The sequence below is a fragment of the Arachis ipaensis genome, chromosome B4 (genome assembly GCF_059453495.1).
Source record: "Arachis ipaensis isolate K30076 ecotype BB chromosome B4, ASM5945349v1, whole genome shotgun sequence".
NCBI classification, from domain to species: domain Eukaryota; kingdom Viridiplantae; phylum Streptophyta; class Magnoliopsida; order Fabales; family Fabaceae; genus Arachis; species Arachis ipaensis.
In genome coordinates, this window is record NC_142439.1 from 134830001 (window position 1) to 134902089 (window position 72089).

The 72089-nt window shown below is 34.5% G+C and overlaps 3 protein-coding genes and 1 non-coding gene across 6 annotated transcripts; 2 read left to right on the top strand and 2 right to left on the bottom strand.

Annotated features, from left to right (window-relative positions):
* Nucleotides 1–2475: 2475 nt before the first annotated feature.
* Nucleotides 2476–3408, top strand: LOC148569330 (uncharacterized). The gene has a single exon (XM_088484996.1). It carries the CDS (start codon nt 2476–2478, stop codon nt 3406–3408), a length of 933 nt encoding a protein of 310 aa, XP_088341122.1.
* A 24396-nt stretch (nt 3409–27804) lies between these two features.
* LOC107635093 (chromatin remodeling ATPase BRAHMA) lies at nt 27805–38777 on the top strand. 3 transcript variants are annotated; one of them, XM_016338466.3, is made up of 15 exons: nt 27805–28223; nt 28325–28491; nt 29893–31188; nt 31649–32956; nt 33067–33179; nt 33430–33517; nt 33605–33691; nt 33914–34006; nt 34099–34182; nt 34270–34473; nt 34725–34967; nt 35043–36593; nt 36670–37209; nt 37444–37695; nt 37794–38777. In XM_016338466.3, exons 2-15 carry the CDS (start codon nt 28348–28350, stop codon nt 38442–38444), a joined length of 6654 nt encoding a protein of 2217 aa, XP_016193952.1. In that variant the 5' UTR covers nt 27805–28223; nt 28325–28347; the 3' UTR covers nt 38445–38777. The 3 variants fall into 3 exon arrangements, with proteins under 3 accessions (XP_016193952.1, XP_020977491.1, XP_016193953.1); XM_021121832.2 differs by having other exon boundaries at nt 37873–38777; XM_016338467.3 differs by having other exon boundaries at nt 27918–28223; nt 28325–28596.
* Nucleotides 38778–39540: 763 nt separating this feature from the next.
* Nucleotides 39541–42983, bottom strand: LOC107635092 (ubiquitin-conjugating enzyme E2-23 kDa). The gene is made up of 6 exons (XM_016338465.3): nt 42743–42983; nt 42563–42642; nt 41829–41943; nt 41655–41707; nt 41406–41534; nt 39541–39894 (listed from the first exon to the last, which is right to left on the bottom strand). Exons 1-6 carry the CDS (start codon nt 42784–42786, stop codon nt 39761–39763), a joined length of 555 nt encoding a protein of 184 aa, XP_016193951.1. The 5' UTR covers nt 42787–42983; the 3' UTR covers nt 39541–39760.
* Nucleotides 42984–48915: 5932 nt separating this feature from the next.
* On the bottom strand, nt 48916–49019 carry LOC148569331 (small nucleolar RNA R71). Its single transcript, XR_015882170.1, has one exon. It is a non-coding gene; the product is annotated as a small nucleolar RNA R71 (small nucleolar RNA).
* Between the last annotated feature and the right edge of the window lie 23070 nt (nt 49020–72089).

A 72089-nucleotide genomic window follows, 5' to 3' on the forward strand; every position in this document is an offset into this window, starting at 1 on the left:
GGTGGTACCATGTTGATGGTGAGTATGATGTTGATTATGTATAATGATGGTTAATTGGAAATGGTATTATTGGAAATTGGGATGAGGAAGGATGTATGACATGATATTGTGTTTGTCCTTTAGCCATTTGATTGAGAAGTGTTAAAATGGTTGGATGTGGTTTTGGAAACCTTGGTAAAGTGTCAATGTGTGAGTTGAGGATGGCTTGTTGTTGATTTTGGTACATTTTGAATGATTTCAAAGAGAAGGGTTGAAATTGGCATGTTTGATTGATTTTGAAAAGAGTTGAAAGTGGCTTGTTTTGAAAATGGCACCTTGTGGTTTTGTATGAAAACATGGTTTTTGGGCATACTTTGACGGGACATAACTTGGACTACGGATCTCTGATTTGTGCCAAATCTGTTTAGAAATGAAATTGGATCCGGGATGTCCATGCCGTTCAAAGAACGGGTGAAAAACGATTTAAAATGAGGAAGTTATGTCCATCGGAAGATTGGGGTTTGAATATGTAAATTCTGCAGCTTTTAACTTAGAAAATTTTTAGCAGAATGACCCCTCGCGCGTAGGCGCACTTGGTGCGTACGCGCCGTTCTTCGAGAAAGCGCCATCCACGCGTGCGCGTACGCGTGGACCTGTTTTCATCCCAAAGTTGATTTTTGAGTTTTAAAAGCCATATTTCATACTTCTAAGCCTCCGATCTCACCACTTATGTCTTAAATCATTATGATATGCCTAGCATGAGAAAAAGGGCTAGTGAATGTGGTAACTTGCGAGTGAAGCAAGGGAAAAATGAATGATCATTGAGGATCAAAGATGATTATGTGAGATGCGGAGAATGGCGGTGGAAGTGCTTGTTGTGCCATGGGCCGAAGGGCCGTAATTGTTAATGAATTGGCTGGTTATGGATTTAACCGTGAGCCGGATGGCTAGATTATTGCCGTGTTACGGCGGAGCCATGTTTATGGCCAAGTATAAATGCATATATGATGTTGATTGAATTGTGAAGGTTTGCACTTCCACCATCGGAGATGAGGGTTTCCCTGGGTAGTAGCAGTGGCTAGCCACCACGTGCTCCAGGTTGAGACTCGAAGCTCTTTTGACCCTATGTCGTAAGTGTGGCCGGGCACTGTGAAAGGCCCGGATGAGCTCGCCCCCATAAATATTCACCAGTGATGGTGATGGATAAATATTCACCAGTGAGGGTGATGGATATGGATCATGATTATGATCAAGTTTATGATGAGTATAACTCGAGTTGGGGATGCACGACAGAGGGACAGTCCAATGGCTAGCTACCAGGACTTGTCGGGTTGGCTCTATAACCGACAGATGATATCATCAGCCACTAGGGACAGGCATGCATCATAAGCATACTACATGAATTGTTTGAGATTGCCTATTTGACTGCATATTACTTGCTATTTGTCTAAATGCCTTAATTGTTCTTATTTGTATATCTCATGTCTGATATAACTGTGTTTGCTATATTATACTCCTGCTGGTGGTTGGGAGGTCTGAAGGAATTGGAAAGGGAAGTATTAGTTAGACTGAAGGATCTTTAGTTAGTTGCCGCTTACGGTTTAGCTTGTTTATAAGCTTTGATATTTTCTGGAGGAAGTTCTAGGATTGCCTTCGGCTTTCCTCTATTATTATGTATTATATATGTGGAAGCTGTTACCGTGCTGGGGACCTCTGGTTCTCACCCATGCGGATTTTGTGGTTTTCAGATGCAGGACGCGAGGCTTCTCGTTGAGGCATGCTGGAGACTTCTGGATTAGCGAAGATCCTTTGTTCTTGGGACTCTGTTTTGGTTTATATATCTTGTTTAGATACTTTTATCTCCATTAAATAATACAAACTGTGATGACTCCTTCTAGAGGGGATTTTGGAGAATAGGTTGTATGTATTTTGTGTCCCTTTGGGTTTCCTTTGGGGTTTCCTTATTTTATTATATGTATATATTATTATGCTCGGACCGGTTATCTTCGCAGCCGGATCTTGAGTCTTGATATTCCCGTTTTTGACACTCTTTATATATATGATCTTGCGTTAGCTTATCCTTTGCTCGTTACGTTATCGATCGGAGTGTTGCGCGTTCGAGTTACGGTTTTTGTTTACCCCTTTTTCTACAAAGGCTCCTAGTTATAATCAATTATTCATACTACTATACGTACTAAATTTTTGTTTTAGAGGTCGTAATACCTTGCCATCTCTGAATTATGACTTAAGCATAAGACTTTGTATGGTAGGGTGTTACATTATGGTATCAGAGCAGTTCGTTCCTGTAGAGCCTGAGGAATGGACTGACTATGCTTCTGTGCATTCTCTGTATGTGTGTTATGTGCTGTTAGTATATCTACTTGATATAGTTGGCATAAACGTTCATGAGCATGCATTTGGGACTTTGAAGCACTAGACTTCCGATATTGAGACTGATCAACTTAATATCGATTGTTGGGTGTGTATAGGAACCAGATGGCGCCTCGTGGACGCGGTAGAGGTAGTGCGAGAGGTCGTACGAATGCTCGTGCACCGGAGAATAACCCTAATGACCCGGTGAACTTTATGGCTGCGTTGGAGAACATGGCTGCTGCTATGCAAGCCACTGCTGAGGCTCTTGGTCAACAGATGAACAACCATGGTAATGATGGAGGTGGAGTTCAGGGTCCAATGACCTTGGCAAACTTTTTGAAGCTTAATCCGCCTAAGTTCAAGGGAACTACTAGCCCGACTGAGGCTGATACATGGTTTCAGGCTATAGAGCGAGCATTACAAGCACAAGTGGTACCTGAAGGACAGCGTGTCGAGTTTGCCACTTATATGCTCACCGGTGAAGCATCGTATTGGTGGCAAGGCATCCGACGTCTTCTGCAGCAGGGTGATGACTATATCACCTGGGATGTCTTCCAAGAGGAGTTCTATAAGAAGTACTTTCCGACTTCTGCTAGGACGGCCAAGGAGCTTGAATTGTTGCAGCTGAAGCAGGGTACTATGTCCGTATCTGAGTATACTGACAAGTTTGAGGAGCTGTTCAGATTCTCTCGTATGTGTCAAGGGACTCCGGTGGAATATGAGGAATGGAAGTGTGTTAAGTACGAGGGAGGACTCCGGAGTGATATTTTCGGTTCGGTGGGGCCAATGGAGATTAGGACTTTCTCCGAATTGGTGAACAAGTGTAGGGTTGCTGAAGAGTGTGTGAAGAGGGCAGCCGCTGAGAAAGGAAGTCACAAAGGATCATTTCCACAGAACCGAGGGAAGAGCTTTGCACCTAGAGGTCTGTCTTTCAAGAGGGGAGGTTCTTTTAGGAGGCCCAACAACAACTACTCCCAAGGGAAAAGGTTTGGGAAGCAGCCTCAGAATGATCAAGCTTGTACTAGGTGTGGGAGTCACCATCCGGGAGTACCATGAAAGGCCGGATGGGGTTTGTGCTACAATTGTGGAAAGGCGGGGCATAAAGCCGCAAGTTGTCCAGAGAAGCAAAAGCAAGGTGCTGGGAAAGCACAACAGACTGGTCGGGTGTTCACCACCTCAGCTGTGGGTGCAGAAGGATCTGAGACACTCATTCGAGGTAACTGTGAAATGGCTGGTCAAACTTTAAATGCTTTATTTGATTCGGGAGCATCGCATTCATTTATTGCATTTGAGAAAGCCCATGAGTTAGGATTGAAGATCGTAACCTTAGGTTATGACCTAAAGGTACATAATGCTACCCATGAAGCCATGGTAACTAGGCTAGGATGCCCGAAAGTTTCGTTCAGGTTCAAGCAGCGTGATTTTGTCCATACTTTAATCTGCTTACCGATGATCGGTCTTGATCTTATCTTGGGATTGGACTGGTTATCTGAGAACCATGTCCTGCTTGATTGTTCTACAAAGTCGGTGTACTTTATGCCGGAAGATACAGAAGGGCCGGTCGTGGTGAATAATTATTACTTGAATTCGATGATGGTGAACTGTTCTGGAATCGAATGTCAGGGTATCCTGTTGTTAACCGCTGGTGTTTCGGGTGATGATCAAAGGTTGGATCAGATTCCGGTAGTGTGTGAGTTTCCGGAAGTGTTTCCCGATGATATTGAGGAATTTCCACCTAACCGAGAGGTCGAGTTTGCTATTGAATTGATGCCTGGGGCGGGACCAATCTCAAGTGCTCCTTATAGGATGTCACCGTTAGAGATGGCCGAGCTAAAGTCTCAGTTAGAGGAATTGTTGGGTAAGAACTTTATCCGACCAAGTGTTTCCCCGTGGGGTGCTCCAGTATTACTGGTAAAGAAGAAAGATGGAAGTATGCGGCTCTGTGTGGATTACAGGCAGCTGAACAAGGTCACCATAAAGAATAAATACCCATTGCCGAGGATTGATGATCTCATGGATCAATTACAAGGAGCTGGGGTTTTCTCCAAGATCGATTTGCGATCCGGTTATCACCAGATAAGGGTGAGGGGTGAGGATATCCCTAAGACTGCTTTCAGGACTCGTTATGGTCATTACGAGTATACTGTAATGTCTTTTGGGTTGACGAACGCTCCTGCAGTGTTTATGGATTACATGAATAGAGTGTTCCGTCCGTTTCTGGATAAATTCGTTGTTGTCTTCATTGACGACATACTAATTTACTCCAAGACCGAAGAAGAGCATGCGGAACACTTGCGGACCGTGTTACAAATTTTAAAGGAGAAGAAACTCTATGCGAAATTGTCTAAGTGTGAGTTTTGGAAGGATGAGGTAAAGTTTTTGGGTCACGTGGTGAGTAAGAGGGGAATAGCCGTAGATCCAACTAAGGTGGAGGCTGTGATGGAATGGAAGCAACCAACCACAGTAACTGAGATAAGGAGTTTTCTGGGTTTAGCTGGCTATTACCGAAGGTTCATCAAAGGCTTTTCGCAATTAGCCTTGCCGTTGACAAAGTTAACTCGCAAAGACACTCCGTTTGTTTGGACTCCTAAGTGCGAGGAGAGCTTTCAGACATTGAAGAAAAAGTTGACCACTGCACCTGTGTTAGTGTTACCTGAGCCGAACGAGCCTTTTGAGGTGTACTGTGATGCATCGTTGAAGGGTCTAGGGTGCGTGCTGATGCAGCATCATAATGTGGTGGCGTATGCCTCACGACAGTTGAGACCTCATGAAGTTAGTTACCCTACGCACGATCTGGAACTCGCTGCGGTCGTATTTGCCTTGAAGGTGTGGAGGCATTATCTCTATGGGGTTAAGTTCCAAGTCTTTTCCGATCACAAGAGTTTGAAATACCTCTTTGATCAGAAAGAGCTTAATATGAGGCAAAGGAGGTGGATGGAATTATTGAAGGACTACGACTTTGAGTTGAATTACCATCCGGGAAAAGCGAATATAGTGGCGGATGCGTTAAGTCGGAAGTCGTTATATGCGTCTTGGATGATGCTTCAAGAGGAGAAGTTGCTCAAGGGATTCGAGAGTCTAAAAATTGGTGCTCGAGAAGTATCTGGAAACTTGTGTTTGAGCCGATTAGAAATCTCAAGTGACTTTAAGTCCGAACTCCTAAAGGCTCATGAAAATGATGAAGCATTATGGAAGGTGTTACCGGCTATCGAGCAAGGAAAACAGTGGAGAGTGTCGGAAGAAAAAGATGGGTTATGGAGATTCAAGGGTAGGATCATTGTGCCGGATGTTGGTACTTTGAGACAAGATATCTTAAGGGAGGCACACAAAAGTGGATTCTCCATTCACCCGGGAAGTACTAAGATGTACCATGATTTAAAGGTGATGTTTTGGTGGCCGGGTATGAAGAATGATGTGGCGGAATATGTTTCAAAGTGCTTAACTTGTCAAAAGGTAAAGATTGAACATCAAAGACCTTCCGGGATGTTGCAACCCTTAGAGGTTCCGCAATGGAAGTGGGAAAGTATTGCAATGGACTTTGTGTCGGGATTGCCAAGGACTAGGACTGGTTTTGATACTATCTGGGTGATCGTGGACCGACTGACGAAGTCAGCTCACTTTTTGCCCATTCGGATGACTTACACCCTTGAGGAGCTAGCTCGGTTATACATAAAGGAGATTGTGAGACTCCATGGTGTACCTGCTACTATAATCTCTGATAGAGATCCTCGTTTCACTTCGAGGTTCTGGGGTGCATTGCAGAAAGCTTTTGGAACTCGATTAAGCTTGAGTACAGCGTACCATCCTCAAACAGATGGTCAATCCGAGAGGACGATCCAAACACTAGAGGATATGTTGAGAGCTTGTGTTTTGGACCAACCGGTGAGTTGGGATCGGTATATGCCGTTAGTAGAGTTTGCATACAATAATAGTTACCATGCGAGCATCGGAATGGCTCCGTATGAGGCTTTGTATGGGAGAAAATGTCAATCTCCACTATGTTGGTATGAAGCTGGAGAGAAAGGCTTGTTGGGGCCGGAAATGATAGCTGAGACCACTGAACAAGTCAAGAAGATCCGAGATAGGATGCTTACGGCGCAGAGTCGTCAAAAGAGTTACGCCGATCAAAGGCGGAAGCCCTTAGAATTTGAGGCAGGAGATCATGTTTTCCTGAAAGTTACTCCGACCACAGGAGTAGGTAGAGCGATTAAAGCAAAGAAGTTGAATCCTCGATACATTGGTCCATTTCAGATCTTGGAGAGGATTGGGCCAGTGGCGTATCGGGTGGCTTTACCACCCCATCTTTCAAACCTGCACGACGTATTTCACGTGTCGCAGCTTCGAAAGTACACTCCTGATGCTAGCCATGTGTTAGAACCCGAATCGGTTCAGTTAAGAGAAGATTTGACGCTTCCAATGGCTCCAGTCAGAATTGATGATACTAGTATCAAACGGTTGCGTGGAAAAGAGGTTTCATTAGTCAAAGTGGCTTGGAGTCGAGGCGGTGTTGAGGAACACACTTGGGAACTTAAGTCGGAGATGCGAACGGATTATCCGCACTTATTCTCAGGTAATTGAATTTGAATTTGAATTTTGTGGGCAAAATTCCCAATTAGGTGGGTAGAATGTAAGACCCGGTTAATTAATGGTTAATTAACCCATAAATGAGAATTTATTCTAGAAAGCCAAAAATGTTATTTTTATGGCTAAATGTGATAGAGGAAATTGAGACGAGAATTTCGGTACCAATTTTATAGAAATCGGACCAAGATTGGACCGAACGGGCCAAACCGGACCAACCGGACCCAAAGTGGGCCCTTGGCCCAACATAACTAAACCAAAACCCTAGTTTTCAGCACTCTCTCTCCTCACAACACACTCAAACACGCTGAAATTGAAGAGAGGGGAGGAAGAACACTCTCTCAAGTTCTTTCTCTCACTTGATCTTCAAACCACCATAACTTTTGATCTAGAGCTCCGATTGCCGCTCCGTTTGCGGCCACGCGTTCACCGCGGAGAGCTCTACAAAACCCATACAACTAATCTTGAGGTAAGCCACGTGTTTCTGTTCGAAATTCCAGCCCTTATTTTCGAGTTTCATGGGTAAAATGTTGAGATTTTGGGTTCTTTGATGTTATAGGACCCAACTCTCTTGAAGGAGAAGGTTAATCTTGTCTCCTTGGACCTTGGGTGTGGTAAGATTCTCAACCCTAGTGTGATTTTGTTGTTCTATGATGTTTGGGTTTTGAGATGTTGTGTATGGGTATGATGATTGTGGCTTAGGTTGTGTATATGTGAATATTGGAGCTTGATTGGTGATTTTGGAAAGCTTGGAAGAGGGTTTTGTGTGATAAAATCTGTTCTTGGAGGTGTTGATACCTTGAGAGCTTGTGGACAAGTGGTTTGGAAGTGCTCCGGTTGAGCTTGGGGAGTCGGCTAAGGTATGGTTTTGGTTTCCCGTATCTAATATGTAATGTGGTAGGAAATACTTAGGCTAGAGGCCCTAAGATAGGCATTGAATTGTTGGTGTTGTTGAATGGTTGAAATATATGATGTGTTCATATATGTGATTATGAATATTGATGCCTTGATTGTGTGAAATATGAGAAATGCATGTTGTGATATATGCTTGATGGATGATTGAGGTTGAATTGATGGGTGGTACCATGTTGATGGTGAGTATGATGTTGATTATGTATAATGATGGTTAATTGGAAATGGTATTATTGGAAATTGGGATGAGGAAGGATGTATGACATGATATTGTGTTTGTCCTTTAGCCATTTGATTGAGAAGTGTTAAAATGGTTGGATGTGGTTTTGGAAACCTTGGTAAAGTGTCAATGTGTGAGTTGAGGATGGCTTGTTGTTGATTTTGGTACATTTTGAATGATTTCAAAGAGAAGGGTTGAAATTGGCATGTTTGATTGATTTTGAAAAGAGTTGAAAGTGGCTTGTTTTGAAAATGGCACCTTGTGGTTTTGTATGAAAACATGGTTTTTGGGCATACTTTGACGGGACATAACTTGGACTACGGATCTCTGATTTGTGCCAAATCTGTTTAGAAATGAAATTGGATCCGGGATGTCCATGCCGTTCAAAGAACGGGTGAAAAACGATTTAAAATGAGGAAGTTATGTCCGTCGGAAGATTGGGGTTTGAATATGTAAATTCTGCAGCTTTTAACTTAGAAAATTTTTAGCAGAATGACCCCTCGCGCGTAGGCGCACTTGGTGCGTACGCGCCGTTCTTCGAGAAAGCGCCATCCACGCGTGCGCGTACGCGTGGACCTGTTTTCATCCCAAAGTTGATTTTTGAGTTTTAAAAGCCATATTTCATACTTCTAAGCCTCCGATCTCACCACTTATGTCTTAAATCATTATGATATGCCTAGCATGAGAAAAAGGGCTAGTGAATGTGGTAACTTGCGAGTGAAGCAAGGGAAAAATGAATGATCATTGAGGATCAAAGATGATTATGTGAGATGCGGAGAATGGCGGTGGAAGTGCTTGTTGTGCCATGGGCCGAAGGGCCGTAATTGTTAATGAATTGGCTGGTTATGGATTTAACCGTGAGCCGGATGGCTAGATTATTGCCGTGTTACGGCGGAGCCATGTTTATGGCCAAGTATAAATGCATATATGATGTTGATTGAATTGTGAAGGTTTGCACTTCCACCATCGGAGATGAGGGTTTCCCTGGGTAGTAGCAGTGGCTAGCCACCACGTGCTCCAGGTTGAGACTCGAAGCTCTTTTGACCCTATGTCGTAAGTGTGGCCGGGCACTGTGAAAGGCCCGGATGAGCTCGCCCCCATAAATATTCACCAGTGATGGTGATGGATAAATATTCACCAGTGAGGGTGATGGATATGGATCATGATTATGATCAAGTTTATGATGAGTATAACTCGAGTTGGGGATGCACGACAGAGGGACAGTCCAATGGCTAGCTACCAGGACTTGTCGGGTTGGCTCTATAACCGACAGATGATATCATCAGCCACTAGGGACAGGCATGCATCATAAGCATACTACATGAATTGTTTGAGATTGCCTATTTGACTGCATATTACTTGCTATTTGTCTAAATGCCTTAATTGTTCTTATTTGTATATCTCATGTCTGATATAACTGTGTTTGCTATATTATACTCCTGCTGGTGGTTGGGAGGTCTGAAGGAATTGGAAAGGGAAGTATTAGTTAGACTGAAGGATCTTTAGTTAGTTGCCGCTTACGGTTTAGCTTGTTTATAAGCTTTGATATTTTCTGGAGGAAGTTCTAGGATTGCCTTCGGCTTTCCTCTATTATTATGTATTATATATGTGGAAGCTGTTACCGTGCTGGGGACCTCTGGTTCTCACCCATGCGGATTTTGTGGTTTTCAGATGCAGGACGCGAGGCTTCTCGTTGAGGCATGCTGGAGACTTCTGGATTAGCGAAGATCCTTTGTTCTTGGGACTCTGTTTTGGTTTATATATCTTGTTTAGATACTTTTATCTCCATTAAATAATACAAACTGTGATGACTCCTTCTAGAGGGGATTTTGGAGAATAGGTTGTATGTATTTTGTGTCCCTTTGGGTTTCCTTTGGGGTTTCCTTATTTTATTATATGTATATATTATTATGCTCGGACCGGTTATCTTCGCAGCCGGATCTTGAGTCTTGATATTCCCGTTTTTGACACTCTTTATATATATGATCTTGCGTTAGCTTATCCTTTGCTCGTTACGTTATCGATCGGAGTGTTGCGCGTTCGAGTTACGGTTTTTGTTTACCCCTTTTTCTACAAAGGCTCCTAGTTATAATCAATTATTCATACTACTATACGTACTAAATTTTTGTTTTAGAGGTCGTAATACCTTGCCATCTCTGAATTATGACTTAAGCATAAGACTTTGTATGGTAGGGTGTTACATAAATGATTTTTTGCTTCTTGATATTCTTTATTATAGACTTCTTGTTTATGATCTATAATATTTTTTCCAAAAAATTCTTTATATAGAATCATCATTATATATAATATCTTATTATAAGCTGTTGTTTTTGTTGCTAATTCTTCTATTATTTGGTTTTCTATTGATGTCATATAATCTCTTATAGCTCCTTTAGTATGAAACCCTATGTAATTCCAAATATCTCTTCCAGATAATTCATTAAGTTTTGGATTAGTAAAGGCTTCTAATAAGAAGGAATTCAACCAGTTTTCGAAAAAATTTTTTTCATTCTTTTTACAGTCTAAATCGAGCATTCTTTCTCCTTCCATTTCCTGGATTTTAGGAACGTATTTTGATGGTGTTTTTGTATATTTTGAATCTTTATTTATAAATCCTTTTTTAAAAGCATAATTATCAAAACCTGTTTCCATTTAAATTGAGATTGATTATCCCTAGATGTTCCAGCTTCATTTTTTACTTGTATTGGAATTGCTGGTTCTTCGTCACTTGAATAATCTAGGATGTGTTCTTCATTTTCTATATTTTCAGAATTTACTAATTCTTCTTCTATCTGAAATCCCTGTTCCATAATATTATTTTCTTGAGCCATTTTTAATTGTTTAAAAAGTATTGTAACTTCTTCTAATTTTTCTTCAATATTCATAATTTTAGTGGTGGTTTTACTTTTAAATCTGTTATGTTGATTATATTTTGAAATTTTTCTTCTTTGGGATTTTCTTTTTCCTTATTTCTTTGAAGTTTTATAGATACTAATATTTCTTCAAGCATATCTACTATAGAATTTAATTGTGGGTTAAAAGTATGATAAAGATGTGGGGAATCATTTCCATGGTAACATTTCTTAGAAATTCCGTGTGAAAAATAAGTTTTTTCAGGTTTTTGAAGTCCTTCAATAAAACTTATAGTAAAATAAAGATTTTGAGAAAAATTATTTTGTATTGATTTTAAGAATTCGGTGTCATTACAGTTAACATTAGTTAAAATCATTAATTTTTGATCTATTAATTTTGATAACTTAATTATTTCTTTTCTTAAATCTTCTAATTTACTTTTTTCCATTAGGTGACATTTTTCTTTGTGAAGAACTACGGTTTTAAGTGAAAAGTGTGGCTTTAAAAAGTGTGATTTAAGTAAACAAATCTTTAAATCTGTACAGATTTAGATCTGTACTATATAATTTTCTTTATATGATTTGTACTAAATTAAGTATAATAAGTGGCACTAATGCTCAAATTAAATACACGCGTGTGTAACTGTGTATGTCGGACATGTGATTTTGAATTGCTGGGACTAAATTCATTGCATCCATAACATGTTTTATTTTTGTTGTTTTTGTTCACTACACACTAGACACATATGTGGTCCACTCCATCAGGCCTTACATGATCATAATATTCTTTAAATAAGGCCCACTATACTGTATGAAACATCTTTCTTTTATTTTGTACCTTCTTAATTCTTATAAGAAGCTTCGGATATTGTCCTTTTATGGGATCAACACATAAATGTTGTGATGCGCCAAACGTATCAGTATATCACTTTCATTTCATGTGTTGTTCGTATAAATTATAATGCATCAAAAGCAATTGGAAGATTTTGCCTTTTTTCCTAACCGAAAATGTTTTAACCAAAAAAATATTAATAGAAAACAGTTAAAATTTATTTTATTTAATATTCATTAATTATTATAAATATTAAATAAGATAAGATTTGATTTTTTTTCCTTAATATTATCATTTTGCAATTTCAGAGTCAATGATTAATTGATTATTAATATTATCTAATTAAAATACAATTCATTATTTATTTCTAAAAATTTCTGCTCTTTTTTAATTAACGTTTAAATTTAATCATTTTCGTATTTTTTAGGATCATATTTAAAATTATACCTAACATTGCATAACAATTAATATTAAACAATTATAGAGTAAATAATTATTTTTTATCATAAAAAATTTTGACGCTCATAAAATTAATCACAAAATATTTAAAAGAATTTCATAATTATCAAAATTTATCTTTGTCCCACTAAATTAACAAAATGTTAACTCTACTAATATGATTCCTTAAATTCTCTCTTTTTTTTCTTTTCTCTCCATCTTCCTTTCATAAATTTATTTATTTTTATCACATTATCCTTACTATTGCTATTAAAAAAAATCTTAAATTATAATCTCAACACTAATGTTCAATTTTCTTCTTTTTCTACAAAAAAGATATAGGAGAACTAGGATAGAAAAGAGACAAACAAACATGTCTTCTCTAAAATTTCAATTGTTTCTCTCTCACATTGTGAATTAGAGAAAAACAGTGCAAATTTAGGAATTAGTTCACACATTGTGTCAAATATCTAGAGATTTTGAAGGGAGTCACTCATACAAAGACGCTTAAAACGTATTTTTTTAAGATGTTTTTTAGTAATTAAAATTCAATACATATAATCGATTAAATCGTGTTATTTTTGTCAAAATTAAATCAGACAAATTGATTTAGCTGAAAAATCGGTAAATTAAACTTTAAACCAGTCTAAATTAATATTCTTTTTTATAGAAAATAACTAAAATACTCCTATTATATATATATATGTATATATATTAATTTTGAAAACCCTAAATCCTAACCCTACGATGACACACAAAGAAGAGAAGAGTTAGAATTTAGGATTCTCAAAATCTTTATATATAATAATAATTAGAATATTTTAGTAATTTTTTATAATAGGAATATTGTAGTAATTTTCTATAAAAAAAATATTAATTTATACCGATTCAAGGGGTAGTTTACTGATTTTTTGGCCAAATCAATTTGTCTGATCTAATTTGACAAAAATAACACAGTTTAATCAATTATATGTATTGAATTTCAATTACTAAAAAACACCTTTAAAAAAAGACATTTTAAACTTCTTTATCTTGAGTGACTCTCGATTTTGAAACTTTTAGAAAACGTGTTATTGCATGGCCGAGCACACTTGTGAAAAGGATCCTGTGTGAGACGTTGAAGGCGTTGACGATCCACCACTCGATCTCGTCTTCAAGATCCTGATATGGCATCTCCCGAATCTCTGAAGCGCTGAGATTTTGAAACCCCAACCTTGAGAAGCTCTGTTGTAGGAACTTCTTCGTACACGTGCGCTCACTAGTTGTCGAACCTCACCTCTACCATGTGCGTCGCTATCTCTTAGAGATCGATCATAGTACCTGCTGGCAACACATCAATCAGCACTTCATCGCCAGAAACCTGTTCCATTGTTGAAATCCGGTGCTCCTTAATGTTGTTGTCGGTTCGCAATTGTCATCTCCTCTTTCAAAATTGCCTCTATCATCAGAATTAAACGATTCGATCACCGGTTCAATTTTAACAACTATGGTATTTACTCACAATTATAATTTAAGAAGACTTTAATACAGTAGCATTCAGAATTTGATTTTGGACTCGGTGATATTGTATGTACAAGTGTTTTTGACAACTAAGTCTAATTAAATTGATCAAAATTCAACAAAAATTACCAGCACAATCTGCACATTTTTTCTTCTATTTATTGCTGATTTTTTTTTTCATTCTCCTCATGATATATCTATTCTGTTTTTTTATTTCTTCTTTTTATTTGTTTAAATTTTTTTCTTCTCTTCTTTTTGTTTTTTTTTTCTTAAGGATGTGAAATAAGACAAAGAAAAGATGACAACGATGAGAAGAATGAGGAGTTTGAGAAAAAAAAATATATAAATTTTAGTTGCATAATATAGAAAATTGTTAGTATGCAAGTTTTTAGTTGAATAACAAAGAAGAAAAACACATAATTTTTTGTTAAAAAACACAAAAAAATTTAGTTACATAATACATATATAAATTATTTTAAAGTGTGTAATTTTTTAGTTGAATAACAAAAAAAAAAAGAAAGATCATGAATTTTTGTTAAAAAAATTTTAGTTGCATCATAATACATAAATTATTTTGAGTTATGTAGATTTTATATAGGGTAAAGTATCGTTTTTTTACCCAACGTTTGGGGTAAGTTCTATTTGTGTCCCTAACGTTTAAATCGTCCTATTTGTATCCTTAACGTTTATAAAAGCGATTCAATGTTATCCGACTATCAATTATACTAACAAATCAGATTATATTTTTCAATTATTCTCACTTGGATGTATTCATTATCAATTAGGTCTCACTTGGATGTGATCAATTTTAATATTATACCCACTATTTGTGTTTAGATTCAATTATGTCCCTAGAAAAGTGAATTATGTAAATATTGTAGGAATTAGTTTCAACATTTGATGAGCTATTTTTTAGAGTAGATCATTGATTCTATCCCAGACATTTGTATTCTAACTTCAAGAAGAGATTTTTAAAACTCAAACTAAAGCGTTCATGATGTGTAATTGACGGCAGGATAACATTGAATCACTTTTACAAACGTTAGGGATACAAATAAGATGATTTAAACGTTAGGGACACAAATAGGATTTACCCCAAACGTTGGGGACAAAAACGATACTTTACTCTTTTATATATTACTTGATCAGCACAAAAAAAGAAACATAAAAATTTTAATTAAATAACACAAAATTATAATTATGTTTTTAATGTAGGTTGCACATTTGATGATGGTAACGTTACAAAGGAAAAGTATAGGAAACCAAGTGGCTAACCAGCAAAAAAGTGAACAACTCAATTAATTATAATTATTAATAATTAATTTTAAATTTTTTAAATTCAAAATTTAAAAAATTTAAAATTGATTAAGTAAACATAATTAAAGCCTATAAAAACCTTCATGTTGTCTCCCACATTAACCTACTCACCTCCAACAACCACACACACAGACCCCTCTCTCTCACCGTCAGCGTTGTCGCGGTCAATTCCCATCGTCGGAACCACGTGAATGCGCGGCCTTACATGGCGAACATCGCCACCGCGACCCACTTCTCTTCTGGCACCGCTCTGAGCAAGAACTGCTCCAGACGCTCAATCCAAGTCATCGCATCCTCACCGCGAAAAATTGGAGTTCCAGTTTTCTCCACTGCTCTGGCGCGGGTTCTACTCCCCTACGAGCCACTGGCGGCCTAGTGTGATGTCGGAGAACTCTATTTGTGACGGATCGGAGTGCCCTACTCCATGGAATCCACTCATGCATTGATCCTCTGCAACATCTCCTGCAGCAAGCGGCACAGGTCTTCGAATTGGTCAAATCGCAATTCCATCACATCCACTCTCCCTTTGAATCGGTCAAATCGCGATTCCATCACATCCAATCGGTCTCTGCTTTGCACTTGGTTCAACTTCAGGAATTATTTAAGGAAGGAGTGGTGGAGCAGAGTCGTTCTTGAACAATTACAAAAATATAAAAAAAAATCATTTAATATGAAAAAAATCCTAATGCTTAACTTATATCTATAGGATTTAAAAAAAAAACTATGAAATTCTTAAAAAAATAGAGATATTCATATTTGCAATACAAAAAAAATCGAAAAATATATAAAAGAACATCAATTTAGTATGAAAAAGAAACATTCTGATACTTAGCAAAAGAAACATCCATGTATATTAACTTATTTTTATTAAGATGAACTTCGAGGTCCAGCCCATCAAAAAGTTGGCAGGAGTTGGCTGAACCCCTTCTTAATTTCCTAACGGAATTGCATTATAAAAACACAAATGTTGTAGTTTTATCTCCATAATTTTTTCCCCTTTAATCAACCCTAGAACAATGTTTCTTATACAACAATCATCACTAACAACAACAATAATAATAAATTTCTTCCTATATTTTTCTTTTAAAAGCTATACTTATCTTAAAAATTTGTATATTTTGTAATTTTCCTTTTTTATGTTTTTTTAAATTGTGTTTATCTTAAAAACCTTATGCATTTTGTGTAAAAAATTTAAGTGTGATTTTCTTACGCATGATATTTTAGCATTTTTTTTTAGGAAAAAAAAACACAGAAGAAGAGCCAGGAGAAAAAGAATGAAACAATGGCGTTTAGAAATATTTAATAATATTTTTTTTTTAGTTAAAAAATGACTGATACATGGATCGAATTATAGGCCTGCTGAGTTAAGATTTGGTTTGTTAGTACCTTATGATGATAAATATAATTAATTATTTTTTATTATAACTAACCACAATGTAAAGAATTAGAAATCAATCAATAACAATCAATTAAGCATGTTAGAATTATGCAAAACAGCAATATTAATGAGAATATCACTAAAAATAATATCAAGCTAAATTTGAAAAAATATTGCACTATCAAGACAGTAAGTGACACGCTTCAAGAATCCGGTTCATGAGTGATTGAACAGCTGCTGCATATTATCAACATAAAAAAAGAAAGTATTTCTAATTCAATCTCAACGATAACAACTAATAAATAGTGCAATAGCTAGTTGATGAAAAAGAAAAATTATTTCAATAATAAAAAAATATCAAATTCTATAAAAAAAATATTTGATCCAAGGAAGACAACCATTCGAATTGAATCTGATTTGAAACACTTTGTCCTTATTTTTTGTTTTAGTTCTGTTATATATTTAAATCTTTTTAGCAACTAAATTTAATTAAATTGATCTAAATTTAATAAAAACTATTTTCATTATATACAGCGTGTATACGCACGTGCTTCACTAACGCAAGCATATTTTTCTTTGTCTTTGTGTTTCTTTTTCTTCTTCACGTTCTCTTTTCTTCTTTGCATTTTTCATTCTTCTTCGTCGCGTTGCTTTTTCTTTTTTGCATATTTTCTCTCCATCGTTGTTTTTTTCATTGTTGTTGTTATTGCTGCGTTTCTTTTTTATTTTTCTTTTTTTTTTCCTAGTAATTTTGCAGTATTATCTTTTTATTTTATTCCTCTTAAAAGAGTGAAACAAGAAGAATTATTAGAAAATGAAATAAGAAGAAAATGACGATGATGAAGAAGCAGAAACTTTATTTCTCTTTCATATTGTTATTATTATAAGCTTCGTATTATTGTACGTTATTGTTATTTGCTTTCTTTCTTTTATTTCTTTTACTATTTTTTTCATATTGTTATTATTATTTGTTTTCTTTTCATATTGTCTCTCTCTTCATATTACTTTACGTTATTATTATTTGTTTTTTTATTTTTTCTATCATTTTGTCATTATTATTAATTTATTTGTGATTTTTATTTGGTTTTTTATCATAGTATTTTATTTTATTTAGTGTGTTATTATATTCACAATTATTATTTATATTATAATTTATATAGTATGGCTCCAAAAACTAAATCCAAGAAGAGGTTCTAGTCAAGTGAATATTGAAAATGAAGATGCAACAAATGAAGGAGAAGTAGAAACTGTAAAAGCAAAATGGGATGATTGGAATACTGAAATATTTTTGACTATCTGTGTGGAAGAGATACGAGATGGTAATAGACCTAATAAACATTTCAGCAAAATTGGTTGGAAAAATTTACAAAAAATTTTTTTAGAGAGAACAGGGCTCCTATATGTGCATAGACAACTAAGAAATAGATGAGATGCTCTTAAATCTTATTTTCAATTATGGGCTAAATTAGTTGGACAAGAGACTGGTCTTGGTTGGGATCATGAGAAAAAAACAGTGTTAGCTTCTGAATCTTGGTGGACTGATAAGATTAAGGTATGTTAATTTTGCATTATAAAATAATACAATAAGTTAATTTTATCTTTAAAATTTATTAAATATCTTTTACATTTATTCTTTTACATATTTTAAACAGATTAATCCAGAATTCGCTAAGTTTAAGAATGAAGGTCCTAAATCTTTAGATAGGCTTGAACAATATTTCAAGGACATCGTAGCTACTGGTTATAGTGCTTGGGCGCCATTGGAAGATCCAAATCCTGAAGAATTTAATCAGAACAATGAGGATTTCGAGAGTGGAGGTGACATGAATTATACAAATGAATTTATTGAAGAAGATATTGCAAATTATACAGTTGTTCAAAACCCTACTAGAGAGAAAAGAAGGAAAACTTCTAACAAAAATGTTGAGAAACGAGCTGGAATAGTATCTAGATTACAGGACTCACTTGATCGTATTTTGGTTGGTGTGGAGTCAAAAGCTGCAACTAAGGGAGATGATCCTTACTCCATCGAAAATTGTATCAAGTTGCTACGCAAATTACCTGGCCTAGAACCATATAGTCCACAGTTCTATTTGGGAATTAGATTAATGGCTAAGCCACAATATAGAGAAACTTTCATTGCATTGAGTGATGATCCCAATCAACAACTTGGATGGCTAGAATTTTTTAAATTGGATGATATGAACCGTCTCTAAATTTTATTTTTATTTTTATTTTTTTCTGCATGAATTCTTATTATCGTTATTGTTGAACTTTAATCTAGTGACAATGTTATAATTTGTGTTTTGATTTTATATTTTGGAATTTTATTTAATAATGACATTGTAAATAGTATTTTTTTGCTTTGTTATCTTATTTTTCATGTTAATTTAAATTATACAGGATGAGTGATTATGAAACAGATAATGATACTGAATATGAAGAATATGAAAAAGATTACGAATCAGCTGCTATATTAGCTATTTGTGGAGTTGCCGATTATTACTTGCGATATGTCCTCAAACAAGAGAAAAGGACTTCAAAACTATCAGGATATCAATAGCTATTAGAATTAAAGTAAGGGAATAAAATGCGATTTTTTGAACAATTTAGAATGAGAAAATCAGTGTTTAACCGTTTATGCAATGATTTGGTTCTCAATTATGGCTTGAAATCTACACGAGGTGTTAGTGGAGAAGAGATGGTAGCAACATTTTTATACATGCTTGGGCAAGGAGCTTCTTATAGAATGTTAGAGGAGCGATTTCAGCATTCAGGTGAAACTATATTTCGTCAATTTCATCATGTTCTATCATGTGTGAAGAAATTGGCAAAAAATATTATTAGACCTATTGATCCTAGTTTTGGAGACACACCTAAATATATTATGGATAATGATAGATATTGGCCATATTTCAAAGATTGTATTGGAGCTATAGATGGTACGCATATAGCCATTCATGTTCACCAAGATGAGCAAGTGTGATTTATTGGTAGGAAAGGAAATACTACAACAAATGTAATGGTTGTGTGTGATTTTAATATGTGTTTTACATTTATATGGGCTGGTTGGGAAGGTTCTGCACATGATACAAGAACTTTTATGGAGGCTCTTCGAACAAAAAAGCTAAATTTTCCACATCCACCAAAAGGTTAGTTATGCCATTTAAGTTTATTTCGAGGTTACATTTTTTATCATGATAATATGTGGCTTGATTTTTGTATATATTTTTAATGTATTTCAGGTAAATCCAACTTTTAAGGGATTCTTAGGACCTTATCGTCATACAAGGTATCATATTCCACAATTTAGACTAGCACCAAATTTTAGATCAAACAATGAAAAGTTCAACTATTGTCATTCAAGTTTAAGGACAGTAATTGAAAGGACTTTTGGAGTATGCAAAGCAAGATGGAAGATACTACAAAATATGCCATTAAGAGCCAAATTTGAAACCCACCGTGATATCATTGTTGCATTTTTCACTCTTCATAATTTTATAAGAATGATGGATTCTGATGACATAAGTATTTTGCAAAAGTTTGAAGATATTGTTTCGTTACAAGCCAATGAAGATGACGATACTACTGTAAGAAATGGATCAACAAATTCTGAAATTAATGAATGGGAAGAACCAATACAAGAAGATGTTCAGGCAATGGAAGAAATAAGAGACAATATAAGAGATCAATTATCGGATCAAATAAATTAGTATAAATAATTAGTTTTCTTTTATTATTATTAATAAACTCTTTTATGATTGAATGTCCTTTTAAGTAATTTTATTATTATAAAAGTACTTTTGTATTTTTGTATCCAAACAATAACATCTTTTAAATAAGTACTTTTAACTAAAGTATCTAAACATAAAATCACTTTTACTTTTGTAAAAGATCTTTTAAAAAAAGATCATTTAAAAAAGATCTTTTTTCAGAATGGCGCCCAAACAAGTCCAAAAAGATCTTTTTTCAGAATAAAAATTACAGCTTCTCAAAAAAGATCTTTTTTTTTTATTTTATTTTACTAGTGCTTTTACTTTTACTACTAGAAATTTGTCAAACACGTTAAAAAATAAAAAAAAGATCTTTTTTCATTGAAAAAAGATATTTTTTTAACAAAATAATGGCGCCCAAACATGCACTAAAATAAGAATAAACTTGAGAAGATAAAATAATAAGGAAAAGATGAATAAAAAAGAAGATGATGATGATGATGAAAAAGAAGAAGAAGCAGTTACAAGACCTAAAGTAATTTGTCATGACATAATGCAAGTAGTTATGGAATGATTAACACTTTAGTACTGGACATTTTATTAGCAAGTTAATATGCAGGAATAATCGGATAAATTGTGTGTTTTTTGGTCGGGTTGTAGATAATATTCTCCCTCACCTTGAAGAAGGAAGGGTTGGCCTCTCATCGTTGTGCTGAGTTTTGAATTATGCAGAACTTATTAGAATAAAAATACGTCGAAATTTATTAACAAATGCACATAAATTTCTTAGTTCTTATACTGAAATTACTTAATGACCGCGATATGTAAACTCAGTTTGAAAACAAGCACACAAACAAGACTGAATCATGAATAAAAATACATCTAAATTAATTTTAGATCAGACAACGTCATTAATATGACAAAAATTCAACTATAACGATAATAATAACGACAATAACGATAAAGAACATGACGATGACGATAACGATGATGACGATGGTGATACAATAATAACAATGATGATGATGATGATGAAGGAGGAGGAAGAGGAGAAAAATGAATGAAAAGAAAAAAAATCAACTGAAAAAAGGGAAGAGGGGGAGGAGAAAGTAGTGACAGTGGTGGTAACGACGATAATAAAAAAAAGAGAGAAAAAATTAAAGGAGAAGAAAAAATAGCATCTGCGATGTTAGTAAGAAGAAGAAGAAAAACAAGAGAAGGAAACGGTGGAGGAGGAGTAAAAGAAGAATAAGGAGGAGGAGGAGAAGGAGAAGAAAACGGAGAAGGAGAAGGAGAAGGTGCGTTATTTGAAAAAGAAAAGCGTTTATAACAACTTGGATATACTTGGTTAAGTATTTTGTTTGAATATAAAATTTTATTCTTCTTATTTGTTGAGTGTGCTTTTACTTCTTTTTTGTCTAGAACTAAGTCTACTTTGAGAGATAAAAAAAGACAAAAACAGTAGTACATACAAAAGCTAATTTCTGTTTTATTTGAGTGTTTTGATTTCGAAAGTATTATATGTTAGAGTGCACTTAATTCTCTTTAACTAGGTTGGGTTAGCACCTAGGTGAGTTATTAAGTTTGAAATAACTTAAGTGGCGTTATAAAAGTCTAAATTTTTTAGAATTGGTGTTTGTAATCCATATTGATTATAATAAAAATTTTATCATTATTGTAGTAGAAATTAGACGTAAGTTATATTATATTTCGTGATTTGAATTGAAATATATTGAGGCATTACTCTTCTTCTTCTTTATTCTCTGCATTTTCTTTTATTTTTTGTTCTGCATTACGAAACAAAACAAATTACAAAAAATCTCCTAAATTTAGCATTATGCATAAACTATTTTATTAAGTGTTAAAAGTGATTTCTTGCTTCAATCGCTCTTTTCAACCAAATATATATTATTTAATTTGATTGAATTTAGTTAAATAAAATATTTAGCTACCTAGTATTTTTAAGATATTTTGTAAGGTACCATTTTTTATGGAAAAAGTTGGTGCATTTTGGATGTGATTTGAAAAAGGGTTTAACTAACCTATATTATAAGGACAAAAATTAAGGCTGTTAGTAATGGAAAATTTTAAACACTTTACTTTAATAAATGCATAACAAATACATTAAGAATTTAAATTTTACATCATTTTTATTAATATTTTTTTAATTTGTAACTTTATCATGTGATCTAATAAACATATGTTACCTAAACCTTTTTAAAATTTAATGTTGTATGAATAAAGAGAGAGATTTTGAGAGATAATTGTGATATTTATTATTTAATGCAATTTGACAAGAGAGATTTTTGGGACTAAATTTTGGAGTTGAGTGCTATTTGGATTAATAAATTAGGGTAAACTATTAGAGTATTTTCAATGCTAATTCTATTTTCATTTTATTTTGGATCTTAAATATTTATGAAATTATATGTCATAAATAATAATTTGAAATTAAAATTTGCTCCTCTAATATTTAGTATTAATTTAATTAGAATTTTATATTATTTTAAATTATTTTATCAACATAATTATATAAGTGACAAATTTTTATTGATTTTTTATTAAGATAATACTGTATCTTTAAGGTGATACTAATTTTAATTCATAAATAAACTCCAATACAAATTTTAATTTAAATTCAATTTCCTTCTTGAAAGTATCAAAAGTGATAGTCTAAAAATTCTCCTTTGAAGATGCTCTTAAATGATTGCTTTTGATTTTTGAAGATGCTGACAAAAATACTTCCAATTTTTGATAATGATATAAATATCCTAAATAACCAAGTTGTGTTGGTCTAGTGATTAGCTTATTAGTCTACTTAAACAAGTGTTAGATATTCGAATTTTGTCTTGTGCTTACAGAAACCATTGATAAAAGAGCTCATATTCTTGACAAAATTAGTCTGAACCTGTTGGATTGAGGTATCCCACGAAAAACCAAAAATAAATGTTCTAAAATATTATAAAATACAACAAAAATAATTAAAAAGAATACTATATTTTATAAGTGACAAATTTTTTTTATTTAACAAATATATGCATATAATCCAAAAGTTTTGTAAGAATAATTCATTATCTATTTAAAAAGTACAAAAAAAAATCGAATAAAATTCAATGTCTAAAATTTTGATTTTTTTAAAATTTATTTTTATTCATTAACAAAAAGAAATTTCAAAGAAATATATTTAGTGTAAAATCTCGCTATCTATATATATGTCTTATTTTTCTAATCATTCGTAAAGAAATGTATCAAATCCAATTTTTCTATTTAATGTAAAATCTAATCTATTTATATGTCTCATTTAGAGTTTGATTCCATGTTTTAAAGTTTTTAAATTTTTAAATTTTTTAAAAACAGAAATTGAAATATTAGATTTCAGCTTAAAATATTTAAAAAAAATTTAAAATATAAATTGAAAAATTTGATTTCAATTTAAAAAATATTTTATTTTTTTTAATATTTCTAAAAAAAAAACCAGAAGATTTGATTTTTGTATTTTAAATCAAACAATGTCCTATTTGAAATTATCACCTCAATAACTTATGATCATAAAAAATATCTTTCTTATGTTAAAAATAATTTCTGACAAAATGTGTTAAAATATTGTGTTATCCTGCAACTGCTTTGAAATATATTTTAGTGATACTATAAATAAGAATAAGAATTTTAAATTAAAATGAAGGCTTGTTAATCATTTTTATAATTATATTATTAAATATATTTTTAAGATAAATAAGTAATTTATCAAAAAATTTAGTTATTTTGTGTCGTAAAGACACATATTAAAAGTAAAAATAAAAAAATATTGAAAATAAAAAAAATAAAAATTTAATCCATATATTTTACATTTATTAAAAAATATTTAAAAACTTTTATAATACTATTCTTATCACGCGAGACATTAGTTATATCACAATATTTTACTAAGAAATTAGTTTGCTACACCATCATTACTTTTGCAATAAAGAATTAAAGATTGAAATGTTTGGAGGTTATAAATTTCAATTGAATAATCAATCGTGATAGGTAAATGTCATAAAATTATTTATAAAATTTAAATTGATAAAGAAAAGACATATAAATAATTATATTTTTAATTAATTGTTCATTCAAGTAAGAGTCTTTTTTAAATTTATATGATTTTTTTATATAATTTTTTCTCTTTTTATTTATTTTATGCTATTTTTTCCTTCTAAATTCAATATGAATCGAACTTTAATTTATATTTTTTAGTCATAAAAGCTCTGATATCATATCATAAAATTATCTTTCTTAAAATTTTAAGTTGATTGGAGAAGATATATATATAAATTATTATATCTCTAATGATATACACAAAAAATTAGCTTCTAAATTACTCACTCTTATAAAATACATATTAAAAATAAGTTAAATAATATATATTTATACATAAATAAATGATAATAATTTTTTTTCTTTTATGCACATAGTATTTTTGTTAAATAATAAATACTATTCTGATATAAAATAACTATACAAAAATATAGATACTTATAAATATGATTTAATTTTTAGTTATAGTTATGTGTATATTAATATAATCTGTGACAGCCAATGAGTTATATTTCAAATGGCATAGTCTTCCCATACTCAATTAAGAGGTTGCGAGTTCGAGTCTCCTATCTTTAGTAAAAAAAAAAAAAATCTGTGACAAAGAATAGAAATAAATTGAGACAAAATTGAAAAACATTAAGAGTAAATTTTATTATTCATATAAAATAAGTATTATGTAAAACAAAAAATGTTTAACAAAAATAATATTATAAAATTAATCATTAAGATTAGTCACTAATGTATTTGTATGTAAATATATATATTGTTTAATTTATTTTTAATATATATTTATATTTTAATATATATTTTATATTAGTAACTGATTTTGATGACTAATTTTAATATACATCTAACATGATTGAATATTTAAATATTGATATTGATTTTGATTTAAAGGAAGGAACTATCCTTTCAATTTTAGTAATATGACGTAAATTTATATCTCTCACTATCATTATATTAAATTCATGATTATTTATTACGTGTGATAATAGTTTTCTTGCATATATTTCATTTCATATCGTACTATTTATAGAATATTATTTAAATGAAAAAGGAATGAAAGTCCTATTGTGATTACTAAATTCGAATTCAATTTTAAAACTATACTCAATATATGAAGATAATCTATTTGTTAAACAATAATCCCAATTTTTCTTTTGTTTTTATGTAAAATGAGAAACACAATACAAACAATCTTACAAATAAAAGGAATAAGAGAAGATAATTAAGGGTATATTAATATTGATAATAAAATATAAATATAACGATAATTAATGATAATATTTTAATTTTTCAAAAATAAGAAAGGATATATGACGATGATTAAATAAAAATATATTAAACAGGAAGTGTTGATATCTAGAAAAAAGGGGTGTAACGATTTCCACTTCCTTATTCACAATTTATAATTATAATTATCCATAAGTGTTATTAATATTATAACACTTTTATCATCAAGAGTCACTCTATTGGTGTGCAAATTCTAGTACTATTCTATATTTTTAGAAATAAAAGTCTAGGTTTTATTGTATATTTAGATTATTTTGGCATAAAAGGAAAAAATATGTAAGTTTGATATTGGTAATCATGGTTGATTTAATAAGAGGATTCTCACATAAAAAGGTGAAATTGAATTTTGATTATTATGAAATTGGAGTGTATTTTGATTCTTTTGAATTATATTTCACTTATTATAATCTAAAAAAAATATTTTTAAAATTTAAATTATAAATTCTAAATTTTTAAAACTTAAAAATAATTATATTTAAATCTAAAACAAAATGAAACTACTAAAATAGTACCCAAAAGTTTATGCTAACAACAAAAATAACTCTTAAAAATATAAACGACAAATAAGTTACTCAATAATTTAAAAATATGATAAAAATAATTAATAAATATTATATTTTATAAATGACAAAATATTTTTGTATTTAAAAAATAATTTATTTATTTGACCTAAATTTTTGTGGTATTATTTGAATAACTATTTAAAAAATACTCACAAAAAATAGAATAAAATTTGATCTTTAGAATTTTTTTTTAATTTTTCAAAATCACTTGGTCATTCACAAATTTTTTTTTCGAAAAGTTTATTTGACATAAAATAAACAAATTTTAAGGATAAAAACTCTTATATTTTTAATAATATTTATAAAAAAGTCACTTCAAAATTTGATTTCTACAACTTTTTTTTAATATATATTTAATATTTAATTATTTTTGTTGGACTTATTTAATTTAATAATGCTTATTTATTGTTGGACGTATTTAATTTAATAATGCTTATTTATAGTTCGTATTTTTTAGGATTATTTTCGTAAACAACATAAATTTTTGGATATAATTTTAAGAGGAGTGCTAAGGGGTCATCGAGCCAGTAGAATTTGTGATATTTAGGCATCAAGTAACTATCATTAATATTTTTAATGGTGTGAGATGATATTTAATGGTATAAAATTAATCATTTTCTTTTTTATGGTTAAGTGCTGGTCAGATTTTAACAAAAATGCTGTCCTGAGACTTTCTCTTATTTTAATAATTTATTCTTAAACAAAACACAATTTAAATAAAAATGGCAAACTTTAAACTCTAATTTCTAAATCTTAAGCCCTGAATATTATATTTTTATTATAATATTTTACTTTTAACCGTGTGTGGTTGAATAATAATAATAATAATAATAATACGAGACGTTTATTAACAATACTGTTTGTATAATTAATTTTAAGAAGTTTGGTGACTTACACAATTTTAAAAATAAAGATCAAATTTAATTTAAGATAAAAGTTTGTTCTTAAAAATTGAAAAGTGAATCTATAAGAGTTTAATATAATTAACTTTTTATATTTAAAAGCTGATTAAAAAGTAAAGAATTATTGGTTAAAAAATAAAAATATTATGTACACACTCAAAATTAATTATTAAATCAATTATTATATATTTATATATAAATATATATATTTTTTTAAGAGTATTAGTGAATTGAATTAGATTAGATATGACTAAAATTTAGATTCCATTCACACTAAAAGTATTTTTTTTTACCAAAAATAGGAGACTCAAACCCACAACCTCTTAATTGAGTATGGAAAGACTATACCATTTGAGCTATAACTCATTTAAACGCATTTGATTAGATTGGATCTAATATTTGTATTTTTAATATTTAGATTGGATCGAATATCAAATATATTTGCAAAATAAAAAATATATTAAAAAATTTACTATAAAAAGCTAATGAAACCTATTTTTTCACTCTAATAATTTTTTTTAACTCTTTTAAATTTATTTATTCTTAAAACATTATTAAATTAACTTTTAAATAACAAAAATAAAATAATATAACATATATAAATAATTATTAATTAAAATAAAACATAAATATAACTTATATATTATTTATTATTTATTATTTAATGTAGATTAGATCATATTTACAAATTGTGGATTGAATGCGGATAAATATGGTATATTTGTACTCTTGTAGTATAATTGGGTAAATAATTTTAGGGGATTGGACAAAGTTGTAATTTTCACGAAAAGTGAAGAGCAATTCAAATTGACCAATTTACCCTGAGTAGTTTTTCATTCTGGTATATAAAAGGCGTTGTGGTGCACATGAGCGCTTCACTCCCCAACCCGTCAGAGAAAAGAAAAATATATATTAAACCCCTTTATTTTTTTTGTTTAATTTTAAAAAATAGAGCAAAAATACCAAAAAATATTGAAAAAGAGAAAAAAAATTGAGAAATTTCCTTAGGGTTTGACTGTGATTTTTTATTTTTCCGAAATCGCGTGTGACGCAAACAGCGGATTTCACCGATTCCGTCAAAATCGCTTCTCTGCAGGGAAGATCTGTCCTCAATTGGTCCCCGAAAGTCTCGGACTTTAGAGAGAGAAAGAAAAATGCTTGTGACACAACAGTAGCTTCTGCGGCTAGAGAGAGAAAATGCGCATGCAGCTGATTTTTTGAACGTTGGGATCGGAGGGAAAGAATAAAAAACCAGTTAAAAAATGCGGCTTTCCTGAAATTTGGAGGGATACAAAGGTTTTTGCATTTATAATCTCTTCAAAGCTGCAACATTTATTAATTTTTGGATTTCAGTGTAAGTGATCTGAATTTTGGTAATTTTGATGATATTGATGCAGGTGTTGAATTCTGTGGTGATTGAATGCAATCTGCCGGCAGCGGTGGCTCGGGCCGGAACCCCTCGGCTGGCCGGGCGGCTTCGGCATCGCCGTCGTCGTCTTCCCAATTTAGCCTGGACTCATTGCATCAGCAACAGCAGCAGCAGCAGAAGATAGGTTCTAGGCAGGTGTGGATTTTGATTGGTTGAAGTGAGATTTTGGTGGTTATGTTGAATTTTCTGTCATGGTTTTGGTGGTAGCACACATGTACTCTGATTACAGGTTCTGACCAAGTATGTTAATTTTTCCTAGGTTGTGTGGTGTTGGGAAAAAAAAAAGAGTTTCTGTTAGAATTTTGCATTTAATACACTTGGTGGTTGGGTTGAGATACCGAAGAATAGTCTTCAGTTAGTTAGTTGTGTTGGTTGGTTATTTTTTTAGTGGCATGTTTTTTTTCTTTTTCCTTTTTAAAATTTCCTTTTCTCATGCTAAATGATTTTCAGTTGTTCAGAGCGTTGTTTATATAATAGAATATGGAAATGGGAGCACTGAACCTAGAAATGATTGGTGCAATTGTGTGCTGCTGTCACTGTCAACTCTAGTCAACCTTCCTTTTTTATTCACAAGTCTACATGAAGTCTTCTGTACACTTCGGATTTTGTACTAAATTGGCCTTGCCTTTTATTTTGGCTTCATGTGTGATGTTTCAATTATAGACATGTGCAGTGTGCTATTTTCTTCACTGCCCTTTCTGGGGATTTTCCTTTTAGAAGCTTTTGGGCTTGTGTTCTGCTTTAGTTAGTTAAGAACTCCCCTCTATGCCGTTTTCCTTTCAGGTGTGACTGTTGAAAATTAATCTGTTTGCTTAACCAAGAATGATAAATTTTCCACCATGCCCTTTGTTTCTCTCTGTTCAGTAAATTTTTTATGTTAGAAAACATTGATTACTTATTGATTCCAACCAGACAAGCCCACCTGCCAACTTCCTAAAAGTACTGTTTCGTCAGCTTCTGGCTTAGTTGTTTTGTTACTGCTGTTTCTTACTTCTGTTATTATTATTAGTGAAAGCATGTGTGAAGTTATTAATTGGAATCAGTCTGTTTCTTGTTGACTCATTGCTTTCTATCAAATGCAATCTTAATGGGAAAATCATCGTTGCATCAACTTCTTTCTCTTAATGTTGTAATAGTCAATATATGGATGACTTTCTTTATGTTATGTGGTAATGATACTTAAGAATCTGTCATAACTTACACCTATAGTCTCCTTTTGCTTTCATGGTATTTTACTTAGTAAAGGATGCTGCTGGGTTTCAACATATTTATTTTGATGCAATAGTAGCCTGCATAAGTCTGCATGAAATTTCTATCATTCCATTCCACTTAGTTATTAAGATGTGAAGTCAAAGATTGGGTTGTAGACCAATTCTATACTTTCACAAGTATTTGTTTACTTATCTGTATCTTTGTATCTTATAACAAGTATTTCTGTTATTAAGGGCATGTATACATCTTTTCTTTTGATGCATTCTTGAAAGAATCATATTTTTTCCTGAACGATGACTTCTACTCAACTATACTCTTATGCAGTCATTTCCACATCAATTGCTAAAAAAACCAGAAGGAAGTGAAGCATTTTTTGCATATCAAACAGGGCTTCAAGGTGGATTTGGGACTAACAATTTCTCACCTTCTAATGCCATGCCTCAGCAGCCTCAAAAATTTGTTGATTTAGGTCAGCAGAGCTCCAGCCAGGGACAAGTTGCTGACCGGCAAATGCTCAATTACCAACAAGCATACCTTCAATATGCTCTGCAGGCTCAACAAAAATCTGCTTTGGCAATGCAGTCACAGAAACAATCTAAAATGGGGATCCCAGGCCCTTCATCTGTGAATGATCAGGACATGCATACTGGAAATCTGAAAATACAGGACCTTATGTCTATGCAAGCTGTTAATCAATCCCAAGCATCGTCCTCTAGGAATTCATCTGAACATTTTGCTCATGGGGAAAAGCAGATGGAGCAAGGACAGCAGCTAGCACTTGATCAGAAGAGTGAAGGAAAGCCTTCATCCCAAGGACCAGCCACTGGACACTTAATGCCGGGAAATAGTATGAGGCCACCTGTGCAAGCACCACCAATGCAGCAGAGCATGCTAAATATGTTGAAGGATCCATTACCATTTACTAAGACTGCTCAATATCAGGCTATGCAGGCATGGGCAAGAAATTTATCTGATCCTTCAAGATGTCTTAAGATGGCTCAGCTCATTCCGCAGATGCAATCAAGAACAGTTCCACAACCAAAGGCAAATGATACTAATGTTGGTACTCAGTCATTACCAGTCAGTGTTTCAAACCCACAGGCTAGTTCTCCAACAGTTGCAAGTGAGAACACAACACATACTAATTCATCTAATGATGCTTCTGCACAATCAAGTTCTGCTAAAGCAAAGCAGACAGGTCTATCTAACCATTTTGGCCCACCAATTAATGCCAGTATTGCTGGAAATTCCAGTGAAGTTGCATTGGCACAATTCAATCTTCATGGCAGAGACTCGCAAGGTTCTTTGAGGCAATCAGCAGTTAAAAATGGAATGTCTTCTATGCATCCGCAGCATTCTTCTGTAAGCTTAAACCTAGGTGCAGATCATCCTTTGAATGCAAAAACTTCATCATCTAGTTCAGAACCTGTGCAGATGCAGCACATCAGGCAATCAAATCAATCTGTTGTTCAGGATGGAGGTCTGTCAAACGAAGGGGGTTCTATAAATCATTCAAAATATCAAGGGGCACCATCTCAGATGCCTCAACAAAGAACTGCATTTACGAAACAACAGCTTCATGTTCTTAAAGCTCAGATACTTGCATTTAGACGACTGAAGGTTTAACCTCTGCTTCCCTTTCATTCTATCTGAGGCTGGTTGCCTTGTTTATATATGCTATTTATATAGGCCTAGAGAAGATGTATGATACTATGGCTTGGCTTGGTAATGCTTTTTCAGAGTTGCTAAAATTTCTCCCATAAGTAGAAGACACTAGTATCATTTGGGATATATATATAAAGTTGCTCTTAAAATGTAAAATATCTGTAGTCAACATGAATCAGCTCTGATATTTTACTAGTCTTTCAGGTTTTAGAGAGCATAAGTCAGCTTTGCAAAGCTCCCCATGAGATGCTGTCAAGAGCATCCTTGCATTTAAAATCTAGGAGCAAAAGCACCCAGTCTTTTTGTTTACCAAATTGAGAAAATTGGTGCCTATTTTTCATAAGTAGGAGTATTCCATGTATAATATTTATAGATAGATTGTGCTTACTGGTATTCTGTTGCTGTTGATTGGTAGAAAGGAGAAGGAACTCTTCCCCAAGAACTTCTTCGGGCCATCAGTCCACCACCTCTTGATTCACAAGTGCAGCAACCGGTTACTTCTGCAGGAGGGCAAAATCAAGACCAATCAGAAGTAACTGTGGCAGAACAGCCAAAGCAGATGGAGTCCATTGCCAAGGACTCACAATCTATCTCATCTATTAATGCAAAGGGTTCTTCAAAGCAGGAAGTCTTTGCTAGAGATGAGAAATCCACAACAACAATACATGTGCAAGCTATGCCTTTGGTGATAAAAGAACCTGCTGGAAAGGAAGAGCAACAATCTGTTGGTTGCTCTGCTATGTCGGACCAGGAAGGTGAACATGGAATTAGACAAATACCTGTTAGAAATGAGTCGGTGTTAGATAGGGGAAAGGCTATTGCAGCCCAAGCTTCTGTTTCTGAACAATTGCAAAATAATAAAACTGAACAAGCAAGCACTGTTCCGCAGCCAAAGGATGTGGGCCTCACCAGAAAATATCATGGACCACTATTTGATTTTCCTTTCTTCACCAGGAAACACGATTCCTTTGGTTCATCAATGATGCTAAACCATAATAATTTGTCACTGGCATATGATGTGAAAGAGCTTCTTTATGATGAAGGTGTGCAAGTCCTTAACAAGAAAAGGACAGAAAATTTAAAGAAGATTGAGGGTTTACTGGCAGTTAACTTAGATAGGAAAAGAATTAGGCCAGATCTTGTGTTGAAGTTGCAAATTGAAGAAAAAAAGCTTCGCCTTTTAGATCTACAGGCACGTTTAAGGGATGAGATTGATCAACATCAAAAAGAGATAATGGCAATGCCAGATAGGCCATATAGGAAATTTGTTAAGTTGTGCGAACGTCAGCGTATGGAACTTGCTAGACAAGTACAGGCATCACAGAAAGCTTTAAGGGAGAAGCAACTGAAATCTATATTCAATTGGCGCAAGAAGCTTCTTGAAGCACACTGGGGCATTCGTGACGCACGGACTGCTCGCAACCGGGGGGTGGCCAAGTATCACGAGAAGATGTTGAGAGAATTCGCGAAACGTAAGGATGATGACAGGAGCAAAAGGATGGAAGCCTTAAAAAACAATGATGTTGATAGGTACAGGGAGATGTTGCTGGAGCAGCAGATTAGTATCCCGGGTGATGCTGCAGAGAGATATGCTGTTCTTTCAACTTTCTTAACCCAGACTGAAGAATATCTACATAAATTAGGAAGTAAGATAACAGCTGCTAAGAGCCAACAGGAAGTGGAGGAGGCAGCAAAAGCTGCTGCAGCTGCTGCACGATTGCAGGCATGCTTCATTACTTTCCTTGTTGATTCAAAACAAATTTGGAAAAGAAAAATGAAATTTCCTCCGTTGTTCTCTAAACAAATTGATCCTGATTTGTTTTCTGACTAAAGGGTCTTTCTGAAGAAGAAGTCAGAGTCGCAGCAACTTGTGCTGGAGAGGAAGTGATGATTAGAAATCAGTTTATAGAGATGAATACTCCTAGAGACAGTTCATCTGTCAACAAGTGAGTTTTGTTTGTGTAGTTTTATTTATTTGTTTTTCTGTCTCAAGTTTTGCCAAAACTATTCTTTCGTCAAATCATTTTTCATTCTTGGTGTTGTCAAACTCTATGCTATTTTCCCATCTTTTATTTGGTAATTTTCAACACACTGATGCTTATCTAAACTATGCTTTTATAACCTTCTGTTATTGTTCATATAATAAAACATCTAATTCTGGTTTGTTACAATTATTGATCGCTACGGCCATACCAGGTATTACAGCCTTGCTCATGCTGTGAGTGAAAGGGTTGTAAGACAACCATCCATGTTACGAGCTGGAACATTGAGAGACTATCAAATGGTAGGTTCTGACATTTGATGAAATTCCTCGTAATTGCTTTTATAGCCTTTATGGTTATTTTTTAAGGATTGACATGTTATTCTGAAGGTTGGTTTGCAATGGATGCTTTCTTTGTATAACAACAAATTAAATGGAATATTGGCAGATGAGATGGGTCTTGGTAAAACCGTTCAGGTTAGTATTATGTTTATTCTTGGTGACGACAGATTATTCTAGCTGTGTCCTTTAAAATAGGAAGAATGTCTATTGTGTATGACTGTTTTTACGCTGGGTTTATGTAATACAAGGAAGATGACTTATTTTATTGTTTTGTTATTTAAACTGTACTGAACAAATATTTACTGTGATATATTGTTCGTTTTTCTTTGTTATTTTTGTTATTTCTTGTCTGTCCAGGTCATGGCATTAATTGCGTACTTGATGGAATTTAAAGGGAACTATGGCCCACATCTTATAATAGTGCCAAATGCTGTTTTGGTTAACTGGAAGGTGGGACTTCAAACTCTTCCATTTCCACAATACTCACTTCGTTTTTTGGTTGTGTGTATCTTGCAACCTGAAAACTTGTGTTCATCATGCAGAGTGAGTTGCATACTTGGTTACCATCCGTGTCATGCATTTTTTATGTTGGAACAAAGGATACAAGATCAAAATTATTTTCTCAAGTAAGTGCACCTCAACTTTACTATTTGCTGTTAAAAGATTATTTTAATGTTTAGTTCTGAGTTTCCTTTCGTATTACATTTTTGCAGGAGGTTATGGCTATGAAATTTAATGTCCTTGTGACTACTTATGAGTTCATCATGTATGACCGGTCAAAGCTTTCAAAAGTTGATTGGAAGTATATCGTAATTGATGAAGCACAGAGAATGAAGGATAGGGATTCAGTTCTAGCACGCGATCTTGACAGATACCGTTGTCAACGACGCTTGCTTCTGACAGGAACACCTTTGCAGGTCTGTCTTGTTTTCTTTTAATATATGCATTGTTATGGTAGTGTCTAGCTTTCAGTCAGCAGTATCAAACTTCGTGTTCCTCTACACAACCAAGTCATTAGGATGTTGATCTTTTTGACTTTTTCACTTACACTGTTCAGGCTATGCTATATGTTCATGCAGCTGTCAGTTTATATTGATAAATCGCATAGATACATGTTGTGATACAAATCTTGTTTAGAGTATTAATAATGGTATAATTTTCTCCACAGAATGATTTGAAGGAACTCTGGTCACTTTTAAATTTACTTCTTCCAGAGGTTTTTGACAATAAGAAAGCCTTCCATGATTGGTTTTCAAAACCATTTCAAAAGGAAGGTCCAAATCAAAATGCAGAGGATGATTGGCTTGAAACAGAAAAGAAAGTCATCATTATCCATCGACTCCATCAGATTCTTGAGCCTTTCATGCTTAGGCGTCGCGTTGAAGATGTTGAAGGCTCTCTACCACCAAAGGTGTGATTTTGATACTCTTGGTCTCATTTTTTATCTTTTATCTGGTGATTCATCCCTCATATTTCTGTATTGCAGGTCTCCATAGTTTTACGATGTAAAATGTCAGCTGTCCAGAGTGCCATTTATGACTGGGTTAAATCCACTGGCACCCTTCGTGTTGATCCTGAGGATGAGAGAAGAAAGGTTTTGAAGAATCCACTCTACCAGGCAAAGCCTTATAAAACTTTAAATAACAGATGCATGGAGCTACGCAAAACCTGCAATCATCCAATGCTTAATTACCCATTTTTTGATGAATTTATGGATAGAGACTTTATTGTACAATCTTGTGGGAAGTTGTGGATTTTGGATAGGATCCTTATCAAACTTCAAAGAACTGGACATCGAGTTTTGCTGTTTAGTACCATGACAAAGCTCCTAGACATCTTGGAAGACTATCTGCAATGGCGGAGACTAGTTTACAGGAGAATTGATGGGACAACAAGTTTGGAAGACCGAGAATCAGCAATAATGGACTTCAATAGGCCTGATTCAGACTGTTTCATCTTCTTGCTTAGCATTAGAGCTGCTGGGAGAGGCCTTAATCTTCAGTCTGCTGACACAGTTGTCATTTACGATCCTGATCCAAATCCTAAAAATGAGGAGCAGGCTGTGGCCAGAGCTCATCGGATTGGACAAAAAAGGGAAGTCAAGGTTATCTACATGGAGGCTGTTGTTGACAAGATCTCTAGCCATCAGAAAGAGAACGAATTGAGAAGTGGAGGCCTTGTTGATATGGAGGATGAACTTGCTGGTAAGGATCGATATATGGGATCTATTGAGAGCCTCATAAGGAACAATATTCAACAATATAAGATAGACATGGCTGACGAGGTCATTAATGCTGGACGTTTTGATCAAAGAACAACACATGAAGAAAGACGTTCAACTTTGGAGACTTTATTACATGACGAGGAAAGATATCAAGAAACTGTTCATAATGTTCCGTCACTACAGGAGGTTAATCGCATGATTGCTAGAAGTGAAGAGGAAGTTGAACTGTTTGATCAAATGGACGAAGAACTGGATTGGAGTGAAGAGATGACACGGCATGATGAGGTGCCTAAATGGCTTCGAACCAGCACAAGAGAAGTGAATGCTGCTATTGCTGCTTTATCTAAAAGACCATCAAAGAACATTTTATTTGGTGGTAGTATGGGCATGGAATCTAGTGAATTGGGTTCTGAAAAGAGAAGAGGACGACCCAAGGGAAAAAAGCATCCTAATTATAAAGAGTTGGAGGATGATGATATAATTGAGTGCTCTGAAGAAAGCTCTGAGGAAAGAAATGGATATTCTGCACATGAAGGGGAGATAGGAAAATTTGAAGATGAAGTACATAGTGGGGGTGATGGAGCTAATCCCATGGAAAAAGATCAAGTCGAACATGGTCCACCTTTTAATGCTGGATATGAACTTCCTCAGTCTTTAGAAAATGCTAAAAATCACACAGTTGAAGAAGCTGGTACGAGAGGATCATCATTAGATAGTCAAATATTGACACATACAGTGACACCATCAGTTTACTCACGGAAATTTGGTTCCCTCTCTGCATTAGATGCCAAGCCAAGTTCCATTTCAAAAAGGGTACATGGCTTTTTATTTTCTGGGTTTTGTACTCTCTTATTTTCAAATTAAAATATCTCTTGTTAGCTTTTTCCAGGTAGATGAGTTAGAAGAAGGGGAAATTGCAATATCTGGTGGTTCTCACATGGATCATCAACAATGTAGAAGTTGGATTCATGATCGTGATGAAGGTGAGGATGAACAAGTTCTGCAGCAACCCAAGATCAAACGCAAACGTAGTCTACGTGTTCGACACCGTCCTGTCATCGAAAGGCCTGAGGACAAATCTGGCATTGAGATGGTTCCTCTTCAACGTGGAGAATCATCTCTTATTGCAGACAATAAATATGAAGGTCAAACAAGGACTGACCGAGAATCAAAATCATTTGTTGACAACAATGCCAGCAAGCATGATAAGGATGAATCTTCATTGGAAAATAAGAAAAATTTACCTTCAAGGAAAGCAGCTAATTCATTCAAATTACATGGCTCACCTAAGTCTAATCGTATGATCTGTTTGTCTGCTCCTTCAGAGGATGGTGGCGAACACCCTAAAGAAAGTTGGGAAGGAAAGCCTATCAACTCAGCTGGATCTTCAGCTCATGGCTCTAAGATGACCGAAATTATTCAGAGAAGAGTATGTATCATTTAACTGATCTGTGTTTGATTTCATTTCTACCTGTGATGGTTTAGCTTTTACAAAATGGAGTTCTTACAGCTTGCCGTAGGGATTGCAAGTTCGAAACTCTAGTTAACTTTAACTTAGTTTCAATATTCTAATAAAACCTTCTGTTTTATGAAGTTAATTATTGCTACTTTACATGTTCATACCTTTGTGAAAATGTTACTCATGTAACTTATGCCTTTGTAGTGCAAAAATGTAATTAGCAAATTCCAAAGGAGAATAGACAAGGAAGGCCAACAAATTGTACCTTTGCTATCAGATTTGTGGAAGAGGATGGAGAATTCTGGGTACACTGGCGGATCAGGGAACAGTTTGTTGGATCTACGAAAGATTGAGCAGCAGATTGATGCATTGGAGTATAATGGAGTAATGGAGCTTGTGTTTGATGTGCAGTTTATGTTGAGGAGTGCGATGCAATTTTATGGATACTCATATGAGGTTAGATTTCTTAACTATCTATATATTCTATAATAATGTACAAAATGATTCACTGTTCTGGCTTTGTTATTAAAATTCCCTGTAATGATTATTTGCAGGTAAGAACTGAAGCAAGGAAGGTTCATGATCTCTTTTTTGATATCTTGAAAATTGCATTTCCTGATACGGACTTTGCAGAAGCAAAAGGTTCCCTTTCTTTCTCCGGCCAAATTGATTCCAATGCCATAACATCCCCTAGGCAAGGAAATGTTTGCCCAAGCAAGAGGCAAAGGACAATAAATGATGTGGAAACCGATCAATGCCCTGAACAAAAGGCTCCGAACCGTGGTTCCGGGTCTAACGGCGAAAAAGCCAGGAACAAAGGCCATCCATTGCAGAAGGAATTGAGACCTGGAAGCGGTAGTGGTAGTGCCCGGGAGCAATATCAGCAGAATAATTCTTCTGCATTAGTTCATCCAGGTGATCTGGTTGTATGCAAGAAGAAAAGAAATGACAGAGAAAAATTATTGGCGAAGCCTAGGACCACATCCGCCGGTCCTGTTTCACCGCCCAGTATGGGTAAGAATAGAAGTCCCGGGTCAGGTTCGACTCCTAAGGATGCGAGGGTGTTTCAACATACTTCAAATGTGCAAGGGCGGTTTAGCCAGCCATATCAGCTGTCAAATGGGTCTGGTGGGTTGGTTGGCTGGGCAAACCCGGTAAAGCGACTAAGAACAGATTGTGGGAAGAGGAGACCAAGCCATACATAGATTTTTTTTATTATAATTTTTCAAAGGAGACAAAGATGGTAGATAATGGTAGATAATGGAAATAGTGCTCAACTAGTTTCAGAAAAGAGTTTCAGTGGCCCTTACCATTGGTAGATTTTAGCTCACATAATAACTGTTAATATAGAGTAAAACCCTCCATTGTATTTTTCTAGCTACCTCAATGAGTTAAATTATTACAATGGTCAGCAAAGGTTTTTTGTATGGATAAATCTGCATCTTGCAGGAATTGTTTTCTTTAAATAGTTGCTACTGAAACTCTTGTATAGTAACATGTTGGTCTATATTAGTCCATTCATGGATTCAACTCTCCAAGGTCATGTTTTCCCCAGCGTTCCGGCGTCCTAATAATCCATCTATTTCAATTAAATGTCTCTTTCGCCATTTTTGGTACATTGTAAAATCAATGTATAGGCGTGGTTTATGTCCAAATACAATTGAATAAAAAAACTGAGACATTTATTTTGAAACTAATGGAGTATATAGATTTCAATTATGTTATTTGTGAATAATGTGAAAATACTAATTGCACACCAAAATCAATTATCATGTATTTGTATATAAATACATGTATAGTTTAATTTATTTTTAATATATATTTTGTATTTCAAAATATATTACACACCGATAGCTAATTTTAGTGTACATCTAGTATAGTTGATATATATATATATATATAAAGTTTAGTTAGCCTATCACTTCCACCATATTCAACAAAAATATAACTGATCTTAGTATTTAGAATTTAAACATTGATCCACAAATGTTCAGTGAAGGTATAAAATCATGATTTCAGATGTGGTTTCCCTTAACAAATGTTAAGGACAATGTTGTGGGAGTTGCAACCCTTGGAATTGCAAGAGTTCAATTGACTGTTATGAGTAATTAGTTCACTTATATTGACACTAGTCACCGGTCAAGAAACAACAATTGTCAATCAACTTGTTTTAAGACTTTTCTACAAGTTTCAAAGATCAAAAGATGAATAGTTGTGAACATTGCATTAAATGAGTTACAGGAAGAGTATTTGTGCATATTATGGTAGTACCATGCTAAGCTAAAAAGCACAATGCATCAATTTGAAAGAGCCACAACAAGAAACTAAGATTGCATCAGGAAATCAATGGTACATTATTTACATTGACATGAAACTGAACAACAATAAGGGGGATTTCCCCCTTTGACCACAATTCCAAGTTCATTACATTGCAGTGAGGTTGAACTAACAGGACTAGAACATCATATACAGATAAAATATATAAAGTTAAAATCAGGATTCAGGGCATCAGATGAAGTAGCTAAGGATCTGCTTTACCAGCAACCTGTTCATCACTTGAATCATATTCATCTTCACTCATTTCCTCATCATCACTTGATTTCTCTTCTGGTGCAGCTCCTACATCTTCAGCTTTAGCATACTTCTCACAGTACTCTGAACACACAGTGTTAAATTAAGAACTTTATTGATTCTAAAGTTAAAGACCATTAAATTATGCTTAAATTGGTCCAATGAAGAACTCAAGCCTAGAAAAGGAAATCCAAGTGATAGTGGCTTCAAGTAATAGATAAACATAGACAACAGAAGACAGGTAATCTCACTTCAAGAGATAATCACTGATTCATTTGCTTTTCAAATTTACAATTTAGTTGAATTCTGGCCACAACCCAACATTACATATACTATGGGGAATACAACAAGTCTTGGCAATGTAAACTCACAAAGAAGATCGATTCAGAATGCAGAAATACATACATGTAGCTACATTTGGACATGATATTATTATCAACTTATAGTACACAAATATAAAGAATTAGCTCAATCAATTGAGAAATTTGATAACTACCTTCCAAACATACCATCACCATCCTTTTGATAACTATCTTTTATTAAGGCTTTAAGCATTTTTTGTCCCCTATAATAACAGAATTGTTACAAAATAAGCATATGTCGCCGTTATATATAGGAAGTTCCATTAAAAGGTTATGTCCTGCTCCATCTATCCAATTTTTGTCTCAAAAAGATACACAAATGAAGTTTTAGAGGGGAATGGTTTGCACATAAGCCATAATAAGACTGAAAATATGGAAAGTAAGTTCGACATGAAGAAGGAAAACACTAACAAAGAAGTGAAAATCGGAGAAAGCACCCTATCACAAATAAAGAGATTTAAGTATCTTGGGCGTATTATATAGAATAATAGAAAAATAGAGGAGGATGTAAACTATAGGATTCAAACGAGTTGGTCAAAATAGCAAAGTACGATTGGTTTATATCTGACAAAAGTACCTTTAAAACGTAATGGTAAATTTTATCGCACTGTCATTAGACCAATTATGTTATATAGAACCAAGTGTGGGGCGACAAAAGTTGAGAATAGGCATAAACTTAGGGTGGTAGAAATGAGGAGATGGATAATCGACCAAACATGTTCAGATAGAATAAGTAACAATGATATAAGAGAAAAAAATTAGAATAACACCTATTGTTGAAAATATGGAACAATCTCATCTTAGAATTTGGATATGTGGGGAGAAGATTGACAAAGTACCCGGTTAGGAGGGTGGATCAGATAGAAGATAGACAAGTGGCGGAAGGTAGAGAAAGACCTAAAAAGGCCATACACGAGGTGGTAAAAAGAAAATCTATATGCAAACAACCTCATAGTGAACATGATATATGATATGGCAAAATGGTGTCGTTTGATCCATGCAGTCGACCGCACCTAGTGGATAAGGCTTTGTTGTTGCTATTGTTCTAAGATAAGCAAATAAAGCTAAGAGAAAGCCAAAAGGCAGTTCAAATAACTATTTGAGTGCATGCACATGTACTATGCATTCGTCCACGCATTCAAACAGTTGCGCATAAGGCTAAGGGACAAGTGCAAATAAACTAATCCCAGACATGCATATTTCAAGGAAATAAGAAGTCAAAAGTATCAATACCCTTAACCCTTTGTTCATAACTAGCTCGATCTCGCATCAGTAAAGCGGCAGCTTCTCCATTTAAAGGGTCTGATGGATTGGGATACAGAAGAAGCTGTGGTAGGAACACTTCAAACACATTGACAAGATCTGGAAAAAAAAAAGAATGTAAATTGACATGTGCATTATACAAGGAACTAAAATCCTAAAAATATACAATTCTGTACAAAACCACAACATTTTCTCACAAAATTTCAATGAAATCATTACCAAACATGGGGCTCCAGGTTTGGTTGATAACATCCAGACAAACTGACCCTGACCTGAAATTGTCATAATCCGAGCCAACGAAATCAGAAGCAATCTTTCTTGAAACTAATAGTCAGGAAAACTACTCAACAGAAAGAGTTTCCATGACATCATTATTCATTACTACATGCTTACATCTCATCAACATTTGGGTGATAGATCTTATTGACAAATCCTATAGAAGGAGATTTATAAGGATAAGCATCAGGTAGCTCAACTCTTACTTTCCATACACCACCATGATAAGGACCTGCTAGAAGCCATCATACATGGATGAAAAGAAGATTGAAAATGAAAAAATAAAATAAAATCCTTCCTCAAAGGTTACACATTTAATACCAACCAGGATATAACAATAACCAAAAGGGAAACCAGCAGATATATAGATAAATTCAGTAATCAGTATAGCTAAAAAAAAAAGGAGTAAAAAATAAGAAAACACTGACTCTAGCTCATACCAATAATCTTCTGACTAAGAACTTAATAATTATGCAAAAGGGAAATCAATAAGAACAATATCAACTGTTATTTGTGAAGCTATGTTTTTATTTTATTTTATTTTTTTCCCCTTCAAAAATACAAACTTGTTGCTTCCCAAAATCTATTTGTGGACTTCACAGATGCACAGAACAATCAATTGAAAGAAAGAAGAAGTATCATCCCTGTTGCTACCATAAATCTAAATTCACAGCCGCCAAGAGCTGTGTTCTATATATGGTCAAATTGCTTTAAGCAGAGAAAAACTCCTAAAAAGAATTTCTTAAAAAAAAAAAAAAAGCAAAAGCATATATTTATCAGCTGAATGTTTTATCTGAAACACCAAAACATTATTCAGAAACACAAGAAAGAAAAAAGGAATGGAATTTTACTTTCATTGGGTCCATCGAAATAAACATAAAACTCCTGCATTCCATCATTAATCATCTCCACCTTGTAATCACTCATCATCCTATTAAAAGAAAAGGATGAGACTTTGTGAGACCCAATTAGAAAAAGATTGAAACTTCAATGAAATTAAGAAGAAAGAGAGAGAATAATTGAGGATTAACAGTTTCATTAAGTCCATCTCTCGCCGCTTGCTTGGGGAAGACATGTTTCTTCTTCTTCTTCTTCTTTTTGGGGTTGAGTTGTTGGTTGTTGGTGTCTTGGGTTTTCGTTTTCAGTTTTTCACCACCTCTTAAGCAAGTGGGGAGAGAGAGAGGAATTGAAAAGTGGGGAGTTGAGTTATAGGGAGCAGTAGGAGACACTTGTTGTGCAAGTGAAGGCTCAAAAATACTACTTCTGACATTAGTGAGCACAACTAGGAGATAAATATTGTTAGCGTCGGATATTCACATTTTTAATATTCTGATCTTTTATTTTTGTTTGCAAGATTTTTCTTGTATTATGAATAGGGTTCAAAATTTTATTAAAACTCTATCCTATTCTACTTGCGGGTTGAGAATCTTTTAATCATAATCTTACTCGTACCATAAAATTTTAAACCCTGCCATATTTTATTTTATCCGTAAAAATATCAAATTTTTTTAAAGTAAATATAAAATTCAATCATTTTGAATTTTATACATATTAATAATATAAAAAATAAAAAACTAATGCTTTAAATTATTAAATTAATTAACTAGTTTAGTGGTTGTTCACTTATTGTAAGTCATTATAAGGGAGGTTGTGGGTTCAATTCTCACTTTCTTCATTATATACCTAAATTTTTATAAAAAATATGTGTTATATATGAGATGCGAGTAAGATAGGGTAGGGTACACCCTAAACCCATATCCTACCCTACCCGGACCGTACTCTACCCTACCCGCAGCGGGTCGGATAGCCTACCCTACCCGAACGGGTTGGATATGAAGTATATTTAGTATATCATTTTAGTGATTTTACTCTTTTGGTGAATTGGTGGATTTTTTTTCTTTTTTTATAATATTTTTTTAATAGGTGGTGTAATTACAATTCAAATTAAAAAAATTAGGATCAAAATCTTTTAAAATAAAGATGTTGATAAAGTAAGACCTGTGAGAGTTAATCACTCTTAAATTAATAGAGTTATTTGCGAAAAAAATTCTCCAAAAAATCTGCTAAAATTTTCACTCAAGAGATAAATTTGGTTTAACAAAATACAAAAAAATTAAAATTTACAAATATATTGATTTAAACTAACATGGTGAGGATATAAAGATCATAAAGAGAGGTGATACTAAATCTCTACTAGCGTCTAATACAGAAAACATCGTACAATGACTCTTTTCTTGTTCACCAGAGATTGAAACAAATAGTTTTAAAATGGATGGAAAAGATATTGATGAAGGTGCTTCCAATTTCGAAGATTGCTGGTATCAGAAAAATAGAGAGACTGATATCAGAAAGATGAAGGGACTGATAAGGAAGACAAACCATTTGAACCATGTCATGCTATTCCTATATCAAAGGAGGAGTTTGATTAATAGTGCAAGTTATGGAAAGCAGCTCTGATAGTTAAAGTTCTTAGCAAAAGAGTAAGTTTGGGATTCATGGAGCAATGCCTCAACCGAAATTAGGTCAAAAAAGATAAGATCAATGTTATTGACATAGATCGTGACTATTTTTTTGTTCATTTTTCATATGAGGAGGATTACAACCATGCACTACTTAACAGACCATGGATGATAGCGGGGCATTATCTTATAGTGTAGAGATGGAGATCCTTTTTTCTTGAATTTGAGAAGGAAGTCAAGAAGATTACTGTATGGATTTGTATTCCAAACTTGCCTATAGAATTATCCAACTATCATTTATTATAACAGGTGGCATCAGCGATTGGTAGCATATTAAAAATTGATTGTGCCACCTCTATCTACTCAAGAGGCGGATTTGCAAGGATATGTATGGAGATTGACTTATCTAAAAAGTTGATTTCCAGAATTTTAGTATTTGGAAGCACTTTCAATATTGAGTATGAATACCTTCATCTCATATGTTTTAACTATGGCAAGTATGATCATAGAGTAGAACTATCAACAAAAATCTAGTGGATAATCCAACAATATCGAAAACAATAGAAGAGTTTGACGGTGACAACCCCAGCCAGAATCCCATTCTCAATGAGAAAAATATAAAAAATATTGATACACACAATTAAAGAATGTGTTTCGCTATAACTAAGACTCCCTAGAATTTGGGCCTTGAATGATGGTCAAACATTATAATAGGAGGAAGCAGGAAAGATATGTTCCAGATAGAAAGAGCATAGTTATGACAGCTGATTCTCCCAAATTGAATGAAGAAATAAATGAACAACCAGACAAGATTTTGGGTAGAGGTTCAAGATTTAATGTGTTATATGAGGAAAGTCTTGATACTACGTGCAACAATGACAAACCTAAAGGTTCACAAAAGAGAGTAGCCATGTATAATAGGCCTAAAGCTAAGTAAAATAATCCGCATGAAGAAGTGGTCATGCAAATTGGATTGAAGGCAAAGCAAGCTCAAGCAAATCTGGGACATGTTTCCATTTAAAAGAGAACAAAAGATGGAAAGAACCCCAAGAAAATAAAAAAATAGCGATGCCCAAAATTGGGCCTATTTTATCTGCCAAAAGTTTCAAGCTCAAACAGAAATAAATAGAGAAAATTGTTGAGAAAAACCCAATCTCCTTGAAAGGAACCTCTGCGAATGTTTCTAAGCTAGTATCGCGAATTAGAAACCCAAATAGTAGCCTTTTCTAAAGTAAGAATTAAGCATCTACCCATGGTGAAATCTAATCATTCTCCTCTTTATCTTTCTCTCACTTTTGCCTCTTCTCCAAATAGAGGATAAATGCCTTTCAGGTTTGTTGCTGCTTGGATATCTCATCCATATTTTAAAAATCTTCTTAATAGGAGCTAGAATACGGAGGACTCTTGAATTAATTGCATTGCAGACTTTTAAAAAGTGTTAAAATAGTAGAATCACAATATTTTTAGCAATATTTAGCAAACGTAAAGCAAAATTCTTAGAAGGCTTCACGAGATAGATGCAAATCTTAATATAAATAGCAACCGCTTTCTTGAGAAATTACAGGTTGATTTGTGAAAGGAATATGAAAAAATTCTTTCATAGGAGGAGGTGCTCTGGTTCCAAAAGTCTATATGCAAATGGCTTGAATTTGGTAATCGTAATACTAAATACTTCTATGGCACTACTATGACAAGAAGGAAAAGGAATAAGATTGAGGCTCTCTAAGACGACAATGACAACTAGATCTCAGATCAATAAGGTCTTGAGATGATAGCTACAAATTTTTATTTCAAGTTTTATACAGATAATCTTTCGGATATCCCTTATACCTTAATCATGCTTTTCCTATATTTAGTCAATCTGGTATTGATTCTTTAAGTATTAATGTGTCTCATGTTAAAATCAGGAACTCTATTTTTAGTATGGGAGGCTTCAAGGCACCAGGGAGAGATGACATCCAAACTATTTCTTACTAGACTAATTGAGAAATTCTGGGTCCTGATATGTGAAATTTGGTAACAAATTTGAAGCAAATGAGGCCTATTAGTCTTTATAATGCTTCTTATAAAGTCATTACAAGAATGCGGGTAGAAGGGTAAAGAATTTAATGGAGAGGCATAGCTAAGACAATATCATTATTACTCAATAAGTGATCCACTCTATGAGAGCAAAAAAGGATTAAAAAATAATGGATGGCTATTAAGATAGATTTGAAAAAGGCCTATGATAGATTAAAGTAGGGCTTTATTAAGAATACTCTCATGGATATTGGTGTCCCTTCTCACATGATAGATTTGATCTGTACTTGCATTTTAACTGCTTTGATGAGGGACTTGTGGAATGGGAATACCCTAGAAGAATTTATCCCATTTAGAGGAATCCGTCAAGGTGATCATTTATCTCTCTATATTTTTGTCTTACGCATGGAGTGTTTATCTCAACTCATCAGTGCTGCAGTTGATTATGGATAATGGAGACCTATTCACATTAGTAAGGATGGACCGAGCCTTTTTCATCTTTGCTTTGCAGATGATTTTATTCTTTTTTGCTGAAGCAATGATAAATCACTATTTTATGGTTTATCTTGTGTTCAATTGAGTGGTTTCATCAAGTCTTTGTCCACTTATTCATATGATTTGCATGATTTTACAACTCCTTCCTAGTTTTATTCTACGGTTGAAAACTTGCTTCCTAGTAATCTTTAATTTGTGTATTTTAATTCTCCTTTATACCATTCGATACCATGATCTGTGTGTTAAGTGTTTCAGGCTTTATAGGGCAGGAATGGCTTAGAGAATGGAGAGGAAGCTTGCAAAAATGGAAGGAACACAAGAAACTAAGAAGATAACTAGCGAGCATCGACGCGCACGCATGGCTCACGCGAGCGCGCGATATGGAGAATTTTGCAGCGGCGCGTGCACGTGCCTGACGCGTACGCGTGGATTGGAGTTTGCACAAAGACGCGTGCACGTGGATGACGCGTACGTGTGACATGCGCGATCTGCAGAAATAACAGAAAATGCTGGGGGCGATTTCGGGCCGAGTTTTGACCCAGTTTCCTGCCCAGAAACACAAACTAGAGCCAGGAAACATGCAGAGACTCAACACACATTCTCATTAGCATAGTTTTTAGTTTTAGATCTGAATCTAGAGAGAAAAACTACTCTTCCTCTAGGTTTTTCTTTACATTCATAGATTTCTAGTTTATGCTTTGCTTTTGGATATTGAGAGAGTCATCACCTCCGTTGAAGTTACTATTCTAGTTTGTTTTCTTATTCCCTTATTATTCCATATTCTTAATTCTTGTTTAGAGTTACAATTGGATTGTTTTTAGAATTTATTAATGCAAAGGATACTCTTATTTTTAATTAATTTGTAGTTATTGTCTATCATATCTTTCTTTTATTCCCTTTTTAATTCTATGCAAGTGATTTCCATGTTGATGGAGTAGACTCCCAACTTGACATGGGGGTTGATTAAGAGGAGACACTTGAGTTGGAATGCTCAAGTGATTAGTTAAATTGGAAGTTGTTGGCTAATTCTCTATTTACTAACGCTAGACCTTCCCAAGGGACAGGACAAGGATTTGCGAATAAGAGCTAGCTCAATCACTTGACTTTCCTTTATTTAGTAAGGGTTAACTAAGTGAAAACAACAACCTCTTTATACTACACTTGAGAGAATTCCAACAAGAATAGAACTTCCAATTAATCATTCCCCCAGTCAAGGCTTTTTATTTTGAATATATAAATCTCTTCTAATTTTCCTTGCACTAAATTACAATTATTTATTTTTCTGTCATTCAACTCTAAAAAATTTCTCGAAAAATTTCTGATTAATAAATTAGCACCCTTTTGGCAACTTGTTGGGAGACGACCTGGGACTCATACTCCCAGTATTTTTATTCTAATTTTGTGACAACCTTTCTAAATTGATGAGCGAATTTCAGCTGGTTAAGAACTATACTCGCAATGCTGTTCTGATATTATAATTTCTTAATTGGCTGACTCCCGTACCTCCATCAATTTTTGGCGCCGTTCTCGTGGTGATGCAATTGTGTGCTAAATTATTAGTTGGTGTAATTATTTTTATTTTATTTATTTGCGTATTTTATTTTAATTTATTACCATGAGCTATATGTTTCTCTCATTGAATGACGCGTTCACTGCCTGATCTGAGTTTAGCCGCATTTGATCCTGAAATTGAAAGAACTATTTCACGTATTAGGTGAGCTCGGCATCGGTTAGCATCTAAGGGTGGTGAAGTGATTGTTATCGATTCACCAGTCCCATCTGAGGGCAAATCTGAACCGCTATCTGAAGAGGAAACAAGCTCCTTTACTACTGATTCAGTTGATTCATGTGCAGATAATATGGCAGCACCTAGGAGGATTATTCTCCAGGAAGCTGGAGCTCCAGATTTTACACTGCAACCGTATCAAGTGCGTCATCCAAATCTGGCTGTAGATTTTGAACTGAAGACTGCACTAATCAACTTGATGCCCAAGTTTCATGGCTTACCTGCTCAGGAGCCCATCAAGCACCTCAGGGATTTCCAGACAGCCTGTTCTACTGTTAGGCGTCATGGTGCAAATGAAACTTCTATTCTGCTAACCGCCTTCCCATTTTCTCTTGATAGAAAGGCAAGGGAGTGGTACTACTCCCAACCTGAAGCAACTGTTACCAACTGGGATACGCTCAAGAGAGAATTCTTGGAAAAATACTTTCCAGCTGAAGTTACAAATAGATTGAGAAAAGAGATCTCCTGCATTATTCAAGGTGAATCAGAGACTCTCTATGAGTACTGGGAGCGCTTTAAGAACCTTCTGGACGCATGCCCCCATCACATGATTGACAAGCTGGTGTTGATCAGCTACTTCACTCAAGGCATGAAGCCTCGGGATAAGACTACATTGGATGGTGCTAGTAATGGTTCTCTGAAAAAGTACAAGACCGCAGATGAAGCATGGCAACTGATCAGTGACCTAGCTGAGTCCACTCGAAATCACAGGCACAGGAACAGCCACTCAAAGGCTATTGCAGAGGATTCCTCTAGCAGTGAGACTACTGCCGTCACACAAGCTATATATGAAATGACCAACCTACTGAAGCAGATGCAATTGAATCAACAACAAACTCAGCCTCTCTCACCACAACAAAGCCAACAGTTGGTCCCCCAAAGAGTATGCGAAATTTGTGCTGATTATAGTCACTACACTGATGAGTGCCCGCAGCTCCAACAAGAAGACAACACCGTGGCAGCTACTCATAACTTCTATGACTGCCTGAATCAAGGGTACAATCAACAGGCGATAACTACAACCAAGGTAGGAACTATAACCAAGGGTGGCAGGACAACTCCAACCAGGGCTGGAGAGATAATTCCAACAATGACTGAAGGGACAACTATAACAGAGAAGGCAGAGACAACAATGGAAATCAGAGGTGGAATAACAACAACAGACAGCAGAATTAGAACCAACCTTACAGAGCACCTCACCTAAGGCAGTCCCAAGGACCCCAGCACAACCAACAACAGGTCCCTCAGATCACTTATCCTCCTTCCTCATCGAATGACGAGATGCTTCGTTCTCTTGCACAAGGATAATAAGACACGCAGACTACACTGAACTCTACTTTAAATGGTCTGAATGCCACTTTACAAGCTCTCGTCTCCCGGATAGATTCATTACCTACTCCCACCAAACAGCCTTCAAGCTCTAGTGAAATTCCTTCTCAACCCTTACCTAACCCCAAAGGTGGCATTAATGCCATCACTTTGAGGTCCGGAACTACACTGTCAGAGAGGAACCAAGAGGAGCCAAGCTCACAAGAACATGCCCCAGTTGAAGACTTGGTTGAAGTGGAAGATGCTGAAGAGGAAGAGGAAGTACAAGACAAGGTTGAAGAAGAAGTAGCTCAGCCAAAGAATGGAGCACCAGAGGATGCAGAAGCTGCAAGTGGCGCCATTCCTATCCCATTTCCACACCTTGCAAGGAAGTCCAGGAAGCACATGGAACTTGATCCCAAAATGGTAGAAATCTTCAAAAAGGTTGAGGTAAATGTTCCCCTTTTTGATGTCATTCAACAAGTACCTAAATATGCAAAGTTTCTGAAAGATTTATGCATACATAAAGATAAAATTAATGAATTAGAAACTATTTCTTTAGGTAGTTCTATATCTGCTTTAATGGAAAGTATACCTGAAAAATGTAGTGATCCAGGTCCATGCATGGTTAATTGTACCATTGGGGTGTAATATTTTCTGACTGCATGTGTGATTTAGGAGCGTGTGTTAGTATAATGCCATTGTCTATATATGATGCTTTGAGGCTCCCTCCCTTAAAAAGGTCGGCAGCTCGTTTTGTGTTAGCAGATAAAAGCATTATTACAGTGGTTGGAATTGCTGAAGACATGCTGATAAGCATTAAGGGGCTCACATTTCTCATTGACTTCTATATCTTGGAAATGCCCCCTAATGACTCAGGAAGACCATCATCAATCCTGCTAGGAAGACCATTCCTGAAGACTTCAAAGTTCAAGCTAGATGCCTTCTCAGGAACTTACTCCTTTGAGATAGATGGCAGAGCAGTGAGTTTCAATTTGAATGAAGCTATGAAGCACCCTCCGGAAGATCATTCCATCTTCCAGTGCGACATTATTGATGAAACTGTAGTTGCAGTTCACCAAGAAGAAGTAGAAGAGAAGTACATGGAGCAAGGTCCAAGTGTGGGGACACCCTCTGAACACAATGAGAATACTTTGCCATTATCACTAGTTCCAGATAATCCAGAGCATGGCCATGAGCAAAAATTGGAATTAAAACCCCTTTCTTCCCACCTCAAGTATGCTTACCTTGAGGATAATCAGAAGTTCCCAGTTATCATTGCAAGGGAACTCACTTCCCAACAGGAGGAGCAGTTGCTCAGTGTGCTGAGAAAATACAAGAAAGCAATTGGGTGGAGTTTGGCGGATATAGTAGGCATCAGCCTTCAAGTTTGTGAGCACAGAATATTCTTAGAAGAGGGAGCAAGGCCTATCCGCCAACCCCAAAGAAGATTGAATCCCACCATCTTAGAAGTTGTCAAGAAAGAACTGATCAGGCTACTTGAAGCAGATATCATTTACCACATCTCAGACAGCGAATGGGTCAGTCCAGTACAAGTGGTGCCCAAAAAGTCTGGAGTAACAACAGTAAAGAATGAGCATGGAGAGCTCCTAACAACTAGAGTACAAAATTCATGGAGAGTTTGCATTGATTACAGGCGTCTCAACCAAGCCACTCGCAAGGATCATTACCCCTTGCCATTTATTGATCAGGTGCTTGATCGCCTGTCAGGTAAATCCCATTACTGCATTTTAGATGGTTATATAGGCTACTTTCAAATTCATATAGCTCCTGAAGATCAGGAAAAGACTACTTTTACATGTCCCTTTGGAATGTATGCATGCAAAAGGATGCCTTTCGGCTTATGTAATGCACCGGCTACTTTCCAAAGATGCATGATGAGCATCTTCTCCGATCTTATTGAGAACTGTATGGAAATTTTCATGGATGATTTTAGCATTTATGGTGATTTATTTAGCCTTTGCTTGGATAGTTTGGCTAGAGTATTAGACAGGTGTGTTAGTTCAAACATTGTATTGAATTTTGAAAAATGTCACTTTTTGGTAAAACAAGGTATTGTACTAGGACATGTTGTGTCTAATACTGGTATTTCTGTAGATCCAACAAAGGTAGATGTCATTTCTAGTTTACCTTACCCCTCTTCCGTGAGGGAAGTCCGTTCGTTCCTTGGCCATGCAGGTTTCTACAGGAGATTCATTAAGGACTTCAGTAAGGTAGCATTGCCTTTATCCAGACTGCTGCAGAAAGATATTGAGTTCGAGTCCAGTGAGGATTGCATGCAAGCATTTGATAAGCTGAAAATCGCCATGACTCAAGCTCCGATTGTGAGAGGACCAGAATGGAGCCAGCCTTTTGAGATTATGTGTGATGCCTCCAACCATGCAGTAGGAGCGGTGCTGGCTCAGCGCGAAGGTAAGGACCCTTTTGTAATTGCTTATGCTTCTAAGACCTTAGACGCTGCTCAGTCTAATTACACCACCACTGAAAAAGAGCTTTTGGCTATTGTTTTTGCTTTGGATAAATTCTGAGCCTATTTACTTGGTACTAAGGTGGTAGTGTACTCAGACCATGCAGCTCTAAAGTATTTATTAGCTAAAAAAGAGTCTAAACCAAGGCTAATACATTGGATACTGTTGTTGCAAGAATTTGATTTAGAAATTAAGGATAGGAGTGGTAACCAGAATTTAGTGGCAGACCACTTGAGTGGCCTTGAGCACATTGAGGATGACTCCACTCTTATCAATGATGCTTTTCCATTTGATAGCTTGCATGCAGTATCTGAAGTAGTTCCTTGGTATGCACCTGTAGCTAATTATCTAGTTAGCCATACTTTCCCTCCTAGTTTTACTAAGCATCAAAGAGACAAGCTGAAAAGCGAGTCCAAATATTATATATGGGATGATCCATATTTATGGAGGTGTGGTGCTGACCAGGTAATTAGAAGGTGTGTGCCCCAATCAGAATTTCAGTCCATTTTAGAGGCCTGCCACTCTTCTGAGAGTGGAGGACATTTTGGCCCTCAAAGAACAGCTAGAAAAATTTTAGACTGTGGATTCTGGTGGCCTACTCTTTTTAAAGATGTTGCTGCTTTTTGTACATCTTGTTCCCCATGCCAAAGGTTTGGTAATATATCCAAGAGGGATGAGATGCCCCAACAGATTATGCTATTTTGTGAAATTTTTTATGTTTGTGGTATTGACTTCATGGGTCTATTTCCAAACTCTGGTGGTTACCTTTATATACTGTTAGCTGTAGATTATGTCTCTAAATGGGTGGAAGCAATTCCTACCCGCACTGATGATACTAACACTGTTGTTTCCTTTGTTAGAAACCATATTTTTTGTCACTTCGGATCACCACGAGCAATCGTGAGTGATCAAGGTACTCACTTCTGTAACAGGAGACTAGCAGGACTACTGAAAAAGCATGGGATAGTTCACAAAGTAGCAACAGCTTATCATCCCCAGACCAATGGGCAAGCAGAGGTATCTAATAGAGAAATAAAGTGCATTTTGAAGAAGATAGTAAAGCCTCATAGGAAAGACTGGAGCACCAGACTTGTCGATGCGCTCTGGGTGTATCGGACAGCGTACAAGACACCCATTGGGATGAGCTCCTTCCGCTTAGTATACGGAAAGGCTTGCCACCTTCCAGTAGAGGTGGAACACAAGGCTTTCTGGGCTGTGAGGGAGTGCAACATGGGATTTGAGGAAGCTGGCGCTGAAAGGAAGCTGTAACTAGCAGAATTAGAGAACCTTTGCCTAGAAGCATATGACAACTCTAGGCGATACAAAGAGAAGATAAAGGCTGTGCATGACAAGCACATAAAAAGGAGAGAGTTTAGACCAGGGGAGTTGGTTCTTCTTTATAACTCCAGACTGAGGCTCATGCCAGGCAAGCTGAGATCAAGATGGGAAGGTCCCTACAGAGTAGAAAAGGCAGAGTCATACGGAGTCTTTCACCTGCGTCATCCTTCTAGCTCCAAATTCATCAAGGTCAATGGACATCGCCTAAAGCTTTATCATGGTGAGAAGATGAAGGAACACAAAGAGCTAGAGGTCTTCCTCTTGGAGGACCCACCAACAGAAGCAGAATGAGCCTGAAGACCGTCCAACTTAAGGACGTAAAAGCAAAGTGCTAGGTGGGAGACAACCCACCATGGTATGATCGCTCTGTTTCAGTCTTAGTTTTATTTTATTTTATTCTACTTTATTTTTCTTAGTGACTCTTCCCATAATCTCTACATATAGTCTGCGTTTGCATTTGCATTCTGCATATAAAAAAAAGCACACGACGCGCAAGCGTCGATGACGTGTACGCGTCATAGTGCATGCAAAACAAAGAAGAATGAAACAGAGAGTTACGCGGAAGCATGGCTGGAGGCGTGCCTTAGGCACAAACACACCCACGCGTACGCGTCTCTGACGCGTACGCGTCGCTTGCAAAATCAGCCCTCCACACGTGCGCGTCACCCACGCGCATGCGTGACCCTACAAATCGGCGTAAATGGATGTATGGCCAGAGAGTTATGATGGTGTGGGGTTGGAATTGTGCTGGAAGCACAAACCCCATCACGCGTATGCGTCCCTGACGCGTACGCGTCATTTTTTCAATTCAGGCCATTCACGCGTACGTGTCATTTTTCCAATTTAGGCCATTCACGCGTGCACGTCCCTGAAGCGCACGCGTCGCCCTAAATTTTGGCAATGTGCGTATTGAAACAGAGAGTTGTGCATGCGCGATGCTACTCTCGCGCCAATAGAACAATTCAGGTCACACGTACGCGTTCCCCACGCGTACGTGTCACTTGAAAATAGCGCAACCCACGCGAACGCATGATACACGCGTTCGCGTCACAAGCGACGCACAGCTAATCTACCTCAGCGCCTGATTTCAAATCTCCCACCCCCAATCCTAATTATCTTTCTATTATCATTCTTTCTTCTTTCTTCTCCCTTCCTTCTTCTTTATTCTTTCTTACTTTCTACTACTTTCTCTCTCCTTCCTCCTCTTCTTCATCAAGGTTCTTTTTTCTTCCCCTTTCACTTTTTCTTTATTACTTTAATTTATATTCCCTTTTTCTTTTTCTTTTTAATTTCATTATCTATGTTTTCTTTTTCTTTCTTTTTTTTTTTACATCCTTTTAGTTGGTGTTAGAAATTAAATTGGGTGATTATTTTGTTCTGTATTTTGCTTGTGGATATATTGAGGGTTAATTGACAATTAATATTAAATTTTTGGGTTGTTTGCATGTTCAAATTTAATACTTTCAATAACATATTTACCATGCATACTAAGTATTTGTGAAAAAGCCCATATGGCATTGTGCATTTTTAAATATTCTATCCTTCTACTCTAATGCCTGTTTTTTACAAAACCCCTTAAATATTTTATTAATTGAATTTAATTGTCAATACAAACGTGACTGTTAGTTTGTTACGAGTGATAATACATTTATACTATTGATGCTTGACCTATGCTACTCATGCCTTTGCCAGCATGCCAATAAACATCTTGCATCTAATTTCCATAATATGCGCTTGCTATATTTCCAGTAATGAACTGATCACATGTAGTCGCGACCATGTGTTAACAACATCCTTCTTTACCTTGGCATTGATTATCACTTGTACCATCCTCTTCCTTGCTCTAACCCTTAGCTTTACATGTTACTTACCTTTTCCCTTTTCAGGATGGCCACCAAGAAGGGTAAAGAGAAAGCTACTCCCAAACAACCGGCAAGAAAAGGAACAAAAAGAGCACTAGCTGCGGAACCATCCTCAACAGCAGTCAAACCGACAACAAAGAGGGTCAAGAGGATCATCAAGGTCAATGACATAGAGAAAGCCTTTCCAGCAAAGGACATCGCGCGGTTCACTAACCGCTACTGTGAGCAGATGTTTCCAATTCTGGCTGAGCGAAACTATAACAGTGAGCATCTCCTCATCCTCCCGACCCACATTGTTGATTTTGTAGAACTCCGAATTGAATGTAGACAATGGGGATTCTTACGGAGACAACCACGGCAGGTTAATCTCTCATGGGTAGTTGAATTCTACTCCAATTTTTACATGCCAACCCTACAGTCTGTCTATGTCCGTCAGAAGCAAGTCCCCATAACTAAAGAGGTCATTCAGCGAGCTTTAGATCTTTCCCCTGCTCCAGAAGGATTGGACGCATTCCAAGAAGCCTCATTCAAGCGCCAGACATACCAATTTGACTGGGACACCGTCCTCAGAGTTATAGCACAACCTAGCAGAAATTGGATCTATGGATACCATCGATCCTGACCTAAGGGCATATTGGCTTCAGCACTCACCTTGGAGGCTCGAGTATGGGCACAGATTATGTCCCACTACGTCTTTCCGAGCACTCACGAGTCCTCCTTCACTACAGATATGGCTGTTCTCCTCTGGTGTATCTTTACAAACCAGCCTCTCAATTTACTAAGATACCTTCAGCATGCCATGGGACACATACAAATCACGGGCAACTTACCCTTTCCAGCCTTGGTTTCAAACCTAGTCTTAGCAGCCGGAGTCTCCTACAGAGCTGGGACACCAAGGCCATGATTGCACGGGATGATCAGTACATCCCTAACGGGAAGTACATCAGACCAACAGCAACCACTACCAGCAGGACTGCAGAACCGGCCGAAGATATTCCTTCTCCTTCCACATCGCAAGCACATTCAACAAATCAACTGCTCCATCAGATACTTGAGAGGTTGGACCGGCTTGATCAGCAAGCAAAGCAAAGAGAGCGCCGTAACAAGCGCAGATTTACATACCTCAAGGAGTTTATTGTTGGCAACCACCCACCTGAAGAAGACCCAGACACTCCGGACTCCACTTCATCTACTAGCACAGGGAGCCATGACAATCCCGACTGTGGAGATGCTGCTACCAGCCCCCTTTTGTTCCTGACTGATGGCACCGAGGACGGTGCCAAGCTTTAAGTGTGGGGAGGCCAGTCAGTACCTGACTTCCGGAGGTATTTACTCTTTCTTAACACCAATAAGTTATTTTTCTTTTGTTAGGATAGGATAGATTGCATAGTAATAAGTGTTTGCATGAATGTTCTATTTGGTTGAAAAATAATAAGTTTTTTTTAAGACCCTATTTTTGAAAAATTTCACTAATTTAAATAAAAATTTTTGTGTTAAAACTTGTTTGAAGATTGTAAATTGAAACATGGTTTTTAAGTTAAGAACACACAACCTGTGAGATTTGAGCTTAATTACATGGTTACATTATTTAACCATAATATTTTATTCTTGTGTGTTTGCTCCCCTATGATTGCAGTCTTTGCTTTGTTCCATCCTATATGTCCAATGTTTAGTGTATTTATATGCATGCATATGATTGAGACCATTATTTGATTATTAGCTCACTTATCCCAAATAGCCTACCCTCTCAATTACCTTTGTTAGCCACTTTGAGCCTTTTAATCCCCATTTGTTCTATATTTTACCAAATCACTAGCCTTAAGCGAAAAAACAAGTAATTACCCCAAATTGAATCTTTGGTTAGCTTAAGATAAAGATTGTGTGTCAATTAAGTGTGGGAAAACTGTGAGAACATAGGTTAATAGGGAATGTCTTATGTTTCTGTTTCATTTAAATATTGGGAATTTGGGTACCTACTCATGTGAGACCAGAAAAATAAAAAAATTCATGTGCATTGATATATTATGTTTATTTTGATCTTGAAAAAAAAATCAATTAAATAAACAAATAAATGAATAAGGGGACAAAATTATCCCAATGTTAAGTTAATAAAAGATCAATGCATATGTGATACAAATTAAAAGAAAAGTTGATGCATGAGTATGAGATGAAAAAGTGGGAACTTTGGGTAGCTAGGCATGAATTTAAAAGTATATAGAGTGTGTGTATAGGTGAGAGCTTAGGTTAGTCAATGATTCAATTTATAGCTCACTTAGCCATATATATACCCTCACCTTTACCTTAGCCCCATTACAGCCTTGAAAAGACCTCATGATATTTGCATTGGTACATTAAATACTTGTTGATTGGTTAGGTGAAGAACAAAGTTTAGAAAGCATGACTAGAGAAGAATAGAGTGGATTACCCTATACACTTGAGTGATTAGAGTACATATACACCATCAGTGAGGGTTCAATGCTTAATTCTATGTTTTCTGCTTTCATGAGCTGTCTTCTTACAAGTTTACTGGTCTTTACTGTATGATTTGAATTAGTGGAATTTGATTTATGTTTGTCTTGGAGAACTTATTTACTTTTAACCAAGTAGGCAGAATCATCTAAGCATATAGTTGCATTCATAGGTTGCATCTCATGAGTCTTACTTTCCCTTATTTAGTCTTTTGATCTCCTTGAGCTAAGCATGAGGACATGCTAATGTTTAAGTGTGGGGAGGTTGATAAACCACTATTTTATGGTTTATCTTGTGTTCAATTGAGTGGTTTCATCAAGTCTTTGCCCACTTATTCATAAGATTTGCATGATTTTACAACTTCTTCCTAGTTTTGTTCTACAGTTGAAAACTTGCTTCCTAGTAATCTTTAATTTGTGTATTTTAATTCTCCTTTATACCATTCGATACCGTGATATGTGTGTTAAGTGTTTCAGACTTTATAAGGTAGGAATAGCTTAGAGAATGGAGAGGAAACTTACAAAAATGGAAGGAACACAAGAAACTAAGGAGATAACCGGCGAGCATCGACGCGCACGCATGGCTCACGTGAGCACGCAATATGGAGAATTTTGCAGCGACGCGTGCGTGTGCCTGACGCGTACGCGTGGATTGGAGTTTGCACAAAGACGCGTGCGCATGGATGACGCGTACGCGTGACACGCCAATACGACCAGCGATGCGTACGCATGACTGACGCGTACGCGTGACATGCGCGATCTGCAGAAATAACAGAAAACGCTGGGAGCAATTTCGGGTCGAATTTTGACCCAGTTTCCGGCCCAGAAACACAGACTAGAGCCAGAAAACGTGCAGAGACTCAACACACATTCTCATTAGCATAGTTTTTAGTTTTAGATTTGAATCTAGAGAGAAAAACTACTCTTCCTCTAGGTTTTTCTTTACATTCATAGATTTCTAGTTTATGCTTTGCTTTTGGATATTGAGAGAGTCATCACCTCCGTTAAAGTTACTATTCTAGTTTGTTTTCTTATTCCCTTATTATTCCATATTCTTAATTCTTGTTTAGAGTTACAATTGGATTGTTTTTAGAATTTATTAATACAAAGAATTACTCTTATTTTTAATTAATTTGTAGTTATTGTCTATCATGTCTTCCTTTTATTCCCTTTTTAATTCTATGCAAGTGATTTCCATGTTGATGGAGTAGATTCCCAACTTGACATGGGGGTTGATTAAAAGGAGACACTTGAGTTGGAATGCTCAAGTGATTAGTTAAATTGGAAGTTGTTGGCTAATTCTCTATTTACTAATGCTAGACCTTCCCAATGGAGAGGACTAGGATTTGCGAATAAGAGCTAGCTCAATCACTTGACTTTCCTTTATTTAGTAAGGGTTAACTAAATGAAAACAACAACCTCTTTATACTACACTTGAGAAAATTCCAACAAGGATAGAACTTCCAATTAATCATTCCCCCAGTCAAGGCTTTTTATTTTGAATATATAAATATCTTCTAAGTTTCATTGCACTAAATTACAATTATTTATTTTTCTGTCATTCAACTCTCAAAAATTTTTCGAAAAACTCCTGATTAATAAATTAGCACCCTTTTGGCAACTCGTTGGGAGATGACCTGTGACTCATACTCCCAGTATTTTTATTCTAATTTTGTGACAACTTTTCTAAATTGATGAGCGGATTTCAGCTCGTTAAGAACTATATTCGCAACGCTGTTCTTATATTATAATTTTTTAATTGGCCGACTCTCGTACCTCCATTAAGCAACATTAGAACAAGTTGAGGTTATCAGTAGAGTTTTAGAAGTTTTTTGTAACAACTTAGGCCAAAAAATCAGTAATGAGAAAATTAGAATCTTTTTCTCAGATAATGTGAAAAATACAGTTAGAAAAGAAATCAGCGAGGCTCTACAATTCTTAAGGACTAATGATCTCAAAAAATAATTTGGCGTGCCTCTCTTACACTCTAGAATCAATAAGGATACATACAAAGAGGTTATTGATAAGTTGAATAGAAGACTCAATAATTGGAAGGTCTTGTGTCTATCCTTTGTTGGGAGAACAATTCTGATAAAATTTGTCTTTTCTTCTATCCTACTTATACTATACAAACTGCTATTTTACCTGTTGCTATTTGTGATATGATTCATCGTAAATACAAGAATTTTTTCTAGAAAAAAATACAACAAACAAAGAAGATTCATTTGCTTAATCAGAACATTGTCTCGAAACTGAAAGCTACACGAGATCTAAGGATCATACATGAAAATAAACTCAACCATGCTTTCATGATGAAGATAGGATGGGACTTGATGAAAAAAAGGAATAACATGTGGGTGAGGGTTCTGAAGTCAAAATACAAATATGAGACAAACATTATTCCTAACATTAATGGAAGAAAGAAGGACTCTAATATTTAGAAGGGAGTCTGCTCGGCCTGGAACGATGTGGAGAAGAGTATGATATGGCATATATGAAATGATGAATAGATTAAGTTTTGGGAGCACTTTAGGTACCAAAATTTTGAAGATTGGAAAATCTTACCTCCCAAACCCTGAGCTCTTATGACTCATCTTTAGTTCTGAATAATTTTCTTTCTGTTTCAGGTGATTGAGATGTGAGGAAATTGAAGGAGTCAGGAGTGGCTATTGGATCAGTTAGTTAACATAGTCAACAGCTTGTCAACCCCGTCTCCTTGGAATAGCCCAGACAACATTGCATGGAGTCTATCCTTGGGTTGGACTTTCAACTTGAAAACTGCCTACCAATCACTCATGGACGCACGCATGCCTCAGGATCAACTTTTCAAACTTGCTTGGAGCTGGAAAATCCCGGAGAAAATCAGATTATTCATTTGCTAACTGCACAAGAAGCCCTTCTTACCTACGCGGAAAGGAAAAGAAGACATTTAGTAGATTCCTCTCAATGCCTGAGATGTAATTTAAGCGACAAAATTTCCTTTCATACACTTCACGACTATCCTTTTGCTAGGATAATCTGGCAAGGTTTGCACAATCGAATCCACATTGGAGATTTCTTCATTTTGAATAATCAAGATTGACTCATTACTAATCTCTCTAGGAGGGATGAATGGTGTGTCTTTTTGGTATCACTATAGCATCTCTCTGATTTTTCTAGAATAAGTTTATTTTTGAAGGAATCATCACCAATCCATCGGCTGTTATTGCTTCCGTTAAGACCCGATCATATGAAATTCTGCACACCTTTAAGGTGAAGACTTGTCCTTGCAGTTGGGGTTTAAGGGGTAATTATCTTGTTAAATGGAACCCTCCACTCGAAAATTTCATAAAGTTGAATGTGGACGGATCCTTCTATTCCAACAATAATAATACAGCATGTGGCGAAATGTTTCGTGATCACTATAGTAGGTTCATTCAGGTTTTTTTCTACAATATAAAAAGTTGCTCTTTCCTCCCTGCATAATTGTGGGAAATTATAAGAGGCATTCAAATAACTACTGCAAATAATCTTAGAAATGTCATTGTGAAGTCTGATTTTCAGGTTGCTATCAAGATGGTTAGAGAAAGATGTGTGTCATTTCACTCGTGTCCTCCTCTTTTAGAAGTCATCAGAATTCTAGTGATTCATATTCATAATCTAAGTTGGACGCTTACTCTTAGAGAAGCCAATATAGTTACGGATCTTCTTGCTAAAAAAGAACAAGAGATGTCTTATGGATTGCATATATTCGATGCTGCAACTCTTGATATCAAACATGCACTGTCTTCTAATTTTACCCTAAGAGATTGAGGGGGCTACTTAGTTTTTTGTTTGTTTGATTGATTTTCTTTTTTTTTTTTGGTCCTTGACCCTCTCTTACATAAAAAAAAATCATCTCTAAATTAAGATAGTGGGACACATATTTTATAAAAATTACAAAATCAATGATGATTAGTTATTTATTTTATCACTTTACCTACTTTTTTATTTTAGAAGATCTAAATTAAAAAAAAAATCTCAAAATATTATAATATTTTTTATGTGGATAAAAACAAAAGAAATTAAAAATTATTTCTATATTTATATGTTAAGAACTTAAGATTCTATGTAAATTGATTTTTGGATTTAGTTTTTAATTTTAGTTTCAAGAATATTTGATTTTTTGAAAGATCAATTTTTTTTTTCACCTGTGAGTGTTATATGACTAATTCATAAATAAAATGTTTTTTAAAAAGTATGTTATTAAATTGAAAGTGATATTATAAGAAATGAAATCACCATATTCTCTTTCATACTATTATTAACAATTTGTCACAGTAAGTTTTCTCTTTATATATACATATGTTTTTGTAATTTTTAAATTTTGAATCAAGATATTTTATTAAAAAACAAAGTTTTTATTATTATTATTATTATTATTATTATTATTATTATTATTATTATTATTATTGAATCATAGCTGACCTCATTTTGGACTTGACAATTTGTTTTATTAAATAGACAACATTTAGACTTTATGTAAAACCTATTAACTAAATAGAATAAAGTATCGTTTTTGTCTTTAACGTTTGGGTAAATTTCAAAGTTATTCCTAATGTTTCATGTAAATCCCACTAAAATTAATAAATAATTCGTCAATAAATCAAATTTTAATTAGAAAAATTAAAAATGAAAATCTAATATTAAAATAGGGTAGAGCTCTTCAGAACAAGAATTTTGACACTAATTTCAAAAATTTTGTCCCAAAATTGGGTTGAATAGGCCGAACCGGTTGAACCAGGCCTAACCACTTAAATGGATAGAAGCCATCTCCTTCCCCATTCAGCAAAGAAACACGCTGAACAACCTTGGGGGAGAGGAGAGCTTCCTAACCCTCGCCTCCACTTTAAACCACCATAACTCCTTTGTTCGAGTTCCGATCGCCGCACCGTTTGCGATCACGCGTCCAGCGCGTCGGGCTCTACGTTTTTATCGGATCAATTTCACGGATAAGCCACAATCCCACCTCAAATTCTCTATCCCCTTTTGAATTTTGAAATTTGAACCTTTATAATGAGATTTTGTCGAATTTGGTATTCTAGGTTCGATTTTGCTTGTGGAGCTTATCGGGCTTGAGTTGTTTTGTTTGTGGGTGCGGTAAGAATCATTAAACTTAAACAACTCTTGATTTTATTATGTGAATTCTGAATTTTGAAGTATATATGTGTAATATGTGTGAACTAGGTATATATATATATGTATTGAAATTGAATTATGGACATTTGGAGGCTTGATAGAGGATTGGTGCTAAGATTTTGGTGATTTTTGAAACTTGTGAGGCTGTGTGTGTGGCTTAAGTGGCTGCCTTGGACCAAACGTGGAAATCGGCCAAGGTATGGTTTAGGTTTCATGTATTTAATATATAATGTTCTGTAAAAACTTAGGCTAGATGACCATAGGATAAGTTGGAATGCAGATGTATATTTAATGCTTAGTATCTTGTTGATGAACATGTTTGGTTTGGTGCTTGTTGGATAATTGATGATATGATAAATTATTGTGGTTTGATGCTTGTTGGTTGGTTGGTGATGATTGATGGATTGTTGTTGAATGATTTGAGGATATAAGGAAATAAATTTAAAAGTTGTGACTTATAGTTTTGAATGATAGACTTTGGAAAAATGTATGAGTTTTATTGTTGGTATGAGGCATAATTGTTATGGTGGTTGTTGTGCTAAAGAAGAAGGACATATTGTGTTGAAAAGTGCAGGTTTGGTGATTAATGGCATAGGATTTGTTTTGGTTGAAAATGAGGTTTTGAAAGTTTACAGTTGTTTTTGGCCGAACTTTGGCGAACTATAACTTGGCTTTTGGACCCTCAATTTGTTTCTAACTTGTTTTAAATGAACATTGGATTCGTAAAGTTTAAGCCATTCGAAGAACGAAAGAAAAATGATTTGAAACGATCAAGTTATGCACGTCGAAAGTTTTGGTGTGAAATATGTATTATGCAGGTGACTACTTCATGGTTATACAGCTTTCTGAGTGATCTGATGTTTTTTTTTTTTAAAAAAAAATGTACGTCCACGCGTACGCGTGGCCCATGCGTACGCGTGGCATGGAATTTTAAACTGTGCATGCCCGAGAAGCCCCATGCGTACGCGTAATGGACCAGCATGCATGACTACGTGTACGCATGGTAAGGGAATGCGCGCACGAGTTGCCTTTTTATACTCCCACGTGTACGCGTGGCCCTATTTTTTGCAAAACCAGATTTTGAATTTTTAAACCGAATTCTAAACTTTTAAACCTCTATTTTCATCCTTTTAGTTTCAAATCATAGTATGATGTCTAGTATTAGGATGGAGATAGAAAATTGGGATAACTTGGCGGTGAAGTAAAATAGGAAATTGATGAATCAAGTAAGAAAATGGGTGTTTTTGGAGTATGGATGATATTATTATGGCATGTATGATATGCTTTTGCAAGTTTATAATGGTTATGAATATTATTGTGGCATTATATACTCATTTGATCTGAGATACAAGTTTTTTTGGTTAAAGTACCATGGCTTGCCACCATGTGTTCCGGGTCGGTACTCGATACTCTGTTGACCCTACGTCGTAAGGGTGACCGGACATGTATAAATTTCCGGGAATGGATACCCCCTATTGAGTGAGATATAAATGAATGAATGATTGTATAAATGATGAATGAATGAGAAATCTATGCATAGACTCATGGGGATGCACGACGAGGGACAGTCTAAGATTTTCGAACTTGTCGGGTTGGCTAGATAAGCGAATGATGAGCCTCATCAGCCATAGGACAAGCATACATCACGTGCATTTTGTTTGTTTTGTCTGCTATGCATTACTTGGGATTGCCTAACTAAATATATATCATGCTAACTGTTATATTTGCTACTTGCACTATCTGTTTCCTACTTGTGCGTGAAATTGTTTGGTTGTTTGTCCCTACTGAATCAATGGTGATGGAGGTGCGGAGGAAGAGTGGATCGGTTTGGTGTAATGTTAGGTTTAAAATAAGTAAGGTTAGAATTTTTAGGGTCACCTACCCCTTTTATGGCTTCTGCTTAGGGTTTTAAGTTTTATAACTATATGTTGGCGTTCTAGGATTGCCTCTGGCATTCCAAAAACCTTGTATATTATATGCGTGGCACCTTTACCATGCTGAGAACCTCCGGTTCTCACCCCATATTATATTGTTGTTTTCAATGCAGGTCGAGAGGCTCCTCGCTAGGCGTCTGGATTCCCACAGCAGAATAGTCCCTGGGTTCTTTTGGTTATCAGTTTATGTATATAAGTACTTAGCTTTCTCTCCAAAAAACTTGATTATTTTGTCCCTCATGGAGGTTATAGGAGAGTTAGGGCCTTATTTCTGTGTTTTGGGTGTTTTGGGATACTTGTATATGTATGTAAATATTCTTCGGCCAGCCTTGGCTTTACAGGCTGAGTCAGGAGCTAGTTATGCTGTATTCTTACCTCTCTGTTCACTTTTTCGCTTATTCATATCTATAACCTTTAGGTTTCTTAGCACGCAAGTAATTCCGTTCTCTGAGTGTTGCGCTTTTTATTTTACGATTTTGTTTTACCCGTTTTTCAAGGCTCCTAGTATGTTATATTTTTCCACTATTATACGTATGTATTTTCTGATTAGAGGTCCGTAATACCACACTACCTCCGTTCTACGACTTAAGCGTAAAGCTCTGAGTAGTAGGGTGTTACATTTCAATCGTCCTATTTAAGTCCCTAAGACCCCAACATTTCAAAATTGGCTCAATGTTATCCTGCTGTTAGGAATCCGTTAACAGAATTGACGGCGAGACAAAATTGAGACGATTTTAAAACGTTAGGGACTTAAATAGAACAAAAATATTGGGGACAAAAACGATACATAGAAATAAATTTTAATTTTATCCTTTAATAATATCATTTTTTTACTGTATATAATATTCAATTATTTTTTAATCACATCTAAATAAATTATACTTAATCACACTACTTTCATTCTAAATAATTTTTTTATATATTTTTATATTAACTTATTATAACTTTAAAGAGTAAAATTATAAAAAAATAAATTTTTTTAGAATGAAAGTAATGTGATTAAGTGTAATTTACTTAGATATGATTAAAAAATAATTGAATACTATATATAGTCAAAAATTGATATTATTGAAGGATAAAACTAAAATTTATTTCTATGTATCGTTTTTGTCCCCAACGTTTTCGTCCTATTTAAGTCCCTAACATTTCAAAATCGTCTCAATTTTGTCCCGCTATCAATTTTGTTAACGCATTCCTAACGGCAGAAGAACATGAAGTCAATTTTAAAATATTAGAAACTTAAATAAGACGACTGAAACGTTAGGAACAACTTTAGGATTTACTCCAAACATTAACGATACTTTCAACTAAATAAGTAAGCTCATAAAATATCCATAAATTTTGCGGGGTTATTAGCCGATATATATATATATATATAAAATAACAAAAAAATATTAATAAAAAATTATTAAATTTATTATTTTTTATTTTATTTAATACACTTTATTTAATGTATCATACAATAAATAAATATTAAATAAAATAAATTTAAATTATTTAAACTAATTATTTTTTATCTCTTTAACATTACTATTTTTTTATTTTTTTGTGTTCGTCCATTTATATATTTCAAAAGACCCAAACTTGGTACTAGATAGTGGTTTATATAGTGGGACAAATTTAATATAGTGGTTTAATATATAGGGGCAAATTTAATAACACAATATGAGTAAATAATTTTTATTAATATATACTCGTCAGACAAGTTTTAAATTTTAATGGGGCATTTACTCTCACAACTTATTACATGTACAAACTATATATAATCGATTCAACTATATTAAAGGGTAAATCACTAAAATAAGTTAAGGAGATCAAAAAATTACACGAATAAACCAAATTAAAAATTTTTTTATGAATCAATCAGTTCATAATTCTATATAGTTCGAATCAGCCTAATTCGAACTTTATTTACATGTAATTCGAATCATACCGATTCGAATTACTTACACAGCGTACACACCCACTAATTCGAATCAGGTAATTCGAATTACACACAGACACATGCACATAGTAATTCGAATTGAGCAGATTCGAATTACTCAATTTAAAAAATTTTATTAAAAAAAATTATTAAAAAATTAATAATTTAAAAATTAAAAATATATATTTTATTTATGCATTAAAAAAAAGCTAACAAAATATTTAATTACGAGACTTCTTTAAAATATTAATGAGCTATCAATTCGAATTTCATACAATACAATACTCTGTTGTCTATTTTTAATAGCTCATGAATATTTTTTAATAAATTTTTTTAATAAATTTATTTCAATTATACTACAAAAAATATTTTATTCTATGCAAAATAATTTTAAAAAAATGGCTTAAAAAATATTAGGAGTACTATAAAAATTTGTAATGTTCTAATGACTTAGGTAAATACATGCATGTACTCAAATTTTAAATAAAATACTCTACATAGTCAATAATAATTTAGAAATTAAAGAAAATATTTTATTCCATACAAAACAATTAAAAAATATATTTTATTTCATACAAAATAATTAAAAAATATACGTTATTCCATACAAAATAATTTTAAAAAATGGCTTAAAAGATGTATTGTATAGAAAAATATTAAATAAATTTAAATAAATTTATTAAAAAATATTCATGAGTTATCAAGAATGAGCAGAATAGTATTGTATAGAATTCGAATTGCTCACCATATAATTCGAGTCAGAGTGATTCGAACTTTTTCATGCGTAATTTGAATCATGTAATATCTCACCATATAATTGAAATAAATTTATTAAAATAATTTATTAAAAAATATTCATGAGCTATTAAAAATGGGCAATAGAGTATTATATGGGATTCGAATTGATAGCCCATTAATATTTTAAAGAAGTCTCGTAATTAAATATTTTGTTAACTTTTTCTAATGTATGAAATAAAATATACATTTTTTAATTTTTAAAATTGAGTAATTCGAATCTATCCAATTCGAATTACTATGTGCACATGTCTGTGTGTAATTCGAATCACCCTGATTCGAATTAGTGGGTGTGTGCGTGTGTAGGTAATTCGAATCAGTATGATTCAAATTACATGCTGATAAAGTTTGAATTAGGCTGATTTAAACTATATAAAAATGTGAACTGGTTGATTCATGAAAAAATTTTTGATTTGGCTTATTCGTATAATTTTTTGATACCCTTTGTTTAAATAAGTGATTTGTCCTATATTAAATATATACTAAACTTAATTATTAATATAAATTTAAAATACACATAAAAATAAATTAATTACATATAAATTTTTGTAATAGATTATATGTGAATTAAAATAACAAATTTCCATGCATAAAGAAAACACTAATATCACTTTCAATTTTTATCTATTCTTTATCTCTCCAAAAAATCATTTATTAAATCAAATATCCTTGGTATAATTGGTAAAGAACAGATTCAATTAACTCTTACAAATGTTCAAATTAAGAGTATGGAGACACCACTGAGGCACTGACCATGACCATTAATAACTTATTTCTAGATTATAAAAATAAAAATCTTATCTAATTCCTTTTTATCTAATAAAGAATTCGTATCATGATTATACTATTTCTCCCAGTAAAAATTATTTTTATTTATAAAACCTGAACTTAAAATCTATTGAAGAAAAATCATATATATATGAGCTAATATTTGTTGGTTACGAGGGTATAGTAAGACTTAATTTGTTAGGATTATATATATAATATTTTATATTTTGAGTAATCACATGGATATAGAATATAATATTATTTGAAAGTTATAGTATACTCCCTCCTTCTCAAATAGATTATTTCTTTCAATTTTTCTAGTTTTATCGAAATATCAATATATCTAAATAAAAATGTATTAAATATACATTAGAATTCACATGATTGTTACAAACCAACACATCATGGAAAAAAAATGCATGAATGTAAAGATGGCCAGCCAAGTCATCTTCCAATACCCCCAATGAAAGAGGAGAAGGCACTTCTTGTTAGATCACATTTTGTTGCTGAGTTAGCCTTAGCTTTTAGCCTTTTACACAACAAATTAAATGCTTGATGATGATATCATTAATTAAGCTTTAATTTGGCGCCTTATATATATACGATAATTAAACATTTCACATTGATGATATCTTTACTTGTTAATGTTTTCTTGTTCAATAAAAATGGATACATTCTATATTCAACGGTTAGAAAATCACTATTTTTATCCCTTCCTTAGCAGTTTCTAATATTAACTTATATTTATAGATGTCAAACATGATAACATTAAGTTTACCTTGTTTATCAACCACTCTCAAGATATTTTTTGTTGAAGTTAGAGAGGGTTTTATTTCAAAAAAAAAAAAACATTAAAATCATATCTTCTAAATTTATTTGAATATACATAATTAAATATTAAGGCCTCTTGAATTTCTATATTTTGTTTAGTAATGTTAGAAAAACAAAAAAAAATCAAAATTTATCTTATTTAATATTCACTAATTCTAATAACAATTAATAAATATTAAATATAATAAATTTTAATTGATTTTGGCTAATTTTTTTACCAAAAATATTTTCGTTTTTCGATATAGTTTTGTATGTTTGACAAGGAGAAATACCATTATTATATATAAAGTTCAATTTGTTCTCTAAATTTTCTCTAGATGCTCAATTATTCCATCCATAAGTTTGGGCATAACATTGTTTAGAGATTATCTATTCAGAAAAAAAAAAAAAAAACCCAAGCATGTTTGCTCATTATATTCTTTTATATTACATGGAATCCATGGAAATACAAGAACAGAAGGATGTTTGAAGGTAAAGAATTGTCATTATATAATGCAAGAGAGTCTATTGCCTCGTAGAATGGAAAGGAGTAGGATTGATTGGATGAAGATAGCAGGAAAGCAGAGGTTCAGAGGAACGAAAGCATCTCTATACGCTTATCTGAAATTCTCACCAATGATTTATATAAGTATTTCTATCTTTGGATTATCTTTTGATCTATTGATCACGTTTGGGGGCTGGCCATTCGGCCATGCCTGAACCTTCATTACTTATGTATTTACAACAGTAGAGTTTCTGCACTCTATAGATTAAGGTGTGGAGCTCTGCTGTTCCTCATGATTTAATGCAAAGTACTACTGTTTTTCTATTCAATTCAATTTATTCCGCTTCTAAGATATCCATTCGCACCCAAGAACATGATGAATGTGATGATTATGTGACGCTCATCATCATTCTCACTTATGAACGCGTACCTGACAAACACTTCCGTTCTACATGCAACCAAACTAGAATGAATATCTCTTAGATATCTAATACAGATGACCGAGTCCGAGATATTAGAATCTTCGTGGTATAAGTTAGAACCCATGGATGGACATTCCTGAGATCCAAAAAGTCTAAACCTTGTCTGTGGTATTTCGAGTAGGATCTGGGAATGGATGACTGTGACGAGTTTCAAACTCGCGAATGTTGGGCGTAGTGACAGACGCAAAAGGATAGTAAATCCTATTCCAGTATGATCGAGAACCTCCAGATGATTAGCCATGCAGTGACAGCGCATTGGACCATTTTCACAAGAGAGGATGGGAAGTAGCCATTGACAACGGTGATGCCCTACATATAGCTTGCCATGGAAAGGAGTAGGATTGATTGGATGAAGACAGCAGGAAAGTAGAGGTTCAGAGGAACGAAAGCATCTCTATGCGCTTATCTGAAATTCTCACCAATGATTTACATAAGTATTTTTATCTTTATTTTCTGTTTATTTATTATTATTATTCGAAAACTCCATAATCAATTATTATCTGCCTGACTGAGATTTGCAAGATGACCATAGCTTGCTTCGTACCAACAATCTCCGTGGAATCGACCCTTACTCACGTAAGGTTTTATTACTTGGACGACCCAGTGCACTTGCTGGTTAGTTGTATCGAAATTGTGACAAATTATGAATTAAGATTAGAGCACCAAATTTTTGGAGCCATTTGTTGGGAATAAATCACCATTCCCCCTTGAGAAAACACCTTTGACAGAGAAATAAAATAGACACAATCACAACACAAGAATTTAACGTGGAAACTCCAATTACCGGAGAAAAAACCACGGCCGTTGTCAAATGACAACCAGAGAATATCACTATGTGAAAATTGTTACAACACATAGACTTCTTTCTCTCACCGGCACCCCAGTACACCCACACTCTCTCAAAGCAAATATCTAACTACACCTCACAACACTCTCTAATCAAAGAGTACAGAGGAAAAGAAAAATCAGATACAAGCTTAAAGTGTTTCTGACTGGTGCAAAAACAAATGGAGAACTTAGCCTCATATTTATAGCTTAGGCCACCCACTCCATTTGCTATCCTGAGCAATGTGGGACTAATTCAACCAAATCCTAACAATCTCCACCTTGATTGAAATAGTCACACATCTTCAGCTTCCATTGTCAACACCGACAATTCTTTGCTGCCATTGTCTATACCGACAATCATAGTTCAGAGAACTATCATACTCCACCATGAAAGTATACTCACTTGGAATTAGACCACTCCAAGCATTTCACCTTGGTACAGATCGAAACCTTGCTGAAATTCATGGTGCAACTTCCAAATTGGCTTTTCCTGGAAGTTCTTCAGCCATCGACCTAACTCCGCCACACACCTTGCATCTCAACGCCAACCAATGCCCGTGTGCAATTGTGGACCCGATTGCCACAACTCATCCTTATCCATGGCAGTGCGGTAATACCATGAGGATACTTCTTGTCTTCTAGAGAACATCATCTTCTCTCATAGAGAGAGCAACCAGAGATCTTCTCCTTCAACGCCTTGTGCAAACCTGATTGTATCAACACATCCTTGACTTGTATTTGCCACAAGCCAAAATTGATTCTTCCATCAAATTTCTCTATTTCAAGCTTCACAGCACTTGAATATCCTGACATTGTTGCAACCGTATACTGGAATAGTATAACTCAACTGTGCACTAGGAAGGGTCCCCAGGAAAGAGAGGTGGGTCACAATGGACACACTTAAATACCAAGTCTTTCCTTAGTCAGAACCTTTTCAAACAGCACTCTCAC

Excerpts from the sequence above, each read along its gene's own strand:
- LOC148569330 (XM_088484996.1), top strand. The coding sequence starts at position 2,476 with ATGGCGCCTCGTGGACGCGGTAGAGGTAGTGCGAGAGGTCGTACGAAT.
- LOC107635093 (XM_016338466.3), top strand. The coding sequence starts at position 28,348 with ATGCAATCTGCCGGCAGCGGTGGCTCGGGCCGGAACCCCTCGGCTGGC. Across the intron at positions 33,180-33,429 it reads GACAGTTCATCTGTCAACAA|GTATTACAGCCTTGCTCATG; the intron begins GTGAGTTTTGTT and ends CGGCCATACCAG. Across the intron at positions 33,518-33,604 it reads CATTGAGAGACTATCAAATG|GTTGGTTTGCAATGGATGCT; the intron begins GTAGGTTCTGAC and ends GTTATTCTGAAG.
- LOC107635092 (XM_016338465.3), bottom strand. The coding sequence starts at position 42,786 with ATGTCTTCCCCAAGCAAGCGGCGAGAGATGGACTTAATGAAACT. Across the intron at positions 42,643-42,742 it reads GAGATGGACTTAATGAAACT|GATGATGAGTGATTACAAGG; the intron begins GTTAATCCTCAA and ends TTCTTTTAATAG. Across the intron at positions 41,535-41,654 it reads AACCTGGAGCCCCATGTTTG|ATCTTGTCAATGTGTTTGAA; the intron begins GTAATGATTTCA and ends TTTTTTTTCCAG.